The following is a 72089-nucleotide window of genomic DNA, read 5'->3' on the forward strand; positions in this document are numbered from 1 at the left end:
GGTACTGAAGTAGTCTACCTACCACAGGGTTTCCCAAACCCAGTCCTTGGGCCCCTACTTGGGCCCCTCCTCGTTTAGGTTTTTCCCCTAGCACTACACAGCTGATTTTAATAATCAAACATATAAATGTGCACCCAGGGGGTGGGGGGGGGGGCACAGGACCAAGGGGGGCCCAGGACCCAGAGGGTGGGCCAGTGTAACAGTGCAGGTTCCGTCCCTCTCTTCGCCTCAACCTGGGCTCGAACCAGGGACCCTTGCACACATCAACAACTGACACCCCATGAAGCATCGTTACCCATCGCGCCACAAAAGCCGCGGCCCTTGCAACGCAAGGGGCAACCCTACTTCAAGTCTCAGAGTGGGTGACGTCACCGATTGAAACGCTATTAGCGCGCACCACCGCTAACTAACTAGCCATTTCACATCGGTTACACCAGGAACAAGTTTGGAAAACCCTGCCCTACCAGACGGTCTATCAGCAGGGTGTAGTACTGTCCGGGGCCAGATGAGGGTAGCGTGGGACAGACATTGTGCATTTTGAATGTTTGTTATAATTTCTGTGTATGTATCAGCAGCATCAGTAGTAGTATCAGTATCAGTAGTATCAGTATTATCACTAGTATCAGTAGTATCAGTAGTATCAGTAGCATCAGTAGCATCAATAGTAGTAGCAGTAGTAGTAGCAGTAGTAGTAGTGTTAGTAGCATCCGTCATTGTATCAGTAGTAGTAACAGTAGTATTATCAGTAGTATCATTAGCATCAGCGGTAGCATCAGTATCAGTAGTATCATTAGAATCAGTAGCATCAGTATTTTCAGTTGCATCAGTAGTAGCATCAGTAGTATCAGTATCATCAGTAGTAGCATCAGTAGCATCAGTATCATCAGTAGTAGTACCAGTAGTATCAGTATCATCAGCAGTAGTAGCAGTAGTATCAGTAGTATCAGTAGCATCAGGAGGAGGCCGAGCAGTTGCCATACCAGGCAGTGATGCAACCCGTCAGGATACTCTCGGTGGAGCAGCTGTAAAATCTTTTGGGGATCTGAGGACCCATGCCAAATCTTTTCAATCTCCTGAGGGGGAATAGGTTTTGTCGTACCCCTTCACGACTGCTACTGATACTACTACTGATATTACTACTGATGCAACTGATGCAACTGATGCTACTGATGCTACTGTTACTACTACTGATACAACTACTGATGCTACTAATCCTACTGATGCTACTGATACAACTACTGATGGTACTGATACTACTGATACTACTGATACTACTACTGATGATACTGAAACTACTACTGATGTTACTGATGCTACTGATACAACTACTGATGGTACTGATACTACTGATACTACTGATACTACTGATACTACTGATGCTACTGATACTACTACTGATGTTACTGATGCTACTGATACTACTACTAATGATACTGATGCTACTGATACTGATACTACTGATACATACTACTGATGCTACTGATACTACTGATACTACTACTGATACTAGTGATACTACTGATACTACTACTGATACTACTAGTGATACTACTGATACTACTACTGATGATACTGATACTACTACTAATGCTGCTGATACTACTGATACTATTGATATGCTACTGTTACTATTGATGCTACTAATTCTACTCATGCTACTACTGATACTATTGATACTACTTATGCTACTGATACTACTAACTACTGATACCACTACTGATACTACTACTGATGCTACTGATACTACTACTGATGCTACTGATACTACTACTGATGCTACTGATACTACTCCTGATATTACTGATAGTACTACTGATGATACTGATACTATACTACTACTGATACTATTGATACTTCTACTACTGATACTACTGTTACTATTGATACTTCTACTACTGATACTACTGTTACTACTGATGCTATTGATACTACTACTGATATTACTGATAGTACTACTGATGCTAATGATACTATTGATATTACTTCTGATGCTAATGATACTACAGCTGATGCAACTGATGCTAACAATACTACTGTTACTAGTGATGCTATTGATACTACTACTGATGCTACTGATACTACTGATACTACCACTGATGCTACTAATGCTACTGAAACTACTGATACTGCTGATACTGATACTACTACTGATGCTACTGATGCTAATGATACTACTGATACTACTACTGATGCTAATGATACTTATACTGATGCAACTGATGCTAATGATTCTGCTGGTACTACTGCTGATGCGACTGATCCAACTGATGCTACTAATCTGACTGATGCTACTGATGCTACTGATACTACTGATGCTACTGATACTTCTACTGATGATATTGCTACTACTACTAATGCTACTGATAGTGATGATACTATTAATACTACTACTTATGCTACTGATACTACAACTGATGCTACTGATACTTCTACTGATGATCCTGCTACTACTACTAATGCTACGGATAGTGATGATACAATTGATACTACTGATACTACTGATGCTACTGATTCTACAAATACTACTCATACTACTAATACTACTGATGCTTCTGTTACTATTGATGCTACTGATTCTACTGATTCTACTATTGATACTACTGATGCTACTGATTCTACTGATACTACTATTGATACTACTGATAATACTGATACTACTACTGATGATACTGATACTACTACTGATTATACTGATACTACTACTGATGATACTGGTACTACTGATACTACTATTGACACTACTACTGATGTTACTGATACTACTGATACTATCAATCAATGAAATGTATTTATAAAGCCCTTCTTACATCAGCTGAAGTCACAAAGTGCTGTACAGAAACCCACCCTAAAACCCCAAACAGCAAGCAATGCAGGTGTAGAAGCACGGTGGCTAGGAAAAACTCCCTAGAAAGGCCAGAACCTAGGAGGGAACCTAGAGAGGAACCAGGCTATGAGGGGTGGCCAGTCCTCTTCTGGCTGTGCCGGGTGGAGATTATAACAGAACATGGCCAAGATGTTCAAATGTTCATAGATGACCAGCAGGGTCAAATAACAATAATCACAGTGGTTGTCGAGGGTGCAAAAGGTCAGCACCTCAGGAGTAAATGTCAGTTGGCTTTTCATAGCCGATCATTCAGAGTATCTCTACCGCTCCTGCCATCTCTAGAGAGTTGAAAATAGCAGGTCTGAGACAGGTAGCACGTCCGGTGAACAGGTCAGGGTTCCATAGCCGCAGGCAGAACAGTTGAAACTGGAGCAGCAGCACGGCCAGGTGGACTGGGGACAGCAAGGAGTCATCATGCCAGGTAGTCCTGAGGCATGGTCCTAGGGCTCAGGTCCTCCGAGAGAGAGAAAGAGAGAAAGAGAGAATTAGAGAGAGCATAAATTTCCCATCCCTGTTCCAGACTAACTATTGTACATGTTATCCCTGTCCAGACAGAGTCTGAGATAGGGACATGACTAACTAACTATTATACATGTTATCCCTGTCCAGACAGAGTCTGAGATAGGGACATGACTAACTAACTATTGTACATGTTATCCAGGCCCAGACAAAGACTCCCTGAGAGGGACAGAGACATGGTCTACCCCATCATCCTCAGCCAGGCAAGAAGAGAGGAAGAGGAAGAGGATGAAGAGGAGTGTCCTAGAGACATCATCAGGATAGGTGAGAAGAGAACAGGACTGGTTTCTACCTCTGACTGACCCTGGTCACTTATTTTGTTTTTAGTCCAATGTAATTCCTGAAGAGCTGAGTGAAGACAGGTCTGAGAGGCAGAAGTATGTGTTATAACTGTGCTTATGTGTGTTATAACTGTGCTTATGTGTGTTATAACTGTGCTTATGTGTGTTATAACTGTGCTTATGTGTGTTATAACTGTGTTTATGTGTGTTATAGCTGTTTGTGTGTGTGTGTGTGCTATAACTGTTTGTGTGTGTGGTATAACTGTGTTTGTGTGTATTAGAGGTCGACCGATTATGATTTTTCAATGCCGATACCGATTATTGGAAGGCCCCGAAAAAAGTCGTTACCGATTAATCGGCCGATTTATTTATTTATAATCATGATAATTACAACAATACTGAATGAACACTTATTTTAACTTAATATAATACATCAATAAAATCAATTTAGCCTCAAATAAATAATGAAACATGTTCAATTTGTTTTAAATAATGCAAAACAAAGTGTTGGAGAAGAAAGTAAAAGTGCAATATGTGCCATGTAAAAAAGCTAAGGTTTAAGTTCCTTGCTCAGAACATGGGAACATATGAAAGCTGGTGGTTCCTTTTAACATGAGTCTTCAATATTCCCAGGTAAGTTTTAGGTTGTAGTTATTATAGGAATTATAGGACTATTTCTCTCTATACGATTTGTATTTCATATACCTTTGACTATTGGATGTTTTTATAGGCACTTTAGTGTTGCCAGTGTAACAGTATAGCTTCCGTCCCTCTCCTCGCTCCTACCTGGGCTTGAACCAGGAACACATCAACAACAGCCACCCTCGAAGCAGCGTTACCCATGCAGGGCAAGGGGAAACAACTACTTCAAGTCTCAGAGTGAGTGACGTTTGAAACGCTATTAGCGCGCACCCCGCTAACTAGCTAGCCATTTCACATCGGTTACACCAGCCTAATCTTGGGAGTTGACAGGCTTGAAGGGGTGGGTATAATTTGTGGAACGTTCCAACAGGAATCTGTTCCAAAAAACGTAAAGTAAAAGGTTGCCAACCAACAACGCATACAAAGTAGCAACGCATACAAACCTAGCTAACTTGCTGCCGAATAGGCATGAACTCACCACGTAGCTTATTCTTAATGTTTGTCTATAGGCAACCAGAGTGAGGACAGACATTTTTCGGAATAAACGTGATGTGTGAAAAACGCAATGAAATAGACCACTCACTACCCGGTATCTTATTCTGCCGCTATACAACTTTGTATGCGTTGTTTTTTGGCAACCTTGTTATTTACGAAGTTTTTGGAATAGATTCCTGTTGGAACCTTCCACAAATTATACCCACCCAGGTTGAAGTCATAAACAGCTTGAAACACAGCGAAGAGCTGCTGGCAAAACGCGCAAAAGTGCTGTCTGAATGAATGCTTACGAGTTATGTTATGTCAATGTTATGTCATAATTACGTAAAATTCGGGCAAATTAGTTCGCAACGAGCCAGGCGGCCCAAACTGTTGCATATACCCTGACTCTGCGTGCAATGAACGCTAGAGATGTGACACAATTTCATGTTAGCAGGCAATATTAACTAAATATGTAGGTTAAAAAATATATACTTGTTTGTTGATTTTAAAGAAAGGCATTGATGTTTATGGTTAGGTACATTGGTGCAACGACAGTGCTTTTTTCGCAAATGCGCTTGTTAAATCAACACCCGTTTGGCGAAATAGGCTATGATTCAATGATAAATTAACAGGCACCGCATCGATTATATGCAACGCAGGACACGTTAGATAACTACACATGGTTGATGATATTACTAGTTTAACTAGTGATTATGTTAAGATTGATAGTTTTTTATAAGATAAGTTTAATGCTAGCTAGCAACTTACCTTGGCTTCTTGCTGCCCTCGCTTAACAGGTAGTCAGCCTGCCATGCAGGCTCCTCGTGCGTTGGATTGCATTAGTAACCGGAAGGTTGCAAAAACAAATCCCTGATTCCCCCCCGAACAAGGCAGTTAACCCCGTTCCTAGGCCGTCATTGAAAATAAGAATGTGTTCTTAATCTGACTTGTCTAGTTAAATAAAGGTGTTAAAAAATATATATATAAAAAAATGTCCCCATTTAAAAAAAAAAAAATTTAATCGGCAAATCTGTGGCCAAAAATACCGATTACCGATTGTTATGAAAACTTGAAATCGGCCCTAATTACCGTAACTTCCGGACTATTAAGCGCACCTGAATATAAGCCACACCCACTGAATTTAAAACAAATTATTATTTTGAACATAAATAAGCCGCACATGTCTATAAGCCGCAGGTGCCTACCGGTACATTGAAACAAATTAACTTTACACAGGCTTTAACGAAACACGGCTTGTAACAAAAATAAATAGGCTTTAACGAAACACGGCTTGTAACAAAAATAAATAGGCTTTAACGAAACACAGCTTGTAACAAAACATTTAAAATTAGCAGTAAGCTTTAGTTGTCTTTTTGCACTGAGTCAATTCCTCACGCTGCTGTTTCCAACGTCTTATCATTGACTCATTAAGACCAAGCTCCCGAGCAGCAGCTTTCCTTTTCCAACAGCCAGATGAATCGCCTTCAACTTGAATGCTGCGTCATATTCATTTCTCCGTGTCTTTGCCATGATGAGGGTGACAAAATGACTACCGTAATCAGAATGATGGGAAGTTTGAGAGCGCTCGATTTAATCTAAACAGTAAACAAAAAAGTTGTTTGACCTTAACCCGTTCGGCAATTTCATTGGTCTAATGAAAGCTTCATGCCGCCAAAAAATTGAGCACGTCACAGAATGTGTTTTTTAGGAGAAAAAAATCCATATATTAGCCGCGTCATTGTTTACGCCGCGAGGTTCAAATCCTGGGAAAAAAGTTGCGGCTTATAGTCCAGAATTTACGGTAATCGGCCATTCCGATTAATCGGTTGACCTCTAGTGTGTATGGTATAACTGTGTTTGTGTGTGTGTGGTATAACTGTGTGTGTTTGTGGTATAACTGTGTTTGTGTGTATGGTATAACTGTGTTTGTGTTATAACTGTGTTTGTGTCTGTGGTTTAACTGTGTTTGTGTTATAACTGTGTTTGTGTGTGTGGTTTAACTGTGTTTGTGTTATAACTGTTTAAATCCAACATGTCTTTAACAGAACACACTATGGCCACACCTTTAGAAGATGTTGGCAAACAGGTGAGTGTCTCTCTCTCTCTGCCTTTCTCTCTCTCTCGCTCTCTCTCTCGCTCTCCCTCGCTCTCTCTCTCTCTCTCTCCCTCTCTCGCTACCTTATTTTTCCTTCCTCTCATATATAATGTACAGAGCCTTCAGAAAGTATTCATACCCCTTGACTTATTCCACATATTGTTGTGTGACAGCTTGAATTCAAAATTGATTTATTTTCTCACCCATCGAGACACAATACCCCATAATGACAGTGAAAACATGTTTTTTTACATTTTTGCACAATTATTGAAAAAGATGTAGAGAAATAACATAAGTATTCACGCCTAGATTTTCAACATTTGCTCATTATTCTTAAAAAATATATATTTAAGCTCTGTCAAATTGGTTGTTGATCATTGCTAGATGACCATTTTCAGGTCTTGCCATAGATTTTCAAGAAGATTTAGGTCAAAACTGTAACTCGGCCACTCCGGAACATTCACTGACTTCTTGGTAAGCAACTCCAGTGTAAATTTGGCCTTGTGTTTTTGGTTACTGTCCTGCTGAAAGGTGAATTCATCTCCTAGTGTCTGGTAGAAAGCAGACTGAACCAGGCTTTCCTCTAGGATTTTGCATGTACTTAGCTCTATTTTCTTTTTTATCCTGAAAAACTCCCCGGTCCTTAATTATTACAAGCATACCCATAACATGATGCAGCCCCCACTATGCTTGAAAATATGGAGAGTGGTCAGTAATGTATTGATTTTGCCCCAAACATAACACTTTGTATTCAGGACAAAAAGTTAATTGCTTTGCCAAATTCTTTGCAGTATTTCTTTAGTGGCTTGTTGCAAACAGGATGTATGTTTTGGAATATTTTTATTCTGTTCATGTTTCCTTCTTTTCACTCTGAAAATTAGGTTAGTATTGTGAAGTAACTACAATGTTGTTGATCCATCTTCAGTTTTCTCCTATCACAGCCATTAAACTCTGTAACTGCTTTAATGTCACCATTGGCCTCATGGTGAAATCCTTGAGTGGTTTCCTACCTCTCCGGCAACTGAGTTGGGAAGGACGCCTGTATCTTTGAAGTGGCTGGGTGTATTGATACACCATCCAAAGTGTAATTAATAACTTCATCATGTTCAAGGGGATATTCTATGTCTATCAATAGGAGCCCTTCTTAACGAGGCATTGGTAAACCTCCCTGGTCTTTGTGGTTGAATCTGTGCTTGTAATTCACTACTCGACTCGGGGACCTTACAGATAATTGTGTATGTGGGGTACAGAGATGAGGTGGTCATTCAAAAATAATGTTAACCACTATTATTACACACAGACTGAGTCCATGTAACTTGTTAAGCACATTTTTACTCCTGAACTTATTTAGGCGTTTCCAGCTTTTCATATTATAATTTTGTGTTAAAAAAAATAAAAACATAATTCCGCTTTGACATAATGGGGTGTTGTGTTTAGGCCAGTGACACAAAATCTAAATGTAATCCATTTTAGATTCAGGCTGTAACACAACACAATGTGGTAAAAGTCAAGGTGTGTGAATACTTTCTGAAGGCACTGTATGGTTCCTTTACTAGGTCTGGCGAGGTGCATTCCTATTGGCTGATTTAATCCTCTCTCAGCAAACTACATTCAGAGGAGCCACCGTCTTGGAGTTGGGGGCGGGGACTGGGCTGACCAGCGTAGTCATGGCAACGGTGGCCAAAACAGTGTACTGCACAGGTAAGGTACCATCAGGTAAACCAGGGTTCTTCACCCCTGGGATCCTCATTTATACATTTTGTTGCGTAAATGCCACACTAAATAGCTGCGTGCGCCATTTCTGAGAAGAATCGGTAACTCCTCCTGGACAATGACGCCCTATATTATTGTATTTCTATCTGCTATAGCCTAGGCTCTGAGATTCATTAGGCTGTGATGTTGTACTCCTGTCGCAAAGCAATACTGTAGCCTGTACTATACTTTTACATAAGTTACCGGTCTATTTACTGTGTTGGAAGAATGCTTTTTTTTTTTTATCAGTAATTTATGCTGTATTTGGAACAAAGGACTGTGACAGTTTCTGAAAGAGAAAACAATGTCAAATTGTTGTGGACCTGTCAGCAGAACATTTGAATTCAACAATGTTTTACATCTACAGTGCCTTCGGAAAGTGTTCAGACCCCTTGACTTTTTCCACATTTTGTTACAGCCTTAATCTAAAATTGTTAAAATTGTTAAAATTGTTTGGGTTTTTTCCTCATCAATGTACACACAATACCCCATAATGACAAAGTGAAAATGGGTTTTTAGAAATTTTTGCAAATTTGTAAAAAAAAAACTGAAATACCACAAATAGGACTATCTTCTGTATATCACCCCTACCTTGTCACAACACAACTGATTGGCTCAAACGCATTAAGAAGGAAAGAAATTCCACAAATTAGCTTTTAACAAGGCACACCTGTTCATTAAAATGCATTCAATGGGACTATCTCATGAAGCTGGTTGAGAGAATGCCAAGAGTGTGCAAAGCTGTCATCAAGGCAAAGGGTGGCTACTTTGAAGAATACAAAATATATTTTGATTTGTTTAACACTTTTTTTTGTTGCTTACTACATGATTCCATATGTGTTATTTCATAGTTTTGATGTTGTCACTATTATTTTATAATGTAGAAAATGGTAAAAAGAAAGAAAACCCTTGAATGAGTTGGTGTGTTCAAACTGTTGTCTGGTACTGTACTAGGTTACTAGGTTGGAATAAGAGATACACATATTCATTTGTTGTATTGCTAATTTGGGAATATGAATCCATCACAGCCAGGAAAGGTGAGAAATGTCTTCTGCAATGGTTATGAACATAATATGAATAGAAAATAGATTCCTGTTTAATTATTTTAGATTCCAGAAATGTAACAGATTTACTCTCTAATGTCAAATCTTGTTAATGTTTCCCTTTTTTTAATTAATCATATCCCCCACGTATTCATCATGTCCCTCACGTATTTATCATGTCCCCCACGTATTCATCATGTCCCCCACGTATTCATCATATCCCCCACGTATTCATCATGTCCCCCACGTATTCATCATATCCCCCACGTATTCATCATGTCCCCCACGTATTCATCATGTCCCCCACGTATTCATCATATCCCCCACGTATTCATTACATTTACATTTAAGTCATTTAGCAGACGCTCTTATCCAGAGCGACTTACAAATTGGTGGATTCACCTTATGATATCCAGTGGAACAACCACTTTACAATAGTGCATCTAAATCTTTAGGGGGGGGGGGGTTAGAAGGATTACTTTATCCTATCCTAGGTATTCCTTAAAGAGGTGGGGTTTCAGGTGTCTCCGGAAGGTGGTGATTGACTCCGCTGTCCTTGCGTCGTGAGGGAGCTTGTTCCACCATTGGGGTGCCAGAGCAGCGAACAGTTTTGACTGGGCTGAGCGGGAACTGTGCTTCCTCAGAGATAGGGAGGCGAGCAGGCCAGAGGTGGATGAACGCAGTGCCCTTGTTTGGGTGTAGGGCCTGATCAGAGCCTGAAGGTACGGAGGTGCCGTTCCCTTCACAGCTCCGTAGGCAAGCACCATGGTCTTGTAGCGGATGCGAGCTTCAACAGGAAGCCAGTGGAGAGAGCGGAGGAGCGGGGTGACGTGAGAGAACTTGGGAAGGTTGAACACCAGACGGGCTGCAGCGTTCTGGATGAGTTGTAGGGGTTTAATGGCACAGGCAGGGAGCCCAGCCAACAGCGAGTTGCAGTAATCCAGACGGGAGATGACAAGTGCCTGGATTAGGACCTGCGCCGCTTCCTGTGTGAGGCAGGGTCGTACTCTGCGAATGTTGTAGAGCATGAACCTACAGGATCGGGTCACCGCCTTGATGTTAGTAGAGAACGACAGGGTGTTGTCCAGGGTCACTCCAAGGTTCTTAGCACTCTGGGAGGAGGACACAATGGAGTTGTCAACCGTGATGGCGAGATCATGGAATGGGCAGTCCTTCCCCGGGAGGAAGAGCAGCTCCGTCTTGCCGAGGTTCAGCTTGAGGTGGTGATCCGTCATCCACACTGATATGTCTGCCAGACATGCAGAGATGCAATTCACCACCTGGTTATCAGAAGGGGGAAAGGAGAAGATTAATTGTGTGTCATCTGCATAGCAATGGTAGGAGAGACCATGTGAGGATATGACGGAGCCAAGTGACTTGGTGTATAGCGAGAATAGGAGAGGGCCTAGAACAGAGCCCTGGGGGACACCAGTGGTGAGAGCACGTGGTGCGGAGACAGATTCTCGCCACGCCACCTGGTAGGAGCGACCTGTCAGGTAGGACGCAATCCAAGCGTGGGCCGCGCCGGAGATGCCCAACTCGGAGAGGGTGGAGAGGAGGATCTGATGGTTCACCGTATCAAAGGCAGCAGATAGGTCTAGGAGGATGAGAGCAGAGGAGAGAGAGTTAGCTTTAGCAGTGCGGAGAGCCTCCGTGACACAGAGAAGAGCAGTCTCAGTTGAATGACCAGTCTTGAAACCTGACTGATTTGGATCGAGAAGGTCATTCTGAGAGAGATAGCAGGAGAGCTGGCCAAGGACGGCACGTTCAAGAGTTTTGGAGAGAAAAGAAAGAAGGGATACTGGTCTGTAGTTGTTGACATCGGAGGGATCGAGTGTAGGTTTTTTCAGAAGGGGTGCAACTCTCGCTCTCTTGAAGACGGAAGGGACGTAGCCAGCGGTCAAGGATGAGTTGATGAGCAAGGTGAGGTAAGGGAGAAGGTCTCCGGAAATGGTCTGGAGAAGAGAGGAGGGGATAGGGTCAAGCGGACAGGTTGTTGGGCGGCCGGCCGTCACAAGACGCGAGATTTCATCTGGAGAGAGAGGGGAGAAAGAGGTCAAAGCACAGGGTAGGGCAGTGTGAGCAGGACCAGCGGTGTCGTTTGACTTAGCAAACGAGGATCGGATGTCGTCAACCTTCTTTTCAAAATGGTTGACGAAGTCATCCGCAGAGAGGGAGGAGGGGGGGGGGGGGAGGGGGAGGAGGATCAGGAGGGAGGAGAAGGTGGCAAAGAGCTTCCTAGGGTTAGAGGCAGATGCTTGGAATTTAGAGTGGTAGAAAGTGGCTTTAGCAGCAGAGACAGAAGAGGAAAATGTAGAGAGGAGGGAGTGAAAGGATGCCAGGTCCGCAGGGAGGCGAGTTTTCCTCCATTTCCGCTCGGCTGCCCGGAGCCCTGTTCTGTGAGCTCGCAATGAGTCGTCGAGCCATGGAGCAGGAGGGAGGAACGAGCCGGCCTGGAGGATAGGGGACATAGAGAATCAAAGGATGCAGAAAGGGAGGAGAGGAGGGTTGAGGAGGCAGAATCAGGGGATAGGTTGGAGAAGGTTTGAGCAGAGGGAAGAGATGATAGGATGGAAGAGGAGAGAGTGGCGGGAGAGAGAGAGCGAAGGTTGGGACGGCGCAATACCATCCGAGTAGGGGCAGAGTGAGAAGTGTTGGATGAGAGCGAGAGGGAAAAGGATACAAGGTAGTGGTCGGAGACTTGGAGGGGAGTTGCAATGAGATTAGTGGACGAACAGCATCTAGTAAAGATGAGGTCAAGCGTATTGCCTGCCTTGTGAGTAGGGGGGGAAGGTGAGAGGGTGAGGTCAAAAGAGGAGAGGAGTGGAAAGAAGGAGGCAGAGAGGAATGAGTCAAAGGTAGACGTGGGGAGGTTAAAGTCACCCAGAACTGTGAGAGGTGAGCCATCCTCAGGAAAGGAACTTATCAATACGTCAAGCTCATTGATGAACTCTCCAAGGGAACCTGGAGGGCGATAAATGATAAGGATGTTAACCTCTATGGGCTAGGTGGGACGCTAGCGTGCCACCCGTGGTGCACTCCATCAACAGCAGGTGCATTTCAAGAGCGGCAAATTTGAATCCAAATAAATGTCAAAATTCAAATTTTTCAAAAATACAACTATTTTACACCATTTGAAAGATAAACATCTCCTTAATCTAACCACGTTTTACGATTTCAAAAAGGTTTTACGGCGAAAGCATAAATTTAGAGTATGTTAGGACAGTACATTTACAAGAGTTGTGTGTAATGTTTTGTCAAGTCAAAGACAGGGTCACCAAAACCATAAAACCAGCTAAAATGATGCACTAACCTTTTACAATCTCCATCAGATGACACTCCTAGGACAGTATGTTAGACAATGCATGCATTTTTAGTTCTATCAAGTTCATATTTATATCCAAAAACAGCGTTTTACTATGGCATTGATGTTGAGGAAATCGTTTCCCTCCAATAACCGGCAGTCAAGTCAGCGTCACAAATTAAATAATTAAAATTAGAAAACATTGGTAAAATATTATATTGTCATTTAAAGAATTATAGATTTACATCTCTTGAACGCAATCAACTTGCCAGATTTAAAAATAACCTTACTGGGAAATCACACTTTGCAATAATCTGAGCACTGCGCCCAGAAAAATACGCGTTGCGATACAGACTAGACGTCATGTTGGGGAGATCTAAAATCGAAAATACTATGTAAATAATCCATTACCTTTGATTCTCTTCATCAGATGTCACTTCCAGGTATCACAGGTCCATAACGAATGTAGTTTTGTTCAAAAAAGCTCATCATTTATGTCCAAAAATCTCCGTCTTGTTAGCATATGATCTAAGCCAGCCGGACTTCTCGTCATGAACGAGGGGAAAAAATATATTTCCGTTCGTTCAAACATGTCAAACGTTGTATAGCATAAATCATTAGGGCCTTTTTTAACCAGAACATGAATAATATTCAAGGTGGACGAATGCATACTCTTTTATAACGTATTGGAACGAGGGTACCCAACATGAACTCGCGCGCCAGGTGTCTAATGGGACATCATCGTTCCATGGCTCTTGTTCGGTCAGATCTCCCTCCAGAAGACTCAAAACACTTTGTAAAGGCTGGTGACATCTAGTGGAAGCAATAGGAAGTGCCAAAATATTCCTCAGCCCCTGTGTTTTTCAATGGGATAGGTTTAAAGTCAATACAACACATCAGGTATCCACTTCCTGTCAGAAAATGTCTCAGGGTTTTGCCTGCCAAATGAGTTCTGTTATACTCACAGACACCATTCAAACAGTTTTAGAAACTTTAGAGTGTTTTCTATCCATATATAATAAGTATATGCATATTCTAGTTACTGGGTAGGATTAGTAACCAGATTAAATCGGGTACATTTTTTTTATCCAGACGTGCAAATGCTGCCCCCTAGCCCTAACAGGTTAAGCTTGAAAGGGCTGGTAACTGTGACAGCATGGAATTCAAATGAGGAGATAGACAGATGGGTCAGGGGAGAAAGAGAGAATGTCCACTTGGGAGAGATGAGGATTCCAGTGCCACCACCCCGCTGGCCAGATGCTCTCGGGGTATGCGAGAACACGTGGGCAGACGAGGAGAGAGCAGTAGGAGTAGCAGTGTTATCTGTGGTAATCCATGTTTCCGTCAGTGCCAAGAAGTCGAGGTGCTGGAGTGTAGCATAGGCTGAGATGAACTCTGCCTTGTTGGCCGCAGACCGGCAGTTCCAGAGGCTGCCGGAGACCTGGAACTCCACGTGGGTCGTGCGCGCTGGGACCACCAGGTTAGAGTGGCAGCGGCCACGCGGTGTGATGCGTTTGTGTGGCCTGTGCAGAGGGGAGAGAACAGGGATAGACAGACACATAGTTGACAGGCTACAGAAGAGGCTACGCTAATGCAAAGGAGATTGGAATGACAAGTGGACTACACTTCTCGAATGTTCAGGAAGTTAAGCTTACGTTGCAAAAATGTTATTGACTAAAATGACGAAGATGATACAGTACTGCTGGCTGGTGAAGTAGGCTAGCTAGCAGTGGCTGCGTTGTTGACTTTGTTTGAACGTGTAGCTGGCTAGGTAACCTCGATAGTTTCAGTACTACACCTTATCATGATACAAAAGCAACTATGGCGTCGCGGGGGACGAAAAATAGCTGGCTATCTAACCTCGATAATTACTCTAAACTACACAGTTATCAAACTATGACAAAGTCAACTAACACTGCACTAGTCAAATCGTTCCGTTGTAGTGTATTAGTTAGTTTCTACAGTGCTGCTAGTCAGTAAAGGTTGGCTAGCTAGCAGTGGGTTTGATGATGACTAGGTGTGTTGACTAAGTCTGGACAACGGCGTCGCGGCACGGCTGGCTAGCTAACCTCGATAAATTACTCTAAACTACACAATTATCAAACTATGACAAAGACAACTAACACTGCACTAGTCAAATTGTTCCGTTGTAGTGTATTAGTTTCTACAGTGCTGCTAGTCAGTAAATGTTGGCTAGCTAGCAGTGGGTTTGATGATGACTAGGTGTGTTGACTAAGTCTGGACAACGGCGGCACGGCTGGCTAGCTAACCTCGATAAATTACTCTAAACTACACAATTATCTTAGATACAAATACAGCAAAGACAGCTATGTAGCTAGCTAGCACTACACTAATCAAGTCGTTCCGTTGTAATGTAATAGTTTCTACAGTGCTGCTAGTCGGTAGAAGTTGGCTAGTTGGCTAGCTAGCAGTGTTGACTAAGTTAGGAGGACGAAAACAGCTGGCTGGCTAGCTAACCTCGATAATTACTCGATAATTACTCTAAACTACACAATTATCTTTGATACAAAGACAGCTATGTAGCTAGCTAAGAAATAATTGCTCAGATCAAACAAATCAAACCGTTGTAATGTAATGAAATGTAATATTACCTGTGGAGCGAAGCGAAGTGCGACTACCCCCTCCAAACCCGGAAGTCATCATGTCCCCCACGTATTCATCATGTCCCTCACGTATTCATCATGTCCCCCACATATTCATCATGTCCCCCACATATTCATCATGTCCCCCACGTATGGTCCTGGTCCTGGAGAGCTACTGGGGTTGCAGGCTTCTGTTCCAGCCCTGCACTGTTTGGAAATGAGGCCCCTGGTCCTGGAGAGATACTGGGGTTTTGCAGGCTTCTGTTCCAGCCCTGCACTGTTTGTAAATGAGTCCCCTGGACCTGGAGAGATACTGGGGTTGCAGGCTTCTGTTCCAGCCCAGCACTGTTTATAAATGAGGCCCCTGGTCCTGGTCCAATTCAACAGACAGCAATGTAACTTGAATTGAGAGCATCTTGTTGCTCACCTTGTAGCTCTCCTTGCCCAGATAGTCTGGCCCAGTCTGAAGAGTACTATCCTAGGTAGAAAATCTCACTTCTGAATAATCCCTTGGCATGATGTGATAAGAAATCGTACCTTTTTTAAATAATTGCACCGTATTTCTCAATTTAACAATTTTAAGCATGGCTGCTGTTGCAGGCCCATTTCACCTTCTCATAATAGGCTAATTTCCCCTTCTCATAATAAAGCTGCTGGAATTCTATTGCTCTCAATCATAGTAATGGTACACACACTCACTCACTCATAGGTTAGCTAACTAAGGATGTTGGGCACTGCACTGATAAACAGCATGTAACTTTTCACTTATTTGGGATAGTTTGACAGCTTGCTGATGCAGTGACGTTCCCAGCAGTCAGTCCGGACTTCAGCTTGTTTCCAAAGCACCAATCACGACATTGTAACGTTGGGTCAGGTAAAAGCACAGCGCAGCAGCAGACTCATTAATGTACTGACTCAAGGCAGAGCAGGCTGTTCGCTGCTGTCGCTTGCCTTTCTCTGACATTTTTCCAACTTAACGACGATGACGTGCAGAGCGCTTTATATCTGTGGCAAATCATTTCTCCTACTAACATGACAGCATTGTTGCGTTAGGTATTTGTTTAATTAGGTTGTTTCCCGTCATGATGACGATGATCTGGACCTGTTAGTGGTAGTTTTGTGACAGGTGCACTATGCACATTTAATTTAGATTTTTAAACATCGTTTTTTGTTTAGGGATTTTTTCTTAATGACGCCGTTTCTTTGAAACGTTTTAAGGTTTAAATGTTCACACCCCTAGTTTACAGGAGCCCTGGCCCTGCCAGCAAACTGGCTCAGAATATACAGTCACATTAATCTTATCCAGGTAATATCACACATTGTTTAAATGTATAGCTTCAACAATGAAAGGAACAGATGGATTACATGTAGTGACTAGCAGCAATCACATTTAGAAAAGATTCATTCAAAGCTGTTAAAAGGATGGTTCAGTGATGTATCAAGTCATTGACTGTCACAACCGTCGTCAAGAATGGACCAAGGCGCAGCAGGTATGTGGGTACTCGTGTTTTTTAATTTAAAAAAAAGGAGTAAAGTATCCACTGGACAAAAACAATAAAGACTACAGCAACAGTCTTGCATGCACATACAACGCAGTGCAAGGACAACTACCCACAACCCCAAAGAAAAACACACACTCCTATATAGGACTCCCAATCAAAGGCAACTCAACACACCTGCCGTCAATTGGGAGTCCCAATCACCAACACAACCATTCACACACACAAAACCCCCTGCCACATCCTGACCAAGACTAACACAATTACGCCCTCTGCTGGTCAGGACGTGACATTGACATAATGGGGACCAGGATAGTGATTTAACATGCCTCTAAACCCACATCTGTAGATAATGGTGACCAGGATAGTGATCTGACTGGAATGGTGCCGTGTGTTTCTACCAGTCAACTCTATTGATCTGACTGACATGCGTTTTTCTGGATGTTTTTGTTGTTATTCTGTCTCTCACTGTTCAAATAAACCTACCATTAAAATGATAGACTGATCATTTCTTTGTCAGTGGGCAAACGTACAAAATCAGCAGGGGATCAAATACTTTTTTCCCTCACTGTAATAGTGCAATCAAGACATTCAACGTGAGGAAAATCACTCTCCCACCTGATTCGGGCTTGTTGCAGATGCGTGGGAGTAATGTGTTGAAAGGGAAAAAGCATACTGCTCTTGCCAGTATCACGTCAGTTCTTCCAGCTTAATGAACTGAGTGCAGGTGGATGTTTCTTCTGTAAAGGCCCAGTGCAGTCCACAATGTGGTTTTCCTGGGTTTTATACACAGTGCCTTTAGAAGGTATTCATACCCCATCGACTTTTTCCACATTTTGTTACGTTGGATTAAATAAAAAGAAATCCTCAGCAATCTATGTGTTTGCACATTTATAAAAAAAAATAAACAGAAATACCTTATTTACAGAAGTATACAGACCCTTTGCTATGAGACTCGAATTTGAGTTTAGGTGCATCCTGTTTTCGTTGATCATCCTTGATGTTTCTACAACTTGATTGGAGTCCACCTGTGGTAAATTCATTTGATTGGGCATGATTTGGAAAGGCACACACCAGTCTATTTAAGTTCCCACAGTTGACAGTGCATGTCAGAGCAAAAACCAAGACATGAGGTCAAAGGAATTGTCAGTAGAGCTCCAAGACAGGATTGTGTTGAGGCACAGATCTGGGGAAGGGTACCAAAACATTTCTGCAGCATTAAAGGTCCCCAAGAACACAGTGACCTCCATCATTCGTAAATGGAAGAAATCTGGAACCACCAAGACTTCCTAGAGCTGGCCACCCTGCCAAACTGGTCAATCGAGGGAGAAGGGCCTTGGTCCAGGGAGGTGACCAAGAACCCGAGGGTCACTCTGACAGAGCTCTAGAATTCCTCTGTGGAGATTTGAGAACTTTCCAGAAGGACAACTATCTCTGCAGCACACAATCAGGCCTTTATGGAGGATTGGCCAGACGGAAGCCACTCCTCAGTAAAAGGCACATGACAGCCCACTTGGAGTTTGTCAGAAGGCACCTAAAGACTCTCAGACCATGAGAAACTATATTCTCTGGTCTGATGAAACCAAGATTGAACTCTTTGGCCTGAATGTCAAGCGTCACCTCTGGAGGAAACCCGGCACCATCCCTACGGTGAAGCTTGGTGGTGGCAGCATCATGCTGTGGGGATGTTTTTCAGCTGCAGGAACTGGGATACTAGTCAGGATCGAGGAAAAGATGAACGGCGCAAAGTATAGAGAGATCCTTGATGAAAACCTGCTCCATAGCGCTCAGGACCTCAGACTGGGACGAAGGTTCATCTTCCAACAGGACAACGACCCTAAGCACACAGCCAAGACAACGCAGGAGTGACTTCGGGACAAGTATTTGAATGTCCTTGAGTGGCCCAGCTAGAGCCCAGACTTGAACCCGATCGAACGTCTCTGGAGAGACCTGAAAATAGCTGTGTAGCAACGCTCCCCATCCAACCAACAGAGCTTGAGAGGATCTGCAGAGAAGAATGGAACTCCCCAAATACAGGTGTGCCAAGCTTGTAGCGTCATACCCAAGAAGACTCAAGGCTGTAATCGCTGCCAAAGGTGCTTCAACAAGTTACTGAGTAAATAGCCTGAATACTTATGTCAATATGATATTTCCGTTTTTTATAAATGAGCAAAAATAAATAAATAACCTGTTTTTGCTTTGTCATTATAGGGTATTGTGTGTAGATTGATGAGGGATTTTTTTTTAATACATTTTATAAAGCTGTAGCGTAACAAAATGTGGAAAAAGTCAAGGTGTCTGAATACTTTCCGAAGGCACTGTATATTACCACACTATGAGGTTGGAATAATACTGTGAAATTGGGAAAATTATGATAATGTCCTTTTAGTATAAGAGCTGTTTGAAAAGGCTGCCTGAAATTTCACCCTGTTTTGGTGGGGTGGAGTTTTGGCCTGCCTGGTGTCATCACCAATTAGTTACTACACCAATAAGAAAAAGTGTTCCAAACCTCTCCCAATAACAGCTAGTTTTCCCTTCCCATCTCAGACCACTCAGACAGTCCTAGTGTTCCATACCTCTCTCCCAATAACAGCTAGTTTTCCCTTCCCATCTCAGACCACTCAGACAGTCCTAGTGTTCCATACCTCTCTCCCAATAACAGCTAGTTTTCCCATCCCATCTCAGACCACTCAGACAGTCCTAGTGTTCCATACCTCTCTCCCAATAACAGCTAGTTTTCCCTTCCGATCTCATACCACTCAGACAGTCCTAGCAAAATTATTGCTTGAGAAATTGCAGTTTTCTAAGAAGCAATTTTTGTCTAGTTTTTTTTACCATTATCATTGAAACCAATCACAGTAAGGTACTTAAATGTTACCCAGAAATGATTTGATATTGAGATAAAAATGGCTGCGTTTGTCCTTTAAAGTGATAATTATTGCACTTGTATTAAAGTGCTCTTCTGGAGAGGGAAAGAACATTTCAAAGGGCAAGATAATTCCAAGCTACTGTGCCTGTCTTTCTGCCTGTCTGTCTGTCTTTCTGCCTGCCTGCCTGTCTGTCTGTCTGCCTGCCTGCCTGTCTGTCTGCCTGTCTGCATAGACCAGGAAGCATCATATTAACTAGACTGTTCTTCTGAATCTATTCAGGGAATGAAAATTCCATTACTTCTAAGGTCAGGGAATGAAAATGCCATTTACTACTAAGGTCAGGGTGAGTAATAGTACTACTGCCTATCATCTCTGATTCAGAAACCATTCTACATGGTAGTCACCATGCTTCACTGAACCAAGGTCAGAATCATCTCTGATACAGAAACCATTCTACATGGTAGTCACCATGCTTCACTGAACCAAGGTCAGAATCATCTCTGATACAGAAACCATTTTACATGGTAGTTACCATGCTTCACTGAACCAAGGTCAGAATCATCTCTGATACAGAAACCATTCTACATGGTAGATACCATGCTTCACTGAACCAAGGTCAGAATCATCTCTGATACAGAAACCATTCTACATGGTAGTCACCATGCTTCACTGAACCAAGGTCAGAATCATTTTAAGAATTGATGAGCTGGTAGCAAGCTGTAAGAAGGTATCTTATTTGTCGTGTTTGTTCTATTTCCAATGTTGTGTTTTAGAGTGTTGGAAGACCAATGTCTCTGTAATGTTTCTAAGTTTAAAGTTACATAAATGCTATGTCAAATCCCAATATCTGTGTAACGTTGTGTTGCAGACGTTGGGGAGGACCTACTGAGCATGTGCCAGAAGAACGTGACGTTAAACAGACACCTGATGGAACCTGCAGGTGAGCGAACATTGAATAGTTAGTTAGACAATGTGTAGTTAGAGAACATTTAGTTAGAGAACGTTACTTAAACAACGTTTAGCACAGGGCTGCCGGCAAACGTGTGACCAGCTGGCATTTTCAATCAGGTCGGGCAGTGCCTCACCACTTCTGATTTAGTTAAATTAAAAATATTTATGCAAAGCGTTAAGATGAAGTACAAAGTAATGTTTTTTCGACTTATTTGCCTCATGATTTGTCAAATGGGGAGTGCTGCAGGCACATGGGAGTGCTGCAGGCACATGGGAGTGCTGCAGGCTGTGTGTTTCTGGACCAACCAGATTCCCAGAAATCACAGGTCATGCAGGCCAGGCACTACGCATTAAAGAATAGGCCTATTTATTTAGCAAACATGATAACGCATCCCTCCCGAGTCCAGAAACAAGCATATACTCTTTAACAGAAATGTTGCTGCAGCCTACACCAAACCATTAGCAGTCTGACATGCTGTATGGGATAACAAGGAGATGATTTACCAGTCTGATCAACTGGCCTACTGACATGCTGTATGGGATAACAAGGAGATGATTTACCAGTCTGATCAACTGGCCTACTGACATGCTGTATGGGATAACAAGGAGATGATTTACCAGTCTGGTCTACTGACATGCTGTATGGGATAACAAGGAGATGATTTACCAGTCTGATCTACTGACATGCTGTATGGGATAACAAGGAGATGATTTACCAGTCTGGTCTACTGACATGCTGTATGGGATAACAAGGAGATGATTTACCAGTCTGATCAACTGGCCTACTGAATTCAGCCTACGGTGGTCCGGCACAGGCGGCAGGTAGCCTAGGCACGGCAGGTAGCCTCGTGGTTAGAGTGTTGGTCCAGTAACCGAAAGGTTGCTGGATCGAATCCCCGAGCTGACAGGGTAAAAATCTGCCATTCTGCCCCTAAGCAAGGCAGTAAACCCACTATTCCCCGGGCACTGACAACGTGGATGTCGATTAAGGCGGCCCCCCGCACCTCTCTGATTCAGAGAGGTTGGGTTAAATGTGTCAGACACATTTCAGTTGAATACATTCAGTTTGACAACTGACTAGCTATCCCCCTTTCCTGTCCTTTCTGACAGGGTAAACCAACCTCTAACGTTATCTATCTACAGGGAACAGAGTTTTACCTGGTTAGGTCACCAAATCAGGAAAAACTCTGAGCCCCACCCCTCTGGAACCTTCAACTGGACAATATTTATTTGTGTAAATATTCTCCTGGTTCACATACATTTGATACTGCCATCCCACATTGTTTATGAAAATGTATAACACTCCAAAATATACCGTAACCCTAAAGATCTTTATTTATTAAATGCATGGTTTAGCCGATGTTAGATGTACTGTAGGGTTTTTCCACCTTGGTACTTAAAACCTCTTATGGACAGCTCGCCAATATCCAATGGTAGCGCCTGGCGCGAAATACGAAAAACCTTAAAAATGCTATAATTTCAATTTCTCAAACATATGACTATTTTACACCATTTGAAAGATAAGACTCTCCTTTATCTAACCACATTGTCCGATTTCGAAAAGGCTTTACAGCGAAAGCAAAACATTAGATTATGTCAGGAGAGTACCCAGCCAGAAATAATCACACACCCATTTTTCAAGCTAGCATATAATGTCACAAAAACCAAAACCACAGCTAAATGCAGCACTAACCTTTGATGATCTTCATCAGATGACACTCCTAGGACATTATGTTATACAATACATGCATGTTTTGTTCAATCAAGTTCATATTTATATCAAAAACCAGCTTTTTACATTAGCATGTTTTGTTCAGAACTAGCATACCCACCGAAAACTTCCAGTGAATTTACTAAATTACTCACGATAAACGTTGACAAAAAAACATAACAATTATTTTAAGAATTATAGATACAGAACTCCTTTATGCAATCGCAGTGTCCGATTTTAAAATAGCTTTTCGGTGAAAGCACATTTTGCAATATTCTGAGTATATAGCCGGCCATCACGGCTAGCTAGTTTGACACCCACCAAGTTTGGCACTCACCAAACTCAGATTTACTATAAGGAAAATTGGATTACCTTTGCTGTTCTTCGTCAGAATGCACTCCCAGGACTTCTACTTCAACAACCAATGTTGTTTTGGTTCCAAATAATCCATAGTTATATCCAAATAGCTCCGTTTTGTTCGTGCGTTCAAGTCACTATCCGAAGGGTGACGCGCCGGGGCGTTTCGTGACAAAAAAAATTCAAAATATTCCATTATCGTACTTCGAAGCATGTCAAACGCTGTTTAAAATCAATTTTTATGCGATTTTTCTCATAAAATAGCAATAATATTCCAACCGGGAGACGTTGTATCCGTTCAAACACCGAAAGTAAAACATGGAGTCGTCACATGCACGCGCGCGCCAGTGTCATTGTCCTCAGAAGGACCACTGACCAATACCCCTGCTGTTTTTCACCCAGAGACTGCAGAGCTATCGTTCAACGTTCTGGCGCCTTCCTAGAGCCAATGAAAGCCTTAGAAAATGTCACGTTAACAGCAGAGATATTTTCGATAAAGAGGCTATAGAAGGACAAGAAATGGTCAGACAGGGCACTTCCCATATTGAATCTTCTCAGGTTTTGGCCTGCCATATGAGTTCTGTTATACTCACAGACACCATTCAAACAGTTTTAGAAACTTTAGGGTGTTTTCTATCCAAATCTACTAATTATATGCATATTCTAGTTTCTGGGCAGGAGTAATAACCAGATTAAATCGGGTATGTTTTTTATCCGGCCGTGAAAATACTGCCCCCTAGCCATAACAGGTTAAATATAATATCTGTACATTTTGTTAGGGTTACATGCGTAGTAAGTTGTGAACCTGCTGGTGTTGGGTGTTTAGCGGGGAGGGCTTGCGCTTGCGCTGATTGGACCATTCTAACGAACCCACATGTGTGGTTTGGTTGGGTGGGGTTGTCCCGTCTGATTCTACTTGGCCGAGTTCGACTGTTTCAGGACCTGTTTCGGGATGTGCGTTAACACAGCCCAATCAACCTGATCAGGCGATTCGTGTTGGGTGTGTGATTCGGGTTGCTCCTCTCGCGAGACCACTCATCTGGGGACCTTGTGTGGCCCAGGAAGTGTGTGCGTTTGCTCTCTTTTGACTGAACTGCCTGACCTAGTGTGGGGCTACTGCTACTGCGTGTGTGTGGTCAGAACAAATAAATAAATAGATACAAAATCCTGTGATACCGCTTCGGACAAAAATTAGCGAAGGACTGCTTGGACAGGTTGTTTGGCTATGTGGCTCTGCTGGGTTGAAAAAGCTACATAAATAAATAGATAGAAAATCCTGTGATACCGCTTCGGACAAAAATTAGCGAAGGACTGCTTGGACAGGTTGTTTGGCTATGTGGCTCTGCTGGGTTGAAAAAGCTACATAAATAAATAGATAGAAATCCTACACGATCGCGCCTATGGAAAATTAGAAGGCTTGATTGGGTGGGCTGTTCACGAAATCGCTCGAGGAACGAGGATCTGTATGCAGTGAACAGATAGGGTGCAGGAGAATTTCGACTTAGGTAAGCGAATGGGAACTGCAAAAAATTAGTCCTACAGATAATAACGCTCCGCTTTGCTAACGGCGCCGGAAGATCAGTAGGGTCCACCGCGTAGCTGCTCTGAGGAACAGAGGACAGTACGAGGGGGGGCAAACAGTGTGAAGGGAAGCTGACTCGATTAAGCAGAATTTCCGACATACTACAAAAATCCTATGAATACAAAGTTATCCTGTGTTGAGGAAGTGTATCAGGAATAGACTGAGGTTTATAGGTCGCTTTAGGTAAGGTGAGGTGTGAATGAACGAATGTGAATAAAGATTGTATGAATGCAAATAAAAGACTAAATGAGTGAAAGTTTAGGTATGAGAAGTATATCAGAAGCGAGCCAGAAGTGTGGAGCAAGAAGGAGAAATATTGTGTGTGTGTGTGCGCTATTTTGGGACATAGAAGGAACTGTGAGGCTCCGCTGTGACAGCCGCTTGATATATGATATAGGAGGGAGAGTCGGGTTAAACTCTCGTTGGGGAAAAGGGGACAAAACCAATAGATAACGAATAAGGAAAGCTATATGTAAAAATAGAACATTGATATAATAAAGTATGTTAAACTGATAAAACTGGGAAATACATAGGATACAATAAAAAGCAGTAAACGCATACACATAGTGTGTAGGCAGGAAAGGAAAAACATACGAATAAAATATAAACTACAGAGAGTAGTTAAATAAAGCCAAGTTAGTTAGAATAAAATAAGATAAAATACCGAACCGCGATATAAAGTTATAGCATTCACGAATCGGATAGCATAGCGCAGTAGAAACACTAGTAAAGAATAAAATACCATAGAGCTGCTGGATCCCTAGGGGGCCGCAGTTTAAGGAAAAAGGATCAGATTACGATAACTAGGAGAGACAGAGAGGGTCTGGGGAAACCCTGAAAAATAGGAACCAGGACTAAGATAGACAGAATAAAATAGGATGAAGCAATAAGAAGCAATCGGATAAAATAGCGAGCAAATAAATATAAATAGAAAAGAATAGAAATTATAAGGAATAAAAAATTACTTAAACTTATAAAGCTGAGGTATAGATAGCCCTCAAAATGAATAGGACGCCGGTAGAGACCTTGGGGGCCAGACACCCCTTAAGTAAAGATGAAATAAAGAAAACGTCTGAAAAATGGGAAAAACGCACCAGGGAATTGAATACTAAGTGGCCTGCAGTGGGGACATTGGATATCTCTGTGTGTGAGGAAATGGAGATTTTAATAAAGAACTATAAACCAAACGACAAAAGAAGAAAGCAGGACACTATAGTCTAGTTCCGAATAAACAATGTCCAATCCTGATTAAAGGAAATCAAGGACACTACATACCATGGGCTACGCAGGACCTGGAAGGGTTGGTTGCCCGGTTGCCGGACCTCCATGAGGGAGCTGAAAAGTGGATCAGAACCTTTGAAGAATTTACAATGGGGAAATTGCTGGCGGTGGGCGACATAAGGGCATTGTTGGCAAGGGTAACGAGCGTGCAGAGAATGGGAGAAATCATGCAGGAGGGAGGAATCAACGGCACAGCGTGTGAGGTGTCAAGGGATGGACTGATGTTTGACAGGTATAGGCCTGCCGTCTAGAGGGCCCTAACGGCAGCATACCCAACAAAAGTGGACCCCAAGGCACTAAGGGGAGAGGCCATTGGAGCTACAGAAAACCCGGCTGCATACCTGCATGGACAATTGAAAAATGGAGAATGGAAACAGAACAGGACCCGGAGGAAAATGAACTGATGACAACAATGTTCCGGACCTCAGTGGTGGAAGCCATGCCCCAGCCGGTGAGGAACCGACTGGAGGACGTGGTGGGACTTACTTCAAAACCTTACAAAGAATTCTGTGACTATGTAATTCACGCTGTGGAGAAACATAGAAAGGAAGAACAAAAACAAACTGAACAAGGAAAGGACATCCAGAGAAGGCTGGCACAGTTGCAGCTGGATGAACTGACCAAAGGGAAAAAGAATATCCAGGCCTCAGTAACCAACCCTGTGCCCGAGATAGGAACAATGGCTGCTGTTTCACCAGGAGGGCCGCAACCGTTGACCCCTGGCCAGACCCAAGTGCCTGCCCCATTGCCAGTAGCAAATGTGTACACACAGCCCCCGAATTGGAATGGTGGGAATAGACAACAGAAAAACATACAGGGGGATCAAAGGAGACAACCCAGGACCCCACGGGGGCCGCCTGGTGTGTGTTGGGGTTGCTACCAACCGGGACCCACCAGACGTGAATGTCCCATAAACCCATGGCAGGATCGAACTGGGGATAACACCTACAATAGGCGTCCACCAACAAACAACAGCTCCGGTGGCTGGCAGCCACCTGCTAGTGGAAACCAGAATGGCTGGGGCCCTACTGGTGGATGGCAGGGCAACCAAAACCCACCCCCGGGCCCTGTGAACCCATGGTCGGGACCTAATCAGACATACTAGGGATGCCCAGAGAATCCTAAAGGGGAGGGTCAGTTCCCAATAGTAACCACGAGAGCTGACCAAGAACCTATGCTGCAGGTTCAAATAGAAAATAAAGGTATACCCATGATGATAGATACTGGAGCCACGTATATTGGTTAGGAGGAATTGAGACAGATGTAGACAGAACAGCGAGGAGATGGGGTAAATTTATTCAGGCCCAAATACCTAAAGCCGTTAGAGCAAAATCTGAATATCACTGCACAATGCAATTTGACCCTCATCAGGACCCATTATTAGAAAAGCTCTGGGTTATGGGGGCAAATGGTAGAAAAGCACCAATTATGTCCCAATGTATAATCATTGGAAAACAGGGAGCAGCCATGGATGTGATGGACGAAGATGGATCTGAATTTGTACAGAAATGGTTTAATGTTTCTGACTCTGTCCCTCACATTACATTGCTGGTGAATCAAGGTTTCACATCAAAAGATCTAGGACCCATGATGAGGAAAGCTAAAGGAAAAATATGGGACAGAACAGACAATCCATTGATTTTCCATTCCAAAAATACCTGGATACAGAGGGGAGCCTCTATGGATAGACATGGGGTATGGAGAACACATGATGGTGCCATACTTGCCACCACCACCTTATTGGTTTTGCTTATTAATGATGCACATGATCTAGACAAATAAAAAAAACAAGGTTTTTGGTCTCCTTATCTACAGGCAACAGTAGATGAGATTTTGTCAAAATGTGAAATATGCGCGAAAAACAACATACGTAAAGGCATAACCACGCCCATAGGTCACATACCGGTCCCAGAAGGTCCATTCCGACACATTGTGATGGACTACGTAGATATGATAAAACCTGCATATGGTAAAAGATACATGTTAGTCATCATAGACAGGTTTAGCAGGTGGATAGAAGCAGTACCGTCGGCTGATCAAGGAGCAAGCACCGTGATAAAATTCTTATCAAAAGAAGTAATACCTAGGTTTGGTATTCGATCAGAAATCAGCTCAGACAATGGCGCAGCGTTTATACAAAAAGATTTGCCTATCCACAGGGCTTAACTGGGTAGATGCTTTGCCGCTTGCACTAATGAGCAGTCGCATGGAAACTAACAGAAACACGCACTTGTCACCGCATGAAATGCTTACGGGTCGACCCATGCCTGTGCCATCACTAGGGGGACTCTACAAAGGTCCCTCTTTAGACATACTAGAAACAGAACTAAAATCATATGTAAAGCACCTAACCAAGATACATGAAGTTATATATTCACAGGAGAAAAAGAAGGAACCGGAGCAGAGACCAGAGGGGCCACGCCAGGTAATACCAGGGGACCTGGTCTACATTCGGGTGTTCCGGAGAAAGTGGGATCAACCAAGGAGAGAAGGACCCTACGAGGTGGCCGAAGCAACATCAACAGCCGTCCAGGTGAAAGGAAGCAAGACGTGGTATCATCTCAACCACTGCACCAGAGTCCCAACAGAAAGGAGGAAACAACCGGATAGAAAAGAGGATGCTGAGGATGCTGATACACCAAACGGGGGCGCAACAGGAGAAGGAGCAGCGGAAGAAATCGTGGCTCCAAAAGGAAGCCAGGAAGCTAACAGGCCAAGTGGAAGCCAAGAGACAACTGATACACCACCAACTGCTCTCAGAAGAAGTAAACGAAGAAACAGGGCGGGAGAAGAAACCGGCCAACCAACAATATTCAAACCTGTGGAACCAGAGACTCCAGGGTGGGGGGAAAAAAAACGATATGCCTGATACTCCTGGTGATATGCCTGCTGTGGCAGATATCTATGGCGAAAGCCCAATACAATGGGACCCCGAAGTGAACCCCAGAGAATGGGAACAATTCTTCCCTGGAATTGATGCCTACCCAGATGGGGAGCCAGGTGGGTCAGAGGAGGGAGATCCACAAGCTAAAGAAGGAAATACCCCTACAGGAGCCACTGAAGAAGAAAATATCCCAACAGAAGCTACTGAAGGAGAGACGAGCCCAACAGGAGCTGCCGAAGGAGAAACTACTCAAACAGCAGGAGGAGAAACTTCCCAAAGGAGAGAAGAGGGAGACGTTCCAAGGGCCGAAGGGCAAGGGACTTTTACACTCACCCGGTCCCCTTGATGAACAACTGAATAGGAAAGAAAGAGAGGAACCTGCCAAACAACCGGGTAGGACAAACAGGGTTAGCATTCCAGTCCCACCTCAGATCATAACGGAAACAGGAGAACAAAAATCGGTCGCATTATACAGGTTAAAACCCCTACCTGAAGTCGCATACTGTGGATGGACTCATCATCAGACGAAGGGAGAAGTGATTTGGGATCCAAAAGGATGTGACTTAACAATAATCAAAGAAGAAAATGAATGGGTGCTCAGCATAAATAACATTGAACCCGTTGAAGGAGAAGAATTTATAGTTGAACTGGCACGTACAAGACTGACTGAAGGGAGCAGTTCAACCACCATGAAAATCGAATTCACACCGGCACCCAATCTAGAGGTGCTTACAACGACAAGAACCACGACGACTGTGGCAGCTGCTGTAAGCACCACAGTGGTCACCACCAGAGTACCAACTACTACTCTGGGTGAGAAATCCACTATACCTACAACGAAACCAAAAGCATCAGAAACAGGAGGGTTCTTTACAGACATTTGGAACTTGTTGACAAAACCCTACAGTCCACCACAAGAGGACGACGCGGATGAAACAGCAAGTATGTTAGAACCAGAACCGCTCAAGGACAAAACATTGGAAGAAGCGGTAAAGAATGATTGGTGTAAATGGGCTAGGTATACGGCGGACAGACATAGAATGGACAATTGTATCTTGTGCAGCAAATCACCTTTGTCTGAAGTGTTAATAGTACCTGAACCTGCATCATTTGACAGTTGTGCTAATTGGAAAAATGCTAATTGCAATCCGGGAAAGTACCATATTCCTTTGTGTGACATTGAATGCAGAATGGCCTTGGGTAGTACTAGGGGTAAAACTATGTTAAATGAGACTGTACTGGCTAATAAGGAATGTGCTGCATACAACATTAAAACTGATTTAACTAGACCTCAGATAGACAAAGTACTGTGGTTAAGGGAAAATATGAATGTTTCTATAACTATGGTATTGGTGGGATTAACGTAGGAAACACAACTGTTAAATGTGACACTATCTGGGTGTTAGAGATTGCGGGGATTCGCAAATTTGATGAGAAAGGATTAATTACCAATAGGAGGGGTTCGTGTGGCCACATCACTCAGGTTGCACCATCTCTTACTATGTTAAAAACCCAAGATAGAGGTATTGCTGATAGCTTTTGGATGTGTGGGAAAAACAAACTTCTGAATGTTCTTCCTGAAGAATGGACTGGATTATGTGCTTTAGTCAGAGCAGTCCAACAGGTTACCATCATCAAAACACCACAGGAGGAGCATGTTAAAACTAGAACTAGGAGGGAGTATGAATCAGATCCTAGAGTGTACCTTGATTCAATTGGACAACCCAGAGGTGTGCCCAATGAGTTTAAGGCCAGAGATGAGATTAAATCTGGATTTGAATCTATATTGTTGTGGGTAACACCCAATAAGAACTTAGAGTGGATTAATTATATATACTATAACCAAAAAAGATGTATTAATTATACTGACTCTGCCTTGACAGCCTTAGGAGAACAGGTAAAGGCCACAAGCCAGATGACATGGCAGAATAGGGAAGCTCTCAACTGGCTATTGGCAGATAAGGGGGGAGTTTGTGTAATGTATGGAGATGCTTGTTGTACTTTTATTCCCAACAACACTGCACCTAATGGAACATTTTCCCTAGCTATGAATAAACTTAAAGGGTTAAGAGCAGAAGTAAAGGTGAATGCTGGGTTTGATTCTCATGCCTGGGATTGGTTGGACCTGGCTTTGGGAAAATGGGGTGCTATGTTTACTAGGCTGGCCATTATGATGGGTGGAGGTCTAGTGGCATTGGGCATTGTATTTTGCTGTGTGGTGCATTTGGTTAAATCACTTGTGGTCAAAACCACTGTTAAACAGATGTCAGTACATGGAGCAGACCCTAGACATAAGAGGGGGTCAAGAAAGAAGTTTAAGGAACATATACTGGATCCACCTCTCATAATCAATCCTGTCCCTGGTAACCCTGGACATTATATGGACAAGAATGGAAAACCTTGCAATGCTGTTGGAGGACCCCTTGATTGCCCTTTTGGTAATCCTAACTGTCGTCATGGGGTAATTCTTGGGGGAGGTTATGAGTGCCATGATTGGCGTCCTGGTGGGTTTCCTGTGTATGCCAAAGACCCCGATTCGGATGAGATAGTGCTTGTCCATGTACACAAAAAATGTCTGCAACCCAGGCGTTGCAAGTGGTGCTCCCAAGAGGACAATGATGGACATTACCATCATCCTGAACCCTTATTCTGTGCAATGTGTCAAAGAGAGGATTGCCCTATATGTGGAAATGAGGAATGTGCCCCTATGATGTAAATTCTGGTATGACTTTGAACAAACCTTAAGTGTATATTGTATTTTATGTTTGTTTTATGGTTTTCATACATATATAAATGTATGCATTTTCTTTTAAATTCAAGCCAGTTTTGCCTTCCTAAAATGAGGATCATTTATTACACGCTAGGTAATAGAAGGTATTCCGGTTACAAGTGTCTACGAACCATGCCCTTAATCTTCTAGCAGTAATGAGTGATACATGCTTAATTTCTGTTAGAGAGGGGTCCGCGAGGGAGAATCGTGTTAGAGTGTCTCAATTTGGAATGTTGTCTGTAACTTTTATTTTTGCTCACTTAGGCCTTGTTCAGATTCATAGTAAGAATATTAACTTTAATTAGGTCTATTATTCTTTTAAATTCTTGTTATATTCTTTTTATTATTTTCTATATTCTATCTATACTCTACATAACTGAGATAACCTCAGGCAAGGCTATGTGCTACATGCTCATGCTTCTTCATAGTATATCTATTATTTTGCTTCCATCCTTATTGTCTCTAGTTTAATCATGTTTGATGTGGGACTAATTAGTCCCAGAGGAGGGATTTATGTGGGAGAAAGGTAGACTTGCTGAGGGAAGGAAAAACAGAAATACATTAGCTAGCGAAAGAGGAGACTGGCAGCAGGCCCTGAGTGGAGATAACAGGTGGCCATACATCCCCAAGCAGGAACCACGCAACGGCCAGGCAAGCTGAATGTATGGCCATGACTAAATATATGCCAAGCGTAAGCATGCAATGCATGCATTATTTTCATATCCATATGAGGAGAGTCTAGCCACTACTATGTTAGAGCTAAAAGCAGATGTGGGCGTTATCCTCAGATATGGGCGTTATCCATTGGGTTGAAAGAAAAAGGTGGCAGAACGCATAGGGGGTTTTACTTCATTTACATAAAGGATGGACCTATGTATTGTATATGCATAAAAGCAGAGCCGGGGCCCAAGGAAGGGAGTTGTTGTCCGCGGACCGGCTCGGCTTTACTACTCTGTATTAAAGTCTATATTGAATTTACAAGTTCTTGTAAGAAGTGTTATTCTTAAGACAATTTTCCACGGCAGTGACAGTATTATAGTGTTGTGTTGTATCTTTAACAGGTGGAGAGGTGACAGTATTATAATGTTGTGTTGTCTCTTTAACAGGTGGGGAGGTGACAGTATTATAGTGTTGTCTCTTTAACAGGTGGGGAGGTGACAGTATTATAGTGTTGTCTCTTTAACAGGTGGGGAGGTGACAGTATTATAGTGTTGTCTCTTTAACAGGTGGAGAGGTGACAGTATTATAGTGTTATCTCTTTAACAGGTGGAGAGGTGACAGTATTATAGTGTTGTGTTGTCTCTTTAACAGGTGGAGAGGTGACAGTATTGTAGTGTTGTGTTGTCTCTTTAACAGGTGGAGAGGTGACAGTATTATAGTGTTGTGTTGTCTCTTTAACAGGTGGGGAGGTGACAGTATTATAGTGTTGTGTTGTCTCTTTAACAGGTGGAGAGGTGACAGTATTATAGTGTTGTGTTGTCTCTTTAACAGGTGGGGAGGTGACAGTATTATAGTGTTGTGTTTTCTCTTTAACAGGTGGAGAGGTGACAGTATTATAGTGTTGTGTTGTCTCTTTAACAGGTGGAGAGGTGACAGTATTATAGTGTTGTCTCTTTAACAGGTGGGGAGGTGACAGTATTATAATGTTGTGTTGTCTCTTTAACAGGTGGAGAGGTGACAGTATTATAGTGTTGTGTTGTCTCTTTAACAGGTGGGGAGGTGACAGTATTATAGTGTTGTGTTGTCTCTTTAACAGGTGGGGAGGTGACAGTATTATAGTGTTGTGTTGTCTCTTTAACATGTGGGGAGGTGCGAGTATGTCTGCTGGACTGACTCAGACACGATCTCTGCACAGGTGGGCAGGCTACACGATCACACACACACACACACACACACACACACACACACACACACACACACACACACACACACACACACACACACACACACACACACACACACACACACACACACACACACTCACATTGAGAAACACACACACACAGACATAGAGAAACACACACACATTATGTTAAACCATGGTCTCTCTGCTGATCTCTCCTCTTTCTCTCCATTCATCTCTTGTTTCTCAGATGCTGATGCAGAGTTTGGATGGACAGAGGATGAAGTGGCAGATCTCCATGACAACACAACAATTATCATTGCGGCTGACGGTAAGACAGTTGTGATCAGGTGCTATCTGGTGGGATCAGGTGCTATCTGGTGGGATCAGGTGCTATCTGGTGGGATCAGGTGCTATCTGGTGGGATCAGGTGCTATCTGGTGGGATCAGGTGTTATCCGGTGGGATCAGGTGTTAACCGGTGGGATCAGGTGTTGTCCGGTGGGATCAGGTGTTGTCCGGTGGGATCAGGTGTTGTCCGGTGGGATCAGGTGTTATCCGGTGGGATCAGGTGTTAACCGGTGGGATCAGGTGTTATCCGGTGGGATCAGGTGTTAACCGTTGGGATCAGGTGTTAACCAGGGGATCAGGTGTTATCCGGTGGGATCAGGTGTTAAGTGGTGGGATCAGGTGTTAACCGGTGGGATCAGGTGTTAACCGGTGGGATCAGGTGTTAACCGGTGGGATCAGGTGTTATCCGGTGGGATCAGGTGTTATCCGGTGGGATCAGGTGTTATCCGGGGGATCAGGTGTTATCCGGTGGGATCAGGTGTTAACCAGGGGATCAGGTGTTAACCAGGGGATCAGGTGTTATCCGGTGGGATCAGGTGTTATCCGGTGGGATCAGGTGTTAACCGGTGGGATCAGGTTTTAACCGGTGGGATCAGGTTTTAACCGGTGGAATCAGGTGTTAACCGGTGGGATCAGGTGTTAACCGGTGGGATCAGGTTTTAACCGGTGGAATCAGGTGTTAAGTGGTGGGATCAGGTGTTAACCGGTGGGATCAGGTGTTATCCGGTGGGATCAGGTGTTAAGCGGTGGGATCAGGTGTTATCCGGTGGGATCAGGTGTTAAGCGGTGGGATCAGGTGTTATCCGGTGGGATCAGGTGTTAAGCGGTGGGATCAGGTGTTAACCGGTGGGATCAGGTGGGATCAGGTGTTATCCGGTGGGATCAGGTGTTATCCGGTGGGATCAGGTTTTAACCGGTGGGATCAGGTTTTAACCGGTGGAATCAGGTGTTAAGCGGTGGGATCAGGTGTTAACCGGTGGGATCAGGTGTTAACCGATGGGATCAGGTGTTAACCGGTGGGATCAGGTTTTAACCGGTGGAATCAGGTGTTAACCGGTGGGATCAGGTGTTAACCGGTGGGATCAGGTTTTAACCGGTGGAATCAGGTGTTAAGTGGTGGGATCAGGTGTTAACCGGTGGGATCAGGTGTTATCCGGTGGGATCAGGTGTTAAGCGGTGGGATCAGGTGTTATCCGGTGGGATCAGGTGTTAAGCGGTGGGATCAGGTGTTAACCGGTGGGATCAGGTGGGATCAGGTGTTATCCAGTGGGATCAGGTGTTATCCGGTGGGATCAGGTTTTAACCGGTGGGATCAGGTTTTAACCGGTGGAATCAGGTGTTAAGCGGTGGGATCAGGTGTTAACCGGTGGGATCAGGTGTTAACCGGTGGGATCAGGTGTTAACCGGTGGGATCAGGTGTTAAGCGGTGTTATCCGGTGGGATCAGGTGTTAACCGGTGGGATCAGGTGTTAACCGGTGGGATCAGGTTTTAACCGGTGGAATCAGGTGTTAACCGGTGGGATCAGGTGTTAACCGGTGGGATCAGGTTTTAACCGGTGGAATCAGGTGTTAAGTGGTGGGACCAGGTGTTAACCGGTGGGATCAGGTGTTATCCGGTGGGATCAGGTGTTAAGCGGTGGGATCAGGTGTTAACCGGTGGGATCAGGTGGGATCAGGTGTTATCCGGTGGGATCAGGTGTTATCCGGTGGGATCAGGTTTTAACCGGTGGGATCAGGTTTTAACCGGTGGAATCAGGTTTTAAGCGGTGGGATCAGGTGTTAACCGGTGGGATCAGGTGTTAACCGGTGGGATCAGGTGTTAAGCGGTGTTATCCGGTGGGATCAGGTGTTAACCGGTGGGATCAGGTGTTAACCGGTGGGATCAGGTGTTATCCGGTGGGATCAGGTGTTATCCGGTGTTATCCGGTGGAATCAGGTGTTAAGCGGTGGGATCAGGTGTTAAGCGGTGGGATCAGGTGTTAAGCGATGGGATCAGGTGTTAACCAGTGGTATCAGGTGTTAAGCGGTGGGATCAGGTGTTATCCGGTGGGATCAGGTGTTAACCGGTGGGATCAGGTGTTAACCGGTGGAATCAGGTGTTAACCGGTGGAATCAGGTGTTAGCCGGTGGAATATTAATGATCTCCCTGCTAATTCACTAGCACTCAGAGCAGACTACAGGTAAAGACCACAGATAGTATGTTGCTGAATGATCTCTGTGGAATATTAATGGTAATAAACTGTATTTATTTGACATTTGTTCCAGTGTGCTACGATGACAATCTGACAGACGCGCTGTTCCGAACTCTGTACAGAATCTGTAACAACCTCCGTCTCCCCTGTACTACATACCTGTCTATAGAGAAGAGGTAACATACCTGTCTATAGAGAAGAGGTAACATACCTGTACTACATACCTGTCTATAGAGAAGAAGTAACATACCCTTCTATAGAGAAGAGGTAACAAACCTGTACTACATACCTGTCTATAGAGAAGAGGTAACAAACCTGTACAACATACCTGTCTATAGAGAAGAGGCAACATACCTGTACTACATACCTGTCTATAGAGAAGAGGTAACATACCTGTATTCTATAGAGAAGAGGTAACATACCTGTACTACATACCTGTCTATAGAGAAGAGGTAACATACCTGTACTCTCCTGTCTATAGAGAAGAGGTAACAAACCTGTACTACATACCTGTCTATAGAGAAGAGGTAACAAACCTGTACAACATACCTGTCTATAGAGAAGAGGCAACATACCTGTACTACATACCTGTCTATAGAGAAGAGGTAACATACCTGTACTACATACCTGTCTATAGAGAAGAGGTAACATACCTGTACTACATACCTGTCTATAGAGAAGAGGTAACATACCTGTACTACATACCTGTCTATAGAGAAGAGGTAACATACCTGTACTACATACCTGTCTATAGAGAAGAGGTAACAAACCTGTACTACATACCTGTCTATAGAGAAGAGGTAACAAACCTGTACTACATACCTGTCTATAGAGAAGAGGTAACATACCTGTACTACATACCTGTCTATAGAGAAGAGGTAACATACCTGTACTACATACCTGTCTATAGAGAAGAGGTAACATACCTGTACTACATACCTGTCTATAGAGAAGAGGTAACATACCTGTACTACATACCTGTCTATAGAGAAGAGGTAACATACCTGTACTACATACCTGTCTATAGAGAAGAGGTAACATACCTGTACTACATACCTGTCTATAGAGAAGAGGTAACATACCTGTACTACATGCCTGTCTATAGAGAAGAGGTAACAACCCTGTACTACATACCTGTCTATAGAGAAGAGGTAACATACCTGTACTACATACCTGTCTATAGAGAAGAGGTAACAACCCTGTACTTATACCTGTCTATAGAGAAGAGGTAAGAACCCTGTACTACATACCTGTCTATAGAGAAGAGGTAACAACCCTGTACTACATACCTGTCTATAGAGAAGAGGTAACATACCTGTACTACATACCTGTCTATAGAGAAGAGGTAACATACCTGTACTACATACCTGTCTATAGAGAAGAGGTAACAACCCTGTACTACATACCTGTCTATAGAGAAGAGGTAACATACCTGTCTATAGAGAAGAGGTAACATACCTGTACTACATACCTGTCTATAGAGAAGAGGTAACATACCCTTCTATAGAGAAGAGGTAACAAACCTGTACTACATACCTGTCTATAGAGAAGAGGTAACAAACCTGTACAACATACCTGTCTATAGAGAAGAGGCAACATACCTGTACTACATACCTGTCTATAGAGAAGAGGTAACATACCTGTACTACATACCTGTCTATAGAGAAGAGGTAACATACCTGTACTACATACCTGTCTATAGAGAAGAGGTAACATACCTGTACTACATACCTGTCTATAGAGAAGAGGTAACATACCTGTACTACATACCTGTCTATAGAGAAGAGGTAACAAACCTGTACTACATACCTGTCTATAGAGAAGAGGTAACAAACCTGTACTACATACCTGTCTATAGAGAAGAGGTAACATACCTGTACTACATACCTGTCTATAGAGAAGAGGTAACATACCTGTACTACATACCTGTCTATAGAGAAGAGGTAACATACCTGTACTACATACCTGTCTATAGAGAAGAGGTAACATACCTGTACTACATACCTGTCTATAGAGAAGAGGTAACATACCTGTACTACATGCCTGTCTATAGAGAAGAGGTAACAACCCTGTACTACATACCTGTCTATAGAGAAGAGGTAACATACCTGTACTACATACCTGTCTATAGAGAAGAGGTAACATACCTGTACTACATACCTGTCTATAGAGAAGAGGTAACAACCCTGTACTACATACCTGTCTATAGAGAAGAGGTAACAACCCTGTACTACATACCTGTCTATAGAGAAGAGGTAACATACCTGTACTACATACCTGTCTATAGAGAAGAGGTAACATACCTGTACTACATACCTGTCTATAGAGAAGAGGTAACAACCCTGTACTACATACCTGTCTATAGAGAAGAGGTAACATACCTGTCTATAGAGAAGAGGTAACATACCTGTCTATAGAGAAGAGGTAACAACCCTGTACTACATACCTGTCTATAGAGAAGAGGTAACAACCCTGTACTACATACCTGTCTATAGAGAAGAGGTAACATACCTGTACTACATACCTGTCTATAGAGAAGAGGTAACATACCTGTACTACATACCTGTCTATAGAGAAGAGGTAACAACCCTGTACTACATACCTGTCTATAGAGAAGAGGTAACATACCTGTCTATAGAGAAGAGGTAACATACCTGTCTATAGAGAAGAGGTAACATACCTGTACTACATACCTGTCTATAGAGAAGAGGTAACAAACCTGTCCTACATACCTGTCTAAAGAGAAGAGGTAACATACCTGTACTACATACCTGTCTATAGAGAAGAGGTAACATACCTGTACTACATATCTGTCTATAGAGAAGAGGTAACATACCTGTACAACAGTGCCTTCGGTAAGAATTCAGATCCCTTGACTTTCTCCACATTTCATTACATGACAGACTCATTCTAAAACGTAATACATTTCATTTTTTCCTCATCAATCTACACACAGTTACCAATAATGACAAAGCAAAAACTGGTTATTCGATTTTTTTAATCAAATGTATAAAAAACATTAAAATGAATTAACACATTTACATACGTATTCAGACCCTTAACTCAGTACTTTGTTGAAGCATCTTTGACAGTGATTACAGCCTTGAGTCTTTAATTACAGTGTGTGTGTGTGTGTGTGTGTGTGTGTGTGTGTGTGTGTGTGTGTGTGTGTGTGTGTGTGTGTGTGTGTGTGTGTTCGTTCGTTCGTTCGTTCGTTCGTTCGTTCGTTCGTTCCCCAGGCTGAACTTCACTCTGAGACACATGGACATATCATGCGAGGCCTACGACCATTTCCGCCACTGTCTGTGTGAGATGCAGGAGCTACAGAACAGACGGACATGCTTCATAGTGGAGCAGGTCAAACCCTCTTTCCCACAGTGCCTGCTGTATGAGCGCATAGAGCAACTGGTGAGAGACAAACACTTGACTGAACCTAGAAAACCCCTACCCAACAGAATGTTTCTAGTACTATATCCTAAACCCAACAGAATGTTTCTAGTACTATATCCTAAACCCAACAGAATGTTTCTAGTACTATGTCCTAAACCCAACAGAATGTTTCCAGTACTATATCCTAAACCCAACAGAATGTTTCTAGTACTATATCCTAAAGCCAACAGAATGTTTCTAGTACTATATCTTAAACCCAACAGAATGTTTCTAGTACTATATCCTAAACCCTACCCAACAGAATGTTTCTAGTACTATATCCTAAACCCAACAGAATGTTTCTAGTACAATATCCTAAACCCAACAGAATGTTTCTAGTACTATATCCTAAACCCAAAATAATGTTTCTAGTACTATATCCTAAACCCAACAGAATGTTTCTAGTACTATATCCTAAACCCAACAGAATGTTTCTAGTACAATATCCTAAACCCAACAGAATGTTTCTAGTACAATATCCTAAACCCAACAGAATGTTTCTAGTACTATATCCCAAACCCTACCCAACAGAATGTTTCTAGTACAATATCCTAAACCCAACAGAATGTTTCTACTACTATATCCTAAACCCAACAGAATGTTTTTAGAACTATATCCTAAACCCAACAGAATGTTTTTAGTGCTATATCCTAAACCCAACATTGTTTCTAGAGCTATATCCTAAACCCAACAGAATGTTTCTAGTACTATATCCTAAACCCAACAGAATGTTTCTAGTACTATATCCTAAACCCAACAGAATGTTTCTAGTACTATATCCTAAACCCAACAGAATGTTTCTAGTACTATATCCTAAACCCAACAGAATGTTTCTAGTACTATATCCTAAACCCTACCCAACAGAATGTTTCTAGTACAATATCCTAAACCCAACAGAATGTTTCTAGTACTATATCCTAAACCCAACAGAATGTTTCTAGTACTATATCCTAAACCCTACCCAACAGAATGTTTCTAGTACAATATCCTAAACCCAACAGAATGTTTCTAGTACAATATCCTAAACCCAACAGAATGTTTCTAGTACTATATCCTAAACCCAACAGAATGTTTCCACTACTATATCCTAAACCCAACAGAATGTTTCTAGTACTATATCCTAAACCCAACAGAATGTTTCTAGTACTATATCCTAAACCCAAAATAATGTTTCTAGTACTATATCCTAAACCCAACAGAATGTTTCTAGTACTATATCCTAAACCCAACAGAATGTTTCTAGTACTATATCCTAAACCCAACAGAATGTTTCTAGTACTATATCCTAAACCCAACAGAATGTTTCTAGTACTATATCCTAAACCCAACAGAATGTTTCTAGTACTATATCCTAAACCAAACAGAATGTTTCTAGTACTATATCCTAAACCCAACAGAATGTTTCTAGTACTATATCCTAAACCCAACAGAATGTTTCTAGTACTATATCCTAAACCCAACAGAATGTTTCTAGTACTATATCATAAACCCAACAGAATGTTTCTAGTACAATATCCTAAACCCAACAGAATGTTTCTAGTACAATATCCTAAACCCAACAGAATGTTTCTAGTACTATATCCTAAACCCTACCCAACAGAATGTTTCTAGAGCTATATCCTAAACCCAACAGAATGTTTCTAGTACTATATCCTAAACCCAACAGAATGTTTCTAGTACTATATCGTAAACCCTATCCAACAGAATGTTTGTAGTTCTATATCCTAACACCTACCCAACAGAATGTTTCTAGTACTATATCCTAAACCCCATCCAACATAATGTTTCTAGTGCTATATCCTAAACCCAACAGAATGTTTCTAGAGCTATATCCTAAACCCAACAGAATGTTTCTAGTACTATATCCTAAACCCAACAGAATGTTTCTACTACTATATCCTAAACCCAACAGAATGTTTCTACTACTATATACTAAACCCAACAAAATGTTTCTAGTACTAAATCCTAAACCCTACCCAACAGAATGTTTCTAGTACTATATCCTAAACCCAACAGAATGTTTCTAGTACTATATCCTAAACCCAACAGAATGTTTCTAGTACTTTATCCTAAACCCCTATCGAATAGAATGTTTCTACTACTATATCCTAAACCCAACAGAATGTTTCTAGTACTATATCCTAAACCCAACAGAATGTTTCCAGTACTATATCCTAAACCCAACAGAATGTTTCTAGTACTATATCCTAAACCCAACAGAATGTTTCTAGTACTATATCCTAAACCCCTACTCAACAGAATATTTCTAGTACTACATCCTAAACCCCTACTCAAGAGAATGTTTCTAGTACTATATCCTAAACCCAACAGAATGTTTCTATACTATATCCTAAACCCAACAGAATGTTTCTAGTACTACATCCTAAACCGCTATCCAACAGAATGTTTCTATACTATATCCTAAACCCAACAGAATGTTTCTATACTATATCCTAAACCCAACAGAATGTTTCTAGTACTATATCCTAAACCCCTATCCAACAGAATGTTTCTATACTATATCCTAAACCCAACAGAATGTTTCTAGTACTATATCCTAAACCCAACAGAATGTTTCTAGTACTATATCCTAAACCCAACAGAATGTTTCCAGTACTATATCCTAAACCCGACAGAATGTTTCTAGTACTATATCCTAAACCCAACAGAATGTTTCTAGTACTATATCTTAAACCCAACAGAATGTTTCTAGTACTATATCCTAAACCCTACCCAACAGAATGTTTCTAGTACTATATCCTAAACCCAACAGAATGTTTCTGGTACAATATCCTAAACCCAACAGAATGTTTCTAGTAATATATCCTAAACCCAACAGAATGTTTCTAGTACTATATCCTAAACCCAACAGAATGTTTCTAGTACTATATCATAAACCCAACAGAATGTTTCTAGTACAATATCCTTAACTCAATAGAATGTTTCTAGTACTATATCCTAAACCCAACAGAATGTTTCTAGTACTATATCCTAAACCCTACCCAACAGAATGTTTCTAGTACAATATCCTAAACCCAACATAATGTTTCTAGTACTATATCCTAAACCCAACAGAATGTTTCTAGTACTATATCCTAAACCCAACAGAATGTTTCTAGTACTATATCCTAAACCCAACAGAATGTTTCTAGTTGTCACGTCCTGGCCAGTATATAAGGTTAATTGTTTTGTAGTTTGGTCAGGGCGTGGCAGGGGGTATTTGTTTTCTGTGGTTCGGGGTGGTGTGTTTTGTGTAAAGGGTGTTTGATTTAGTAATTCCGGGTTTTGGTTTATGTTTAGTATTCTATGGTTAGTCTAGGTTGTGTGTTTCTATGTTTGGTTGATTGGGGTTGGGACTCTCAGTTGAAGGCAGGTGTTGTCTATCTGCCTTTGATTGAGAGTTCCATATATTAGGGTGTGTTTGTATGTGTGATTTGTGGGTGATTATTCTGTGTATAGCCTTGTGCCTTACCAGACTGTTTATTTGTCGAGTGTTCGTGTTTTGTTATTTTGTATGGTCATTTTTGAGATTAATTAAAAATCAAGATGAGCATTCACGTACCTGCTGCGTATTGGTCCACATTTTCTGATGACGATTTCGCATTATCGTCAGAAGACGAAGACAACTGTGACAGAATCACCCACCACCAAAGGACCAAGCAGCAGAGGAAGGAGCAGACGGAGTTCGAGTTGGACTGGCGGGAGAAGTGGACTTGGGAGGAAGTTCTGGACGGGGCCGGACCCTGGCATCAGGCTGGGGATTATCGACGCCCGCAGGGGGAAATTGAGGCAGCCAAGGCAGAGAGGCGGTGGTACGAGGCCAAGTACGCGCTGAAGGAGAAGCACGAGAGGCACCCCCAAGAAAATTTTGGGGGGGGGCACACGGGTAGTTTGGCTAGGCGTAAGAAGAGCCGGAAGCCAGCTACTCGTGGTTATATGGAGGAGCGTATGGGGTGGAGAGCGCTATGTTTCGCTGAGGAGCGCACTATCTCACCCATACGCACGCACAGTCCGGTGCGCGTTATTCCAGCCCTCTCGCAGGTGCCGTGCTAGAGCGGGCATCCAGCCTGGTAGGAGGATGCCTGCGCAGCGCATCTGGTCGCCGGTACGCCTCCGAGGACCAGGCTACCCAACTCCCGCTCACGCACGGCTACCATCAGGCCCCTGCACAGCCCAGTCTGCCCTGTACGAGCACCCCGCTCGTACAGGGCTACTAGTTCCATCCAGCCAAGGCGGGTTGTGCAGGAGGTAAGATCTAGACCGGCTGTGCGCCTCCATAGCCCTGGGTTTCCAGCTCCTGTCTCTCGTGCGGACCCGGAAGTGCGTCAACCCAGTCCGACTCGTCCTGTTCCCGCTCCCCGCACTAGCCTGGAGGTGCGTGTACATAATCTGGTAATCCCAGTACCAGCACCACGCACCAGGCTACAAGTGCGTCAACCCAGCCTCGCCAGTCAACAGTCTTCATCAGAGCTGCCCGCCAGTCAACAGTCTTCATCAGAGCTGCCCGCCAGTCAACAGTCATCATCAGAGCTGCCCGCCAGTCAACAGTCATCGTCAGAGCTGCCCGCCAGTCAACAGTCATCGTCAGAGCTGCCCGCCAGTCAACAGTCATCGTCAGAGCTGCCCGCCAGTCAACAGTCATCGTCAGAGCTGCCCGCCAGTCAACAGTCATCGTCAGAGCTGCCCGCCAGTCAACAGTCATCGTCAGAGCTGCCCGCCAGTCAACAGTCATCGTCAGAGCTGCCCGCCAGTCAACAGTCATCGTCAGAGCTGCCCGCCAGTCAACAGTCGTCAGAGCTGCCCGCCAGTCAACAGTCGCCAGAGAGGTCAGACTGCGCTGAACTGCCGGAGTGGCCAGACTGCGCTGAACTGCCGGAGTGGTCAGACTGCGCTGAACTGCCGGAGTGGCCAGACTGCGCTGAACTGCCGGAGTGGCCAGACTGCGCTGAACTGCCGGAGTGGCCAGACTGCGCTGAACTGCCGGAGTGGCCAGACTGCCCTGAACTGCCGGAGTGGCCAGACTGCCCTGAACTGCCGGGTGGCCAGACTGCCCTGAACTGCCGGAGTGGCCAGACTGCCCTGAACTGCCGGAGTGGCCAGACTGCCCTGAACTGCCGGAGTGGCCAGACTGCCCTGAACTGCCGGAGTGGCCAGACTGCCCTGAACTGCCGGAGTGGCCAGACTGCCCTGAACTGCCGGAGTGGCCAGACTGCCCTGAACTGCCGGAGTGGCCAGACTGCCCTGAACTGCCGGAGTGGCCAGACTGCCCGGAGTGGCCAGACTGCCCAGACTGTCCCGAATTGCCAGACTGCCCAGACTGTCCCGAATTGCCAGACTGCCCAGACTGTCCCGAATTGCCAGACTGCCCAGACTGTCCCGAATTGCCAGACTGCCCAGACTGTCCCGAATTGCCAGACTGCCCAGACTGTCCCGAATTGCCAGACTGCCCAGACTGTCCCGAATTGCCAGACTGCCCAGACTGTCCCGAATTGCCAGACTGCCCAGACTGTCCCGAATTGCCAGACTGCCCAGACTGTCCCGAATTGCCAGACTGCCCAGACTGTCCCGAATTGCCAGACTGCCCAGACTCTCCCGAATTGCCAGACTGCCCCGACTGCCCCCCGGGCGAAGCCAGAGTGGCCCGACAGCCTGGAACGGCCGGAGCCAGAGCCACCTCCAGAAATAGGTGGGTTGGGGAGGGGGGTGTAGCACAGTGCCGTCGTTGACGGCAGCCACCCTCCCTTCCCTCCCTTTAGAAAAGGGGACTTTTTGTTGGTGTTGCTTGGGGTTATTTTTTTGTTAAGGTGCTTCTGGGGTAGCACCTTTAAGGGGGGGTACTGTCACGTCCTGGCCAGTATATAAGGTTAATTGTTTTGTAGTTTGGTCAGGGCGTGGCAGGGGGTATTTGTTTTCTGTGGTTCGGGGTGGTGTGTTTTGTGTAAAGGGTGTTTGATTTAGTAATTCCGGGTTTTGGTTTATGTTTAGTATTCTATGGTTAGTCTAGGTTGTGTGTTTCTATGTTTGGTTGATTGGGGTTGGGACTCTCAGTTGAAGGCAGGTGTTGTCTATCTGCCTTTGATTGAGAGTTCCATATATTAGGGTGTGTTTGTATGTGTGATTTGTGGGTGATTATTCTGTGTATAGCCTTGTGCCTTACCAGACTGTTTATTTGTCGAGTGTTCGTGTTTTGTTATTTTGTATGGTCATTTTTGAGATTAATTAAAAATCAAGATGAGCATTCACGTACCTGCTGCGTATTGGTCCACATTTTCTGATGACGATTTCGCATTATCGTCAGAAGACGAAGACAACTGTGACACTAGTACTATATCCTAAACCCTACCCAACAGAATGTTTCTAGTACAATATCCTAAACCCAACAGAATGTTTCTAGTACTATATCCTAAACCCAACAGAATGTTTCTAGTACTATATCCTAAACCCAACAGAATGTTTCTAGTACTATATCCTAAACCCAACAGAATGTTTCTAGTACTATATCCTAAACCCAACAGAATGTTTCTAGTACTATATCCTAAACCCAACAGAATGTTTCTAGTACTATATCCTAAACCCAACAGAATGTTTCTAGTACTATATCCTAAACCCAAAAGAATGTTTCTAGTACTATATCCTAAACCCAACAGAATGTTTTTAGTGCTATATCCTAAACCCAACATTGTTTCGAGAGCTATATCCTAAACCCAACAGAATGTTTCTAGTACTATATCCTAAACCCAACAGAATGTTTCTGGTACAATATCCTAAACCCAACAGAATGTTTCTAGTAATATATCCTAAACCCAACAGAATGTTTCTAGTACTATATCCTAAACCCAACAGAATGTTTCTAGTACTATATCATAAACCCAACAGAATGTTTCTAGTACAATATCCTTAACTCAATAGAATGTTTCTAGTACTATATCCTAAACCCAACAGAATGTTTCTAGTACTATATCCTAAACCCTACCCAACAGAATGTTTCTAGTACAATATCCTAAAACCAACATAATGTTTCTAGAGCTATATCCTAAACCCAACAGAATGTTTCTAGTACTATATCCTAAACACAACAGAATGTTTCTAGTACTATATCGTAAACCCTATCCAACAGAATGTTTGTAGTTCTATATCCTAACACCTACCCAACAGAATGTTTCTAGTACTATATCCTAAACCCCATCCAACATAATGTTTCTAGTGCTATATCCTAAACCCAACTGAATGTTTCTAGAGCTATATCCTAAACCCAACAGAATGTTTCTAGTACTATATCCTAAACCCAACAGAATGTTTCTACTACTATATCCTAAACCCAACAGAATGTTTCTACTACTATATACTAAACCCAACAAAATGTTTCTAGTACTAAATCCTAAACCCTACCCAACAGAATGTTTCTAGTACTATATCCTAAACCCAACAGAATGTTTCTAGTACTATATCCTAAACCCAACAGAATGTTTCTAGTACTTTATCCTAAACCCCTATCGAATAGAATGTTTCTACTACTATATCCTAAACCCAACAGAATGTTTCTAGTACTATATCCTAAACCCAACAGAATGTTTCCAGTACTATATCCTAAACCCAACAGAATGTTTCTAGTACTATATCCTAAACCCAACAGAATGTTTCTAGTACTATATCCTAAACCCCTACTCAACAGAATATTTCTAGTACTACATCCTAAACCCCTACTCAAGAGAATGTTTCTAGTACTATATCCTAAACCCAACAGAATGTTTCTATACTATATCCTAAACCCAACAGAATGTTTCTATACTATATCCTAAACCCAACAGAATGTTTCTAGTACTATATCCTAAACCCCTATCCAACAGAATGTTTCTATACTATATCCTAAACCCAACAGAATGTTTCTAGTACTATATCCTAAACCCAACAGAATGTTTCTAGTACTATATCCTAAACCCAACAGAATGTTTCCAGTACTATATCCTAAACCCGACAGAATGTTTCTAGTACTATATCCTAAACCCAACAGAATGTTTCTAGTACTATATCCTAAACCCAACAGAATGTTTCTAGTACTATATCCTAAACCCTACCCAACAGAATGTTTCTAGTACTATATCCTAAACCCAACAGAATGTTTCTGGTACAATATCCTAAACCCAACAGAATGTTTCTAGTAATATATCCTAAACCCAACAGAATGTTTCTAGTACTATATCCTAAACCCAACAGAATGTTTCTAGTACTATATCATAAACCCAACAGAATGTTTCTAGTACAATATCCTTAACTCAATAGAATGTTTCTAGTACTATATCCTAAACCCAACAGAATGTTTCTAGTACTATATCCTAAACCCTACCAACAGAATGTTTGTAGTTCTATATCCTAACTACCCAACAGAATGTTTCTAGTACTATATCCTAAACCCTCCAACAGAATGTTTCTAGTACTATATCCCAAACCCTCCCAACAGAATGTTTCTAGTACTATATCCTAAACCCAACAGAATGTTTCTAGTACTATATCCTAAACCCAACAGAATGTTTTTAGTACTATATCCTAAACCCAACAGAATGTTTCTACTGCTATATCCTAAACCCAACATTGTTTCTAGTACTATATCCTAAACCCTCCAACAGAATGTTTCTAGTACTATATCCTAAACCCAACAGAATGTTTCTAGTACTATATCCTAAACCCAACAGAATGTTTCTAGTACTATATCCTAAACCCTTCAACAGAATGTTTCTAGTACTATATCCTAAACCCAACAGAATGTTTCTACTACTATATCCTAAACCCAACAGAATGTTTCTAGTACTATATCCTAAACCCAACAGAATGTTTCTAGTACTATATCCTAAACCCTACCCAACAGAATGTTTCTAGTACAATATCCTAAACCCAACAGAATGTTTCTAGTACTATATCCTAAACCCAACAGAATGTTTCTAGTACTATATCCTAAACCCTACCCAACAGAATGTTTCTAGTACTATATCCTAAACCCAACAGAATGTTTCTAGTACAATATCCTAAACCCAACAGAATGTTTCTAGTACTATATCCTAAACCCAACAGAATGTTTCTACTACTATATCCTAAACCCCCAACAGAATGTTTCTAGTACTATATCCTAAACCCAACAGAATGTTTCTAGTACTATATCCTAAACCCAACATAATGTTTCTAGTACTATATCCTAAACCCAACAGAATGTTTCTAGTACTATATCCTAAACCCAACAGAATGTTTCTAGTACTATATCCTAAACCCAACAGAATGTTTCTAGTACTATATCCTAAACCCAACAGAATGTTTCTAGTACTATATCCTAAACCCAACAGAATGTTTCTAGTACTATATCCTAAACCCAACAGAATGTTTCTAGTACTATATCCTAAACCCAACAGAATGTTTCCAGTACTATATCCTAAACCCAACAGAATGTTTCTAGTACTATATCCTAAACCCAACAGAATGTTTCTAGTACTATATCATAAACCCAACAGAATGTTTCTAGTACAATATCCTAAACCCAACAGAATGTTTCTAGTACTACATCCTAAACCCAACAGAATGTTTCTAGTACTATATCCTAAACCCTACCCAACAGAATGTTTCTAGAGCTATATCCTAAACCCAACAGAATGTTTCTAGTACTATATCCTAAACCCAACAGAATGTTTCTAGTACTATATCGTAAACCCTATCCAACAGAATGTTTGTAGTTCTATATCCTAACACCTACCCAACAGAATGTTTCTAGTACTATATCCTAAACCCCATCCAACATAATGTTTCTAGTGCTATATCCTAAACCCAACAGAATGTTTCTAGAGCTATATCCTAAACCCAACAGAATGTTTCTAGTACTATATCCTAAACCCAACAGAATGTTTCTACTACTATATCCTAAACCCAACAGAATGTTTCTACTACTATATCCTAAACCCAACAGAATGTTTCTAGTACTATATCCTAAACCCTACCCAACAGAATGTTTCTAGTACTATATCCTAAACCCAACAGAATGTTTCTAGTACTATATCCTAAACCCAACAGAATGTTTCTAGTACTTTATCCTAAACCCCTATCGAACAGAATGTTTCTACTACTATATCCTAAACCCAACAGAATGTTTCTAGTACTATATCCTAAACCCAACAGAATGTTTCCAGTACTATATCCTAAACCCAACAGAATGTTTCTAGTACTATATCCTAAACCCAACAGAATGTTTGTAGTTCTATATCCTAAACCACCCAACAGAATGTTTCTAGTACTATATCCTAAACCCCATCCAACAGAATGTTTCTAGTACTATATCCTAAACCCAACAGAATGTTTCTAGTACTATATCCTAAACCCAACAGAATGTTTCTAGTACAATATCCTAAACCCAACAGAATGTTTCTACTACTATATCCTAAACCCAACAGAATGTTTCTACTACTATATCCTAAACCCAACAGAATGTTTCTAGTACTATATCCTAAACCCACAACAGAATGTTTCTAGTACTATATCCTAAACCCAACAGAATGTTTCTAGTACTATATCCTAAACCCAACAGAATGTTTCTAGTACTATATCCTAAACCCTATCGAACAGAATGTTTCTACTACTATATCCTAAACCCAACAGAATGTTTCTAGTACTATATCCTAAACCCAACATAATGTTTCTAGTACTATATCCTAAACCCAACAGAATGTTTCTAGTACTATATCCTAAACCCAACAGAATGTTTCTAGTACTATATCCTAAACCCAACAGAATGTTTCTAGTACTATATCCTAAACCCCAACAGAATGTTTCTAGTACTATATCCTAAACCCAACAGAATGTTTCTAGTACTATATCCTAAACCCAACAGAATGTTTCTAGTACTATATCCTAAACCCAACAGAATGTTTCCAGTACTATATCCTAAACCCAACAGAATGTTTCTAGTACTATATCCTAAACCCAACAGAATGTTTCTAGTACTATATCATAAACCCAACAGAATGTTTCTAGTACTATATCCTAAACCCAACAGAATGTTTCTAGTACTACATCCTAAACCCAACAGAATGTTTCTAGTACTATATCCTAAACCCTACCCAACAGAATGTTTCTAGAGCTATATCCTAAACCCAACAGAATGTTTCTAGTACTATATCCTAAACCCAACAGAATGTTTCTAGTACTATATCGTAAACCCTATCCAACAGAATGTTTCTAGTTCTATATCCTAACACCTACCCAACAGAATGTTTCTAGTACTATATCCTAAACCCCATCCAACAGAATGTTTCTAGTACTATATCCTAAACCCAACAGAATGTTTCTAGTACTATATCCTAAACCCAACAGAATGTTTCTAGTACTATATCCTAAACCCAACAGAATGTTTCTACTACTATATCCTAAACCCAACAGAATGTTTCTACTACTATATCCTAAACCCAACAGAATGTTTCTAGTACTATATCCTAAACCCTACCAACAGAATGTTTCTAGTACTATATCCTAAACCCAACAGAATGTTTCTAGTACTATATCCTAAACCCAACAGAATGTTTCTAGTACTATATCCTAAACCCAACAGAATGTTTCTAGTACTATATCCTAAACCCAACAGAATGTTTCTAGTACAATATCCTAAACCCAACAGAATGTTTCTAGTACAACATCCTAAACACAACAGAATGTTTCTAGTACTATATCCTAAACCCTACCCAACAGAATGTTTCTAGTACTATATCCTAAACCCAACAGAATGTTTCTAGTACTATATCCTAAACCCAACAGAATGTTTCTAGTACTATATCCTAAACCCATCCAACAGAATGTTTGTAGTTCTATATCCTAAACCCAACAGAATGTTTCTAGTACTATATCCTAAACCCCATCCAACAGAATGTTTCTAGTGCTATATCCTAAACCCAACAGAATGTTTCTAGAGCTATATCCTAAACCCAACAGAATGTTTCTAGTACTATATCCTAAACCCAACAGAATGTTTCTACTACTATATCCTAAACCCAACAGAATGTTTCTACTACTATATACTAAACCCAACAGAATGTTTCTAGTACTATATCCTAAACCCAACAGAATGTTTCTAGTACTATATCCTAAACCCAACAGAATGTTTCTAGTACTATATCCTAAACCCAACAGAATGTTTCTAGTACTATATCCTAAACCCAACAGAATGTTTCTAGTACTATATCCTAAACCCAACAGAATGTTTCTAGTACTATATCCTAAACCCAACAGAATGTTTCTAGTACTATATCCTAAACCCAACAGAATGTTTCTAGTACTATATCCTAAACCCAACAGAATGTTTCTAGTACTATATCCTAAACCCAACAGAATGTTTCTAGTACTATATCCTAAACCCAACAGAATGTTTCTAGTACTATATCCTAAACCCAACAGAATGTTTCTAGTACTATATCCTAAACCCTACCCAACAGAATGTTTCTAGTACTATATCCTAAACCCAACAGAATGTTTCTAGTACTATATCCTAAACCCAACAGAATGTTTCTAGTACTATATCCTAAACCCCAACAGAATGTTTCTACTACTATATCCTAAACCCAACAGAATGTTTCTAGTACTATATCCTAAACCCAACAGAATGTTTCTAGTACTATATCCTAAACCCAACAGAATGTTTCTAGTACTATATCCTAAACCCAACAGAATGTTTCTAGTACTATATCCTAAACCCAACAGAATGTTTCTAGTACTATATCCTAAACCCCCCAACAGAATGTTTCTAGTACTATATCCTAAACCCAACAGAATGTTTCTAGTACTATATCCTAAACCCAACAGAATGTTTCTAGTACTATATCCTAAACCCAACAGAATGTTTCTAGTACTATATCCTAAACCCAACAGAATGTTTCTAGTACTATATCCTAAACCCAACAGAATGTTTCTAGTACTATATCCTAAACCCAACAGAATGTTTCTAGTACTATATCCTAAACCCCAACAGAATGTTTCCAGTACTATATCCTAAACCCAACAGAATGTTTCTAGTACTATATCCTAAACCCAACAGAATGTTTCTAGTACTATATCCTAAACCCATAACATAATGTTTCTAGTACTATATCCTAAACCCCAACAGAATGTTTCTAGTACTATATCCTAAACCCAACAGAATGTTTCTAGTACTATATCCTAAACCCAACAGAATGTTTCTAGTACTATATCCTAAACCCAACAGAATGTTTCTACTACTATATCCTAAACCCAACAGAATGTTTCTAGTACTATATCCTAAACCCTACCCAACAGAATGTTTCTAGTACTATATCCTAAACCCCTACTCAACAGAATGTTTCTAGTACTATATCCTAAACCCAACAGAATGTTTCTAGTACTATATCCTAAACCCAACAGAATGTTTCTACTACTATATCCTAAACCCCAACAGAATGTTTCTAGTACTATATCCTAAACCCAACAGAATGTTTCTATACTATATCCTAAACCCAACAGAATGTTTCTAGTACTATATCCTAAACCCAACAGAATGTTTCTAGTACTATATCCTAAACCCAACAGAATGTTTCTAGTACTATATCCTAAACCCAACAGAATGTTTCTAGTACTATATCCTAAACCCAACAGAATGTTTCCAGTACTATATCCTAAACCCGACAGAATGTTTCTAGTACTATATCCTAAACCCAACAGAATGTTTCTAGTACTATATCCTAAACCCAACAGAATGTTTCTAGTACTATATCCTAAACCCTACCCAACAGAATGTTTCTAGTACTATATACTAAACCCAACAGAACGTTTCTAGTACTATATCCTAAACCCAACAGAATGTTTCTAGTACTATATCCTAAACCCAACAGAATGTTTCTAGTACTATATCCTAAACCCAACAGAATGTTTCTAGTACTATATCATAAACCCAACAGAATTTTTCTAGTACTATATCCTAAACCCTACAACAGAATGTTTCTAGTACAATATCCTAAACCCAACAGAATGTTTCTAGTACTATATCCTAAACCCAACAGAATGTTTCTAGTACTATATCCTAAACCCTACCCAACAGAATGTTTCTAGTACTATATCCTAAACCCAACAGAATGTTTCTAGTACTATATCCTAAACCCAACAGAATGTTTCTAGTACTATATCCTAAACCCAACAGTGTTTCTAGCTATATCCTAAACCCAACAGAATGTTTCTAGTACTATATCCTAAACCCAACAGAATGTTTCTAGTACTATATCCTAAACCCAACAGAATGTTTCTAGTGCTATATCCTAAACCCAACAGAATGTTTCTAGTACTATATCCTAAACCCAACAGAATGTTTCTAGTACTATATCCTAAACCCAACAGAATGTTTCTAGTACTATATCCTAAACCCAACAGAATGTTTCTAGTACTATATCCTAAACCCAACAGAATGTTTCTAGTACTATATCCTAAACCCAACAGAATGTTTCTAGTACTATATCCTAAACCCTACCCAACAGAATTTTTCTAGTACTATATCCTAAACCCAACAGAATGTTTCTAGTACTATATCCTAAACCCAACAGAATGTTTCTAGTACTATATCCTAAACCCTAACAGAATGTTTCTAGTACTATATCCTAAACCCAAAAGAACGTTTCTAGTACTATATCCTAAACCCAACAGAATGTTTTTAGTGCTATATCCTAAACCCAACATTGTTTCTAGAGCTATATCCTAAACCCAACAGAATGTTTCTAGTACTATATCCTAAACCCAACAGAATGTTTCTAGTACTATATCCTAAACCCAACAGAATGTTTCTAGTACTATATCCTAAACCCAACAGAATGTTTCTAGTACTATATCCTAAACCCAACAGAATGTTTCTAGTACTATATCCTAAACCCAACAGAATGTTTCTAGTACTATATCCTAAACCCAACAGAATGTTTCTAGTACTATATCCTAAACCCAACAGAATGTTTCTAGTACTATATCCTAAACCCAACAGAATGTTTCTAGTACTATATCCTAAACCCAACAGAATGTTTCTAGTACTATATCCTAAACCCAACAGAATGTTTCTAGTACTATATCCTAAACCCAACAGAATGTTTCTAGTACTATATCCTAAACCCAACAGAATGTTTCTAGTACTATATCCTAAACCCAACAGAATGTTTCTAGTACTATATCCTAAACCCTACCCAACAGAATGTTTCTAGTACAATATCCTAAACCCAACAGAATGTTTCTAGTACTATATCCTAAACCCAACAGAATGTTTCTAGTACTATATCCTAAACCCAACAGAATGTTTCTAGTACTATATCCTAAACCCAACAGAATGTTTCTAGTACTATATCCTAAACCCAACAGAATGTTTCTAGTACTATATCCTAAACCCAACAGAATGTTTCTAGTACTATATCCTAAACCCAACAGAACGTTTCTAGTACTATATCCTAAACCCAACAGAATGTTTCTAGTACTATATCCTAAACCCAACAGTGTTTCTAGAACTATATCCTAAACCCAACAGAATGTTTCTAGTACTATATCCTAAACCCAACAGAATGTTTCTAGTACTATATCCTAAACCCAACAGAATGTTTCCAGTACTATATCCTAAACCCAACAGAATGTTTCTAGTACTATATCCTAAACCCAACAGAATGTTTCTAGTACTATATCCTAAACCCAACAGAATGTTTCTAGTACTATATCCTAAACCCAACAGAATGTTTCTAGTACTATATCCTAAACCCAACAGAATGTTTCTAGTACTATATCCTAAACCCTACCGAATGTTTCTAGTACTATATCCTAAACCCAACAGAATGTTTCTAGTACTATAACCTAAACCCAACAGAATGTTTCTAGTACTATATCCTAAACCCAACAGAATGTTTCTAGTACTATATCCTAAACCCCCAACAGAATGTTTCTAGTACTATATCCTAAACCCAACAGAATGTTTCTAGTACTATATCCTAAACCCAACAGAATGTTTCTAGTACTATATCCTAAACCCACCCAACAGAATGTTTCTAGTACAATATCCTAAACCCAACAGAATGTTTCTAGTACTATATCCTAAACCCAACAGAATGTTTCTAGTACTATATCCTAAACCCAACAGAATGTTTCTAGTACTATATCCTAAACCCAACAGAATGTTTCTAGTACTATATCCTAAACCCAACAGAATGTTTCTAGTACTATATCCTAAACCCAACAGAATGTTTCTAGTACTATATCCTAAACCCAATAGAATGTTTCTAGTACTATATCCTAAACCCAACAGAATGTTTCTAGTACTATATCCTAAACCCAACAGAATGTTTCTAGTACTATATCCTAAACCCAACAGAATGTTTCCAGTACTATATCCTAAACCCAACAGAATGTTTCTAGTACTATATCCTAAACCCAACAGAATGTTTCTAGTACTATATCATAAACCCAACAGAATGTTTCTAGTACAATATCCTAAACCCAACAGAATGTTTCTAGTACAACATCCTAAACACAACAGAATGTTTCTAGTACTATATCCTAAACCCTACCCAACAGAATGTTTCTAGTGCTATATCCTAAACCCAACAGAATGTTTCCAGTACTATATCCTAAACCCAACAGAATGTTTCTAGTACTATATCCTAAACCCTATCCAACAGAATGTTTGTAGTACTATATCCTAATACCCAACAGAATGTTTCTAGTACTATATCCTAAACCCCACCCAACATAATGTTTCTAGTGCTATATCCTAAACCCAACAGAATGTTTCTAGTACTATATCCTAAACCCAAAAGAATGTTTCTAGTACTATATCCTAAACCCAACAGAATGTTTCTAGTACTATATCCTAAACCCAACAGAATGTTTCTAGTACTATATCCTAAACCCAACAGAATGTTTCTAGTACTATATCCTAAACCCAACAGAATGTTTCTACTACTATATCCTAAACCCAACAGAATGTTTCTACTACTATATCCTAAACCCAACAAAATGTTTCTAGTACTATATCCTAAACCCTACCAACAGAATGTTTCTAGTACTATATCCTAAACCCAACAGAATGTTTCTAGTACTATATCCTAAACCCAACAGAATGTTTCTAGTACATTATCCTAAACCCCTAGCGAATAGAATGTTTCTACTACTATATCCTAAACCCAACAGAATGTTTCTAGTACTATATCCTAAACCCAACAGAATGTTTCCAGTACTATATCCTAAACCCAACAGAATGTTTCTAGTACTATATCGTAAACCCCCAACAGAATGTTTCTAGTTCTATATCCTAACACCTACCCAACAGAATGTTTCTAGTACTATATCCTAAACCCCATCCAACATAATGTTTCTAGTGCTATATCCTAAACCCAACAGAATGTTTCTAGAGCTATATCCTAAACCCAACAGAATGTTTCTAGTACTATATCCTAAACCCAACAGAATGTTTCTACTACTATATCCTAAACCCAACAGAATGTTTCTACTACTATATACTAAACCCAACAAAATGTTTCTAGTACTAAATCCTAAACCCTACCCAACAGAATGTTTCTAGTACTATATCCTAAACCCAACAGAATGTTTCTAGTACTATATCCTAAACCCAACAGAATGTTTCTAGTACTTTATCCTAAACCCCTATCGAATAGAATGTTTCTACTACTATATCCTAAACCCAACAGAATGTTTCTAGTACTATATCCTAAACCCAACAGAATGTTTCCAGTACTATATCCTAAACCCAACAGAATGTTTCTAGTACTATATCCTAAACCCAACAGAATGTTTCTAGTACTATATCCTAAACCCTACTCAACAGAATATTTCTAGTACTACATCCTAAACCCCTACTCAAGAGAATGTTTCTAGTACTATATCCTAAACCCAACAGAATGTTTCTATACTATATCCTAAACCCAACAGAATGTTTCTAGTACTACATCCTAAACCGCTATCCAACAGAATGTTTCTATACTATATCCTAAACCCAACAGAATGTTTCTAGTACTATATCCTAAACCCAACAGAATGTTTCTAGTACTATATCCTAAACCCAACAGAATGTTTCCAGTACTATATCCTAAACCCAACAGAATGTTTCTAGTACTATATCCTAAACCCCTACTCAACAGAATATTTCTAGTACTATATCCTAAACCCCTACTCAACAGAATGTTTCTAGTACTATATCCTAAATCCAACAGAATGTTTCTATACTATATCCTAAACCCAACAGAATATTTCTAGTACTATATCCTAAACCCCTACTCAACAGAATGTTTCTAGTACTATATCCTAAACCCAACAGAATGTTTCTATACTATATCCTAAACCCAACAGAATGTTTCTAGTACTATATCCTAAACCCTATCCAACAGAATGTTTCTATACTATATCCTAAACCCAACAGAATGTTTCTAGTACTATATCCTAAACCCAACAGAATGTTTCTAGTACTATATCCTAAACCCAACAGAATCTTTCCAGTACTATATCCTAAACCCAACAGAATGTTTCTAGTACTATATCCTAAACCCAACAGAATGTTTCTAGTACTATATCTTAAACCCAACAGAATGTTTCTAGTACTATATCCTAAACCCACCCAACAGAATGTTTCTAGTACTATATCCTAAACCCAACAGAATGTTTCTAGTACAATATCCTAAACCCAACAGAATGTTTCTAGTACTATATCCTAAACCCAACAGAATGTTTCTAGTACTATATCCTAAACCCAACAGAATGTTTCTAGTACTATATCATAAACCCAACAGAATGTTTCTAGTACTATATCCTAAACCCTATCGAACAGAATGTTTCTACTACAATATCCTAAACCCAACAGAATGTTTCTAGTACTATATCCTAAACCCATCAGAATGTTTCTAGTACTATATCCTAAACCCTACCCAACAGAATGTTTCTAGTACAATATCCTAAACCCAACAGAATGTTTCTAGTACTATATCCTAAACCCTACCAACAGAATGTTTCTAGTACTATATCCTAAACCCCTACTCAACAGAATGTTTCTAGTACTATATCCTAAACCCAAAAGAATGTTTCTAGTACAATATCCTAAACCCAACAGAATGTTTTTAGTGCTATATCCTAAACCCAACAGATGTTTCTAGAGCTATATCCTAAACCCAACAGAATGTTTCTAGTACTATATCCTAAACCCAACAGAATGTTTCTAGTACTATATCCTAAACCCAACAGAATGTTTCCAGTACTATATCCTAAACCCAACAGAATGTTTCCAGTTCTATATCCTAAACCCCTACCAACAGAATGTTTCTAGTACTATATCCTAAACCCTACCCAACAGAATGTTTCTAGTACTATATCCTAAACCCAACAGAATGTTTCTAGTACTATATCCTAAACCCAACAGAATGTTTCTAGTACTATATCCTAAACCCAACAGAATGTTTCTAGTACTATATCCTAAACCCAAAAGAATGTTTCTAGTACTATATCCTAAACCCAACAGAATGTTTCTAGTGCTATATCCTAAACCCAACAGAATGTTTCTAGTACTATATCCTAAACCCAACAGAATGTTTCTAGTACTATATCCTAAACCCAACAGAATGTTTCTAGTACTATATCCTAAACCCAACAGAATGTTTCCAGTACTATGTCCTAAACCCAACAGAATGTTTCTAGTACTATATCCTAAACCCAACAGAATGTTTCTAGTACTATATCCTAAACCCAACAGAATGTTTCTAGTACTATATCCTAAACCCAACAGAATGTTTCTAGTACTATATCCTAAACCCAACAGAATGTTTCTAGTACTATATCCTAAACCCAACAGAATGTTTCTAGTACTATATCCTAAACCCAACAGAATGTTTCTAGTACTATATCCTAAACCCAACAGAATGTTTCTAGTACTATATCCTAAACCCAACAGAATGTTTCTAGTACTATATCCTAAACCCAACAGAATGTTTCTAGTACTATATCCTAAACCCAACAGAATTTTTCTAGTACTATATCCTAAACCCTAACAGAATGTTTCTAGTACAATATCCTAAACCCAACAGAATGTTTCTGGTACTATATCCTAAACCCAACAGAATGTTTCTAGTACTATATCCTAAACCCAACAGAATGTTTCTAGTACTATATCCTAAACCCAACAGAACGTTTCTAGTACTATATCCTAAACCCAACAGAATGTTTTTAGTGCTATATCCTAAACCCAACATTGTTTCTAGAGCTATATCCTAAACCCAACAGAATGTTTCTAGTACTATATCCTAAACCCAACAGAATGTTTCTAGTACTATATCCTAAACCCAACAGAATGTTTCTAGTACTATATCCTAAACCCAACAGAATGTTTCTAGTACTATATCCTAAACCCAACAGAATGTTTCTAGTACTATATCCTAAACCCAACAGAATGTTTCTAGTACTATATCCTAAACCCAACAGAATGTTTCTAGTACTATATCCTAAACCCAACTATAATGTTTCTAGTACTATATCCTAAACCCAACAGAATGTTTCTAGTACTATATCCTAAACCCAACAGAATTTTTCTAGTACTATATCATAAACCCAACAGAATGTTTCTAGTACAATATCCTAAACCCAACAGAATGTTTCTAGTACTATATCCTAAACCCTACAACAGAATGTTTCTAGTACTATATCCTAAACCCAACAGAACGTTTCTACTACTATATCCTAAACCCAACAGAATGTTTCTAGTGCTATATCCTAAACCCAACAGTGTTTCTAGAGCTATATCCTAAACCCAACAGAATGTTTCTAGTACAATATCCTAAACCCAACAGAATGTTTCTAGTACTATATCCTAAACCCAACAGAATGTTTCTAGTACTATATCCTAAACCCAACAGAATGTTTCTAGTACTATATCCTAAACCCAACAGAATGTTTCTAGTACTATATCCTAAACCCAACAGAATGTTTCTAGTACTATATCCTAAACCCAACAGAATGTTTCTAGTACTATATCCTAAACCCAACCGAATGTTTCTAGTACTATATCCTAAACCCAACAGAATGTTTCTAGTACTATATCCTAAACCCAACAGAATGTTTCTAGTACTATATCCTAAACCCAACAGAATGTTTCTAGTACTATATCCTAAACCCAACAGAATGTTTCTAGTACTATATCCTAAACCCAACAGAATGTTTCTAGTACTATATCCTAAACCCAACAGAATGTTTCTAGTACTATATCCTAAACCCTACCCAACAGAATGTTTCTAGTACAATATCCTAAACCCAACAGAATGTTTCTAGTACTATATCCTAAACCCAACAGAATGTTTCTAGTACTATATCCTAAACCCTCCAACAGAATGTTTCTAGTACAATATCCTAAACCCAACAGAATGTTTCTAGTACTATATCCTAAACCCAACAGAACGTTTCTAGTACTATATCCTAAACCCAACAGAATGTTTTTAGTGCTATATCCTAAACCCAACATATGTTTCTAGAGCTATATCCTAAACCCAACAGAATGTTTCTAGTACTATATCCTAAACCCAACAGAATGTTTCTAGTACTATATCCTAAACCCAACAGAATGTTTCTAGTACTATATCCTAAACCCAACAGAATGTTTCTAGTACTATATCCTAAACCCAACAGAATGTTTCTAGTACTATATCCTAAACCCAACAGAATGTTTCTAGTACTATATCCTAAACCCAACAGAATGTTTCTAGTACTATATCCTAAACCCAACAGAATGTTTCTAGTACTATATCCTAAACCCCAACAGAATGTTTCTAGTACTATATCCTAAACCCAACAGAATGTTTCTAGTACTATATCCTAAACCCAACAGAATGTTTCTAGTACTATATCCTAAACCCAACAGAATGTTTCTAGTACTATATCCTAAACCCCCAACAGAATGTTTCTAGTACTATATCCTAAACCCAACAGAATGTTTCTAGTACTATATCCTAAACCCAACAGAATGTTTCTAGTACTATATCCTAAACCCAACAGAATGTTTCTAGTACTATATCCTAAACCCAACAGAATGTTTCTAGTACTATATCCTAAACCCAACAGAATGTTTCTAGTACTATATCCTAAACCCAACAGAATGTTTCTAGTACTATATCCTAAACCCAACAGAATGTTTCTAGTACTATATCCTAAACCCAACAGAATGTTTCTAGTACTATATCCTAAACCCAACAGAATGTTTCTAGTACTATATCCTAAACCCAACAGAATGTTTCTAGTACTATATCCTAAACCCAACAAAATGTTTCTAGTACTATATCCTAAACCCAACAGAATGTTTCTAGTACTATATCCTAAACCCAACAGAATGTTTCTAGTACTATATCCTAAACCCAACAGAATGTTTCTAGTACTATATCCTAAACCCAACAGAATGTTTCTAGTACTATATCCTAAACCCAACAGAATGTTTCCAGTACTATATCCTAAACCCAACAGAATGTTTCTAGTACTATATCCTAAACCCAACAGAATGTTTCTAGTACTATATCCTAAACCCAACAGAATGTTTCTAGTACTATATCCTAAACCCAACAGAATGTTTCTAGTACTATATCCTAAATCCCACCCAACAGAATGTTTCTAGTACTATATCCTAAACCCAACAGAATGTTTCTAGTACTATATCCTAAACCCAACAGAATGTTTCTAGTACTATATCATAAACCCAACAGAATGTTTCTAGTACAATATCCTAAACCCAACAGAATGTTTCTAGTACTATATCCTAAACCCAGCAGAATGTTTCTAGTACTATATCCTAAACCCTACCCAACAGAATGTTTCTAGAGCTATATCCTAAACCCAACAGAATGTTTCTAGTACTATATCCTAAACCCAACAGAATGTTTCTAGTACTATATCGTAAACCCTATCCAACAGAAATGTTTCTAGTTCTATATCCTAATACCCAACAGAATGTTTCTAGTACTATATCCTAAACCCAACAGAATGTTTCTAGTGCTATATCCTAAACCCAACAGAATATTTCTAGTACTACATCCTAAACCCCTACTCAAGAGAATGTTTCCAGTACTATATCCTAAACCCAACAGAATGTTTCTATACTATATCCTAAACCCAACAGAATGTTTCTAGTACTATATCCTAAACTCCCAACAGAATGTTTCTAGTACTATATCCTAAACCCAACAGAATGTTTCTAGTACTATATCCTAAACCCAACAGAATGTTTCTAGTACTATATCCTAAACCCAACAGAATGTTTCTAGTACTATATCCTAAACCCTACTCAACAGAATATTTCTAGTACTATATCCTAAACCCCTACTCAACAGAATGTTTCTAGTACTATATCCTAAATCCAACAGAATGTTTCTATACTATATCCTAAACCCAACAGAATATTTCTAGTACTATATCCTAAACCCCTACTCAACAGAATGTTTCTAGTACTATATCCTAAACCCAACAGAATGTTTCTATACTATATCCCAAACCCAACAGAATGTTTCTAGTACTATATCCTAAACCCCTATCCAACAGAATGTTTCTATACTATATCCTAAACCCAACAGAATGTTTCTAGTACTATATCCTAAACCCAACAGAATGTTTCTAGTACTATATCCTAAACCCAACAGAATGTTTCCAGTACTATATCCTAAACCCGACAGAATGTTTCTAGTACTATATCCTAAACCCAACAGAATGTTTCTAGTACTATATCTTAAACCCAACAGAATGTTTCTAGTACTATATCCTAAACCCTACCCAACAGAATGTTTCTAGTACTATATCCTAAACCCAACAGAATGTTTCTGGTACAATATCCTAAACCCAACAGAATGTTTCTAGTAATATATCCTAAACCCAATAGAATGTTTCTAGTACTATATCCTAAACCCAACAGAATGTTTCTAGTACTATATCCTAAACCCTACCCAACAGAATGTTTCTAGTACAATATCCTAAACCCAACAGAATGTTTCTAGTACTATATCCTAAACCCAACAGAATGTTTCTAGTACTATATCCTAAACCCAACAGAATGTTTCTAGTACTATATCCTAAACCCAACAGAATGTTTCTAGTACTATATCCTAAACCCTACCCAACAGAATGTTTCTAGTACAATATCCTAAACCCAACAGAATGTTTCTAGTACTATATCCTAAACCCAACAGAATGTTTCTAGTACTATATCCTAAACCCAACAGAATGTTTCTAGTACTATATCCTAAACCCAACAGAATGTTTCTAGTACTATATCCTAAACCCAACAGAATGTTTCTAGTACTATATCCTAAACCCAACAGAATGTTTCTAGTACTATATCCTAAACCCAACAGAATGTTTCTAGTACTATATCCTAAACCCAACAGAATGTTTCTAGTACTATATCCTAAACCCAACAGAATGTTTCTAGTTCTATATCCTAAACCCAACATTGTTTCTAGAACTATATCCTAATACCCAACAGAATGTTTCTAGTACTATATCCTAAACCCAACAGAATGTTTCTAGTACTATATCCTAAACCCAACAGAATGTTTCTAGTACTATATCCTAAACCCAACAGAATGTTTCCAGTACTATATCCTAAACCCAACAGAATGTTTCTAGTACTATATCCTAAACCCAACAGAACGTTTCTAGTACTATATCCTAAACCCAACAGAATGTTTCTAGTACTATATCTTAAACCCAACAGAATGTTTCTAGTACTATATCCTAAACCCTCCCAACAGAATGTTTCTAGTACTATATCCTAAACCCAACAGAATGTTTCTAGTACTATATCCTAAACCCAACAGAATGTTTCTAGTACTATATCCTAAACCCAACAGAATGTTTCTAGTACTATATCCTAAACCCAACAGAATGTTTCTAGTACAATATCCTAAACCCAACAGAATGTTTCTAGTACTATATCCTAAACCCTACCCAACAGAATGTTTCTAGTACAATATCCTAAACCCAACAGAATGTTTCTAGTACTATATCCTAAACCCAACAGAATGTTTCTAGAACTATATCCTAAACCCAACAGAATGTTTTTAGTGCTATATCGTAAACCCAACATTGTTTCTAGAGCTATATCCTAAACCCAACAGAATGTTTCTAGTACTATATCCTAAACCCAACAGAATGTTTCTAGTACTATATCCTAAACCCAACAGAATGTTTCTAGTACTATATCCTAAACCCAACAGAATGTTTCTAGTACTATATCCTAAACCCAACAGAATGTTTCTAGTACTATATCCTAAACCCAACAGAATGTTTCTAGTACTATATCCTAAACCCAACAGAATGTTTCTAGTACTATATCCTAAACCCTACCCAACAGAATGTTTCTAGTACAATATCCTAAACCCAACAGAATGTTTCTAGTACTATATCCTAAACCCAACAGAATGTTTCTAGTACTATATCCTAAACCCAACAGAATGTTTCTAGTACTATATCCTAAACCCAACAGAATGTTTCTAGTACTATATCCTAAACCCAACAGAATGTTTCTAGTACTATATCCTAAACCCAACAGAATGTTTCTAGTACTATATCCTAAACCCAACAGAATGTTTCTACTACTATATCCTAAACCCAACAGATTGTTTCTAGTACTATATCCTAAACCCAACAGAATGTTTCTAGTACTATATCCTAAACCCAACAGAATGTTTCTAGTACTATATCCTAAACCCAACAGAATGTTTCTAGTACTATATCCTAAACCCAACAGAATGTTTCTAGTACTATATCCTAAACCCAACAGAATGTTTCTAGTACTATATCCTAAACCCAACAGAATGTTTCTAGTACAATATCCTAAACCCAACAGAATGTTTCTAGTACTATATCCTAAACCCACAACAGAATGTTTCTAGTACTATATCCTAAACCCAACAGAATGTTTCTAGTACTATATCCTAAACCCAACAGAACGTTTCTAGTACTATATCCTAAACCCAACAGAATGTTTCTAGTACTATATCCTAAACCCAACAGAATGTTTCTAGTACTATATCCTAAACCCAACAGAATGTTTTTAGTACTATATCCTAAACCCAACAGTGTTTCGAGAGCTATATCCTAAACCCAACAGAATGTTTCTAGTACTATATCCTAAACCCAACAGAATGTTTCTAGTACTATATCCTAAACCCAACAGAATGTTTCTAGTACTATATCCTAAACCCAACAGAATGTTTCTAGTACTATATCCTAAACCCAACAGAATGTTTCTAGTACTATATCCTAAACCCAACAGAATGTTTCTAGTACTATATCCTAAACCCAACACAATGTTTCTAGTACTATATCCTAAACCCTACCCAACAGAATGTTTCTAGTACTATATCCTAAACCCAACAGAATGTTTCTAGTAATATATCCTAAACCCAACAGAATGTTTCTAGTAATATATCCTAAACCCAACAGAATGTTTCTAGTACTATATCCTAAACCCAACAGAATGTTTCTAGTACTATATCATAAACCCAACAGAATGTTTCTAGTACAATATCCTTAACTCAATAGAATGTTTCTAGTACTATATCCTAAACCCAACAGAATGTTTCTAGTACTATATCCTAAACCCTACCCAACAGAATGTTTCTAGTACAATATCCTAAACCCAACAGAATGTTTCTAGTACTATATCCTAAACCCAACAGAATGTTTCTAGTACTATATCCTAAACCCAACAGAATGTTTCTAGTACTATATCCTAAACCCAACAGAATGTTTCTAGTACTATATCCTAAACCCTACCCAACAGAATGTTTCTAGTACAATATCCTAAACCCAACAGAATGTTTCTAGTACTATATCCTAAACCCAACAGAATGTTTCTAGTACTATATCCTAAACCCAACAGAATGTTTCTAGTACTATATCCTAAACCCAACAGAATGTTTCTAGTACTATATCCTAAACCCAACAGAATGTTTCTAGTACTATATCCTAAACCCAACAGAATGTTTCTAGTACTATATCCTAAACCCAACAGAATGTTTCTAGTACTATATCCTAAACCCAAAAGAATGTTTCTAGTACTATATCCTAAACCCAACAGAATGTTTATAGTGCTATATCCTAAACCCAACATTGTTTCTAGACCTATATCCTAAACCCAACTGAATCTTTCTAGTACTATATCCTAAACCCAACAGAATGTTTCTAGTACTATATCCTAAACCCAACAGAATGTTTCTAGTACTATATCCTAAACCCAATGGAATGTTTCCAGTACTATATCCTAAACCCAACAGAATGTTTCTAGTACTATATCCTAAACCCAACAGAACGTTTCTAGTACTATATCCTAAACCCAACAGAATGTTTCTAGTACTATATCTTAAACCCAACAGAATGTTTCTAGTACTATATCCTAAACCCTACCCAACAGAATGTTTCTAGTACTATATCCTAAACCCAACAGAATGTTTCTAGTACTATATCCTAAACCCAAAAGAATGTTTCTAGTACTATATCCTAAACCCAACAGAATGTTTCTAGTACTATATCCTAAACCCAACAGCATGTTTCTAGTACAATATCCTAAACCCAACAGAATGTTTCTAGTACTATATCCTAAACCCTACCCAACAGAATGTTTTTAGTACAATATCCTAAACCCAACAGAATGTTTCTAGTACTATATCCTAAACCCAACAGAATGTTTTTAGAACTATATCCTAAACCCAACAGAATGTTTTTAGTGCTATATCGTAAACCCAACATTGTTTCTAGAGCTATATCCTAAACCCAACAGAATGTTTCTAGTACTATATCCTAAACCCAACAGAATGTTTCTAGTACTATATCCTAAACCCAACAGAATGTTTCTAGTACTATATCCTAAACCCAACAGAATGTTTCTAGTACTATATCCTAAACCCAACAGAATGTTTCTAGTACAATATCCTAAACCCAACAGAATGTTTCTAGTACTATATCCTAAACCCAACAGAATATTTCTAGTACTATATCCTAAACCCTACCCAACAGAATGTTTCTAGTACAATATCCTAAACCCAACAGAATGTTTCTAGTACTATATCCTAAACCCAACAGAATGTTTCTAGTACTATATCCTAAACCCAACAGAATGTTTCTAGTACTATATCCTAAACCCAACAGAATGTTTCTAGTACTATATCCTAAACCCAACAGAATGTTTCTAGTACTATATCCTAAACCCAACAGAATGTTTCTAGTACTATATCCTAAACCCAACAGAATGTTTCTAGTACTATATCCTAAACCCAACAGAATGTTTCTAGTACTATATCCTAAACCCAACAGAATGTTTCTAGTACTATATCCTAAACCCAACAGAATGTTTCTAGTACTATATCCTAAACCCAACAGAATGTTTCTAGTACTATATCCTAAACCCAACAGAATGTTTCTAGTACTATATCCTAAACCCAACAGAATTTTTCTAGTACTATATCATAAACCCAACAGAATGTTTCTAGTACAATATCCTAAACCCAACAGAATGTTTCTAGTACAATATCCTAAACCCAACAGAATGTTTCTAGTACTATATCCTAAACCCTACCCAACAGAATGTTTCTAGTACTATATACTAAACCCAACAGAACGTTTCTAGTACTATATCCTAAACCCAACAGAATGTTTTTAGTGCTATATCCTAAACCCAACATTGTTTCTAGAGCTATATCCTAAACCCAACAGAATGTTTCTAGTACTATATCCTAAACCCAACAGAATGTTTCTAGTACTATATCCTAAACCCAACAGAATGTTTCCAGTACTATATCCTAAACCCAACAGAATGTTTCTACTACTATATCCTAAACCCAACAGAATGTTTCTAGTACTATATCCTAAACCCAACAGAATGTTTCTAGTACAATATCCTAAACCCAACAGAATGTTTCTAGTACTATATCCTAAACCCTACCCAACAGAAAGTTTCTAGTACTATATCCTAAACCCAACAGAACGTTTCTAGTACTATATCCTAAACCCAACAGAATGTTTCTAGCACTATATCCTAAACCATACAGAATGTTTCTAGTACTATATCCTAAACCCAAAAGAATGTTTCTAGTATTATATCCTAAACCCAACAGAATGTTTTTAGTGCTATATCCTAAACCCAACATTGTTTCGAGAGCTATATCCTAAACCCAACAGAATGTTTCTAGTACTATATCCTAAACCCAACAGAATGTTTCTAGTACTATATCCTAAACCCAACAGAATGTTTCTAGTACTATATCCTAAACCCAACGGAATGTTTCCAGTACTATATCCTAAACCCAACAGAATGTTTCTAGTACTATATCCTAAACCCAACAGAACGTTTCTAGTACTATATCCTAAACCCAACAGAATGTTTCTAGTACTATATCTTAAACCCAACACAATGTTTCTAGTACTATATCCTAAACCCTACCCAACAGAATGTTTCTAGTACTATATCCTAAACCCAACAGAATGTTTCTAGTACTATATCCTAAACCCAACAGAATGTTTCTAGTAATATATCCTAAACCCAACAGAATGTTTCTAGTACTATATCCTAAACCCAACAGAATGTTTCTAGTACTATATCATAAACCCAACAGAATGTTTCTAGTACAATATCCTTAACTCAATAGAATGTTTCTAGTACTATATCCTAAACCCAACAGAATGTTTCTAGTACTATATCCTAAACCCTACCCAACAGAATGTTTCTAGTACAATATCCTAAACCCAACAGAATGTTTCTAGTACTATATCCTAAACCCAACAGAATGTTTCTAGTACTATATCCTAAACCCAACAGAATGTTTCTAGTACTATATCCTAAACCCTACCCAACAGAATGTTTCTAGTACAATATCCTAAACCCAACAGAATGTTTCTAGTACTATATCCTAAACCCAACAGAATGTTTCTAGTACTATATCCTAAACCCAACAGAATGTTTCTAGTACTATATCCTAAACCCAACAGAATGTTTCTAGTACTATATCCTAAACCCAACAGAATGTTTCTAGTACTATATCCTAAACCCAACAGAATGTTTCTAGTACTATATCCTAAACCCAACAGAATGTTTCTAGTACTATATCCTAAACCCAAAAGAATGTTTCTAGTACTATATCCTAAACCCAACAGAATGTTTTTAGTGCTATATCCTAAACCCAACATTGTTTCGAGAGCTATATCCTAAACCCAACTGAATCTTTCTAGTACTATATCCTAAACCCAACAGAATGTTTCTAGTACTATATCCTAAACCCAACAGAATGTTTCTAGTACTATATCCTAAACCCAATGGAATGTTTCCAGTACTATATCCTAAACCCAACAGAATGTTTCTAGTACTATATCCTAAACCCAACAGAACGTTTCTAGTACTATATCCTAAACCCAACAGAATGTTTCTAGTACTATATCTTAAACCCAACAGAATGTTTCTAGTACTATATCCTAAACCCTACCCAACAGAATGTTTCTAGTACTATATCCTAAACCCAACAGAATGTTTCTAGTACTATATCCTAAACCCAAAAGAATGTTTCTAGTACTATATCCTAAACCCAACAGAATGTTTCTAGTACTATATCCTAAACCCAACAGCATGTTTCTAGTACAATATCCTAAACCCAACAGAATGTTTCTAGTACTATATCCTAAACCCTACCCAACAGAATGTTTTTAGTACAATATCCTAAACCCAACAGAATGTTTCTAGTACTATATCCTAAACCCAACAGAATGTTTTTAGAACTATATCCTAAACCCAACAGAATGTTTTTAGTGCTATATCGTAAACCCAACATTGTTTCTAGAGCTATATCCTAAACCCAACAGAATGTTTCTAGTACTATATCCTAAACCCAACAGAATGTTTCTAGTACTATATCCTAAACCCAACAGAATGTTTCTAGTACTATATCCTAAACCCAACAGAATGTTTCTAGTACTATATCCTAAACCCAACAGAATGTTTCTAGTACAATATCCTAAACCCAACAGAATGTTTCTAGTACTATATCCTAAACCCAACAGAATGTTTCTAGTACTATATCCTAAACCCTACCCAACAGAATGTTTCTAGTACAATATCCTAAACCCAACAGAATGTTTCTAGTACTATATCCTAAACCCAACAGAATGTTTCTAGTACTATATCCTAAACCCAACAGAATGTTTCTAGTACTATATCCTAAACCCAACAGAATGTTTCTAGTACTATATCCTAAACCCAACAGAATGTTTCTAGTACTATATCCTAAACCCAACAGAATGTTTCTAGTACTATATCCTAAACCCAACAGAATGTTTCTACTACTATATCCTAAACCCAACAGAATGTTTCTAGTACTATATCCTAAACCCAACAGAATGTTTCTAGTACTATATCCTAAACCCAACAGAATGTTTCTAGTACTATATCCTAAACCCAACAGAATGTTTCTAGTACTATATCCTAAACCCAACAGAATGTTTCTAGTACTATATCCTAAACCCAACAGAATTTTTCTAGTACTATATCATAAACCCAACAGAATGTTTCTAGTACAATATCCTAAACCCAACAGAATGTTTCTAGTACAATATCCTAAACCAAACAGAATGTTTCTAGTACTATATCCTAAACCCTACCCAACAGAATGTTTCTAGTACTATATACTAAACCCAACAGAACGTTTCTAGTACTATATCCTAAACCCAACAGAATGTTTTTAGTGCTATATCCTAAACCCAACATTGTTTCTAGAGCTATATCCTAAACCCAACAGAATGTTTCTAGTACTATATCCTAAACCCAACAGAATGTTTCTAGTACTATATCCTAAACCCAACAGAATGTTTCCAGTACTATATCCTAAACCCAACAGAATGTTTCTACTACTATATCCTAAACCCAACAGAATGTTTCTAGTACTATATCCTAAACCCAACAGAATGTTTCTAGTACTATATCCTAAACCCAACAGAATGTTTCCAGTACTATATCCTAAACCCAACAGAATGTTTCTACTACTATATCCTAAACCCAACAGAATGTTTCTAGTACTATATCCTAAACCCAACAGAATGTTTCTAGTACTATATCCTAAACCCAACAGAATGTTTCTAGTACTATATCCTAAACCCAACAGAATGTTTCTAGTACTATATCCTAAACCCAACAGAATGTTTCTAGTACTATATCCTAAACCCAACAGAATGTTTCTAGTACTATATCCTAAACCCAACAGAATGTTTCTAGTACTATATCCTAAACCCAACAGAATGTTTCTAGTACAATATCCTAAACCCAACAGAATGTTTCTAGTACTATATCCTAAACCCAACAGAACGTTTCTAGTACTATATCCTAAACCCAACAGAATGTTTTTAGTGCTATATCCTAAACCCAACATTGTTTCTAGAGCTATATCCTAAACCCAACAGAATGTTTCTAGTACTATATCCTAAACCCAACAGAATGTTTCTAGTACTATATCCTAAACCCAACAGAATGTTTCCAGTACTATATCCTAAACCCAACAGAATGTTTCTAGTACTATATCCTAAACCCAACAGAATGTTTCTAGTACTATATCCTAAACCCAACAGAATGTTTCTAGGACTATATCCTAAACCCAACAGAATGTTTCTAGTACTATATCCTAAACCCAACAGAATGTTTCTAGTACTATATCCTAAACCCTACCCAATGTTTCTAGTACTATATCCTAAACCCAACAGAATGTTTCTAGTACTA

The 72089-nt window shown here is 39.8% G+C and overlaps 1 pseudogene; it reads left to right on the plus strand.

Annotated features, from left to right (window-relative positions):
• The first annotated feature begins 3534 nt into the window (after positions 1–3534).
• Positions 3535–39370, plus strand: LOC123743529 (methyltransferase-like protein 22; annotated as a pseudogene).
• Positions 39371–72089: the final 32719 nt, after the last annotated feature.

Source organism: Salmo salar, chromosome ssa06, assembly GCF_905237065.1.
Source record: "Salmo salar chromosome ssa06, Ssal_v3.1, whole genome shotgun sequence".
In the NCBI taxonomy this organism is placed as follows: Eukaryota; Metazoa; Chordata; class Actinopteri; order Salmoniformes; family Salmonidae; genus Salmo; species Salmo salar.